The sequence below is a fragment of the Pteropus medius genome, unplaced genomic scaffold, assembly GCF_902729225.1.
Source record: "Pteropus medius unplaced genomic scaffold, Ma_sr-lr_union100, whole genome shotgun sequence".
Lineage (NCBI taxonomy): Eukaryota > Metazoa > Chordata > Mammalia > Chiroptera > Pteropodidae > Pteropus > Pteropus medius.
Genome location: NW_024351735.1, coordinates 3482492 through 3552944, shown reverse-complemented (window position 1 = coordinate 3552944; position 70453 = coordinate 3482492). Strand labels below are relative to the sequence as shown.

The following is a 70453-nucleotide window of genomic DNA, read 5'->3' as shown; positions in this document are numbered from 1 at the left end:
ATACCTTAATCATGGCTGAATTTGTTCCAAATTCAGTCCTTTTTCTAGATAGACCTCTCAAATATTTATAACTTACAACACAAATTTTTAAGTCATCAAAAAATTCCTTGCTATATTGCTGTTTTAACTCTTAAAATCAGCAATCTTAATAATACTCAAGACTTCATAGCTTATCAAGGCTTGAAAAGTCAAATTTTGTCTTTACCCATGACAAATTTCTCTTAAAAAGCATAAATTCAATCATATGTACATATACGTGTGTGTATATATGCATATGTATGTGTATATATGCATTTGCATGCACATACACATATGTAGAGCATCCACTCTATACCAGGTACACATGCGGCTGGAGAAAGACAGAGAAGACAGTTCCCAGTGCTCCTGCAGTGGTGTGAAGAGGCTGCTGTGGAGGCACCTATGAGAATGAGGCCATAGAAACTCTGCCAAGGCTGCAATGGCATAAAGAGTGACCTATCTAGTATGAATTGAAAAGACCCTATTCTTGAATTTCTATACAAAACTATAGATTCTATACACATTTGCATTTGTTTGGAATTGTCCTAGAGTTACAGTTTTTTAAATTTAATCAGTTTTTATATTCATGACTTCTATATTAAATCTTATATAAATATATAGAAGATAGTATTATATACAAATATACAATTATAGTTATATGAAGTAATTTTCATTTTAGACAATAAACTTAGTCATTCTTGAGAAAATGAGCTATGCCACAAACCGTCGGTACTGGAATTTCGGTGTCCGTGACCACAAAACTCAGGCCCCTCCCAGCTGCTGGCCGCAGGGTGGTACGCAGATCTCTCTGCTCTGTACGACTTACTAGTATACACCTCAATAATACTCGACAGTGTGATCTTCAGGAGTAGCTTAACACAACGGGCACCCAAAGAGTGGTTATGACCAATGTTCATTTGGCCGGCTCTGTCCAAAGCGACACATAGACAGCCGAGGTGGTTGGCACCGTGTTCCTGATGTATCAGTGCCGTTTTGGCGTCCTGGGAAACTTCCTCACGCCTCGGCTCCTTTCTCTGTCTCTGCTCTATCCTGAAATTCTTTTCTTTCAGCTCCGTTCTGCAACATCTTTATTTCAGACTTCTGGCCTCCAAAACTCTAAGAGAATAAATGTCTGTTGTTTTTAAACCATCCAGGTTGTGTTACTTTGTTCCAGCAGCCCTAGGTAACTACTATAAGTGTTAGCTGGAGAACGAACAAACTCCAAATGCCCACATTACACGAGAACAATGCAAGAAGTGAAAGGGGAAAATGTCATAAACCAGTTTTCTTGTTCTGGGGAGATGTTATTAATATACTTCTTTTACACTTTCTTAAATGTTCTTATTTACCAGTTCAGATAAGGAAATGAACTTTTGGGATTGTAGGGTATCCTGACCCTTTGTTCCAAACTCTAGGAACCAAAGGGTCCATATGGCCTCGGTTTTTGTAAGAAATAGAACTTCAGCTAAACTCTGAACCATTCAACAGATCAGATCTGATGTGCTTATAGAGCTGTCTTTTAGAACGTGGTTTTCCATTATAGCAATAAAAATGTTAAATGACAAACTCAAGTCACAGTTTCCACCACTTCACACTTTATAAATACTCACTGGGGTCTGAGAAATAACGAGAAGGCATTTCTTACTCATATACACTTGGGCAACTTTTCTGAGTCTTAGTTTCATAATTTGTAAAAACAAACAAAAAAGGAAACGAAATAATAACTCCTAATCCACAGGTTAATTTATTTAAATGTAATGAGAGTGAGAGTTTGGACAAAGGACTCAAAACTGAGAACAACAGGTGTCCAATATCCCCCCCATTCTCAATCTGGTTGTTGGCCATTTCTGAAAGACTTGCAGAGTTATCCCCAAACCCGTTACCTTATTACCCAATTCTTCCCTCAAGACATACAAAACTTAAAACAATGAGGAGATACAACTACATACCTATTAGAACGGCCAAGATCCAGAACACTAATACACCAAATGCTGGAGAGGATATGGAGCAAGAGAACTCTCATTGCTGGCGAGCACACAAAATGCTACAGCCACTTTGAAAGACAGGTTGGTGGTTTCCTACAAAATTAAACAGACTCTCGCCATACATTCCAACAATTGCACTCCCTGGTATTCATTCAAAGAAGCTGAAAACATGTCCATACAAAAACCTGCATATGGATATTTATAGCAACTTTATTCATAGCTGCCAAAACCTGGAAACAACCAAGATGTCCTTCAGTGAGTGAATGGAAAAATAAACTGTGGTGCATCCAGACAATGGAATATTATTCAGTGCTAAAAAGAAATGAGCTACCAAGCCATGAAAAGACATGGATGAACCTTAAATGCACATTACTAGGTGAAACAAGCCAACCTGAGAAGGCTACATAATGTATGATTCCAACTGTATGACATTCTATAAAGAGCAAACCTACAGAGACAGTAAAAAGATCAGTGGTTGCCAGGGGCTGAGGGAGGGAAGGATGAGTAGGTGGAGCACGCAGGATTTTTAGGGCAGTGAAACCATTCTGTATGATATTCTAATGGTGGATACATGTCATTATACATTTGTCAAAACCCATAGAATGTACACCACCAAGAGTGGATCCTAATGTAGACTATGGACTTGGGCGATAATGATGTGTCAGTGTAGGTCCATCAACTTAACAAATGTGCCACTCTGGTGGAGGACGTTGACAATGGGGAGACTATGCATATGTGGGGGCAAGGGGCAAATGGGAAATCCCCGTACATTTCTCTCAATTTTTCTGTGAACCTAAAACTGCTCTAAAAAGATGAAGTCCTTTTTTAAAAAAAAGATATAGAAGAGAAAAGACTATAGGTTCACTAGAGAGGCTGGTAGTGAGGATATCCTGGAGAAGATGGGTGCTATGCAGCTCCCTCCAGCAGGGAAGGAAAAGAGATTTCCCCTCCACAACTCACCTGCTTCAGGCCAAATGGGGAGAGTATCCAGGAAATATTGGAAAACCTGAAGCACATAGAGAACACGTGAACTGGTGCCGTATGCCTGTTTTATAAAAGACTCATAGGCCAGAGGCTGTGGCTGAACTTCCATGAAGGCAGAGGGAAGAGAGGAAGGAGCTACGGTGGGAGCCAATGCACTATATCAAAAGTACCATAAGGGTCATAATTCCCACGGGCCAAAGGAGCACCCCATGCAAGGAACCAACCTTGATATGTATTGAAAGACAGAAAGAAACCACCTGGAGAAAAAGCAGGTATGACAGCAATTCTGACCCATGGGGAATCAGAATGTGTAGAAGTCAGAGGGGCCAAGCCAAAAATTATAACTGGTTATGCCCAGTGGGAGTCTCCAAGATCCCCACTTAAGTGGACAGATTATCACTGTCCCAGTCAGATCTACACTTTTCAGCCCTCAGCTCTCCTCCCTTTCTTCTCTTGAATCCCAAAGGAGCACAGTAATTAGGGGAGGAGTAGAAAGGCCAGATGAAGGACCAGAGAGGAAGTTAACCCTGGCCTAGCCACACTGCAGCCTTCCCAGCTGAGGCAGGAAGAACCTAAGGAGGAGAAATGCCATAAATTAAGTGTGAGGTTGGCATTTTGATACTATACTATTTAATTATCTGAAAGGGACAAGAATAGCTATGGACTCAGAAATTCACCCAAAGGCAGAAAAGAGCTTTTCTATAGAAAAGTATAATGACTTAGTGTTGACAAAGAATCGAGTTGGCTTCTACTCTGTCTCTGTAGAGTCTGACCTGTAAGTGGGGTTTGGGGAGGTAGGCAGGAGGTAAGGGGAGCAGTCAAGATAACATAGTGCTCTCTCTACAGGAATGCCTTCTGCCCAGCTCTTACTAGTGGATTTTTTTCACTTTCTTTTTTGTTGCCTGGAGATAGGCGATGGGTGATGGTGGCAGAACTAGTTCTGCACAGATAGTCGGGCATCCATTGTCCTCAAGCTTCGAAGCCTCTGCCAAATGCGTGAGAACACTGGAAAAGTCAGATTTAACATCCTGTTACAAAAAGATAAGATGAGTTGGTGCAAGCTAAGTATGTTGCACCAGGCCTGGCACATAGTGGGCACCCAGGAAATGGTGGGTTTGTTTGTTTTTTTTTAAAGATAATCTCAATTTAAAAATAGCAGAATTGTTGTTCACATTCACCAAAAGCTTTAACTCTGCCTATAATCTGAAATTCTGTCTGAATAATAAAATCGTCTTTCAGAATGTGGTTTTACATGATGGGGATAAAAACACCGCTTGAGTCCCACCTCAGTCCCAGGTCCATCATGCCTCTGGGCACTGCTGTTTGTTCTGATCCAATGACTCATTTGTCTGAAAGGATATTAACTCAGAAAGAAACAGCTGTCAGGACCGTAGGCACAAGAAATATCATGGACAAGATTTATACCTGCCTCAGATGTGCCTACCCATGGACAGGTAACTTGATTCGACTGGATCTCATTAAAATAACATGGAAAATTTTATTGCAACATTGTAAGAAATAGCTAATGATTATATTACGTAGAAGCTCAAACCTTTATATTCTGATTATTTACTACATATTAACTAGAAAAAAAAGACACTGGATTGCCATAACATAAGATCATCCACCGAATGCATGTACTATCATTATTTAGAACCAGTTTTAAATAGTACTTGTTTTCTGGGATGAAACACTGTCTTGGAGGCCTCTTTCTATCGAATAGAGCGTTATTTTTTTTTTAAATAAGTGGTTTGGTTGCTGATAAGAGGCAAACCTTTTGTGAGTCATGAACTTTCAGCACAGTACAGAACAAGTTTGGAAATCAAAACTGACATGATAATTTTGTTACAATGGCAGAGCTGAGTAATGAAAAGAAGTCACTTGTAGAACTGACAATTCTTTTTTAATAATTTAGATTATAATTCATTCAACAAATATTCATTGAGACCTAATATGTTGTCACAGATAAGTTCCACAATAAGAAGCAGAACGGTTTGCATTTTTATTTTTAAGGAAGACATTTTCTGGCACCTGTGGCCAAGGATATTTCTGGAATATTTTCAGACATCTCTGTTTCACAGCTCAAGCTCTGGGGATGAAAATGTTGTTAATCTGAGTTTCCGAGTACTTCAAGGAGACATTTGGGGAGAGGAAGAAAGTGAATTTCCCCAACACCACTGTCTCCTAGGATAGAAGGTAAGTAACCCCGCAGAGCACAGGAAAAGTGTCACAGTATCTACTACTTCCCTCTAGATGGGAAGTTGAGAAAGAATAGTGAAAGAGAAAACAGAAGTGGATAACTACGAGATATGGTTATAAAGATAAAAACAGAGTACGAGAGAGGGGAAATGACTGCTCTAGGGTCTTCAAAAAAACAAAAAGTGTAGTTATGTTAGTCTCTTCTGTTTTCAAGTGGGTTGACCTAACATTCTATTCAACGTCACTTTAAATACGGAACAGCACATTTCAGCCTCAAAAAAAAAAAAAAAAAAAAAAAAGGAGCAATGTGAAGTTTTTATTTTTGTGTATGGCAAGCCACACTAAAAATCATGGGGGCTACAAGCTGATGGAGAGAGCATCCAAACAGGTGGAATAGAAATGGCATCTTTCTCCCTAAACTTTCAAACTATTCAAAGGCAAGTTCATTCACACCACATCCCCAAGATCTGGCCTTCCTTCTCCACCAATACCCCTGTCACCATCTTGGCTCTCAGCCTTAGTTTTCACCCTTTACCCTGTCACCAGGCTAAACACCACGCCCCACTTTTCCCTGTCTACATTAATTTTGCTTTTCTCTTCTCGAATACTACTGTCTCTGTCCAAGTCTAACATTTGTCACCTGAAACATTATTACAATAAATAAACTATTACTCCTAACTAGTGTCCTGTTGTCCCAGGTCTCTCTTCTTCTACAGAGTGGTGGCCCAAAGACAAATCAGAACATGGCATTACCTCAGAACGTCTGATACTTCTCTTGCCTGCATAATGAAGACCACACTCCTCAGCATGGCATTTAAGTTCTTTCAGAAGCTTCCTTAGCAGTCTTATGCTTATGGTGATGACAATGATGATAGCAATGACAATGAGATCTCTCTCTCTTCACACACATTACACACACACACACACACACACACGGACATTTATACAAATACAAATTTGATGATTCTCAAGAATCACTCTTCTGTGGTTTTGCTCCTACCTTTTCCTCTGCCTGAAGCCCTTTTCTCTTTTATGTGCCTGGTGAAGTCTCATTTTTCAAGGAACAGCTCACTTTGTGTCTTCTCAGTAGCTTTCACAAGGCATCCCCTGCTCCCTTGCCTCTAGGAAGGGAGCTCACCTTACTGTGTGATGCGTATTGTCTCTCCTGCGGTTCCAGCACAATACCCGACAGAATAAATGTGTGTGTCTAGGATGGGGGTGGGATGGGATGGGGTGGGGGTAGGGGGGTGGTACATTATACCACTCAAGAAAATATACATGAGGACATATTTTTTAAATGATAAAAATGGAAGTGAACTAAATGAATAAGAAAAGTCACTGAGATAAGAAGAAAGAAGAATGTATGGCAATGTGTACATACTTTTAACTTACAAAATAAGGACACAAGATGATTTCAGGTCTTTATTTTCAGGTGGCCTGATATGACAGTCTACCTACTTTTACTTTAAGCACTGAAATAGTACAATACAGCCATTTTTCTTTTTAAAAGAGCCATGTATTTCTATTCACCAGGAATGAGTAATTTTTCAGATGTTTCGAAAGTAACCTGATTTCCTTAATATTGTCAACAGTACAACCTCTGAATGAGGGTGTGGGCTAGTAAAAATAAAAACAATGTTTGATACATTTTTTTTCTATTTATCTACAAGGATAAAAAGATTAGCTAGACTATAGAATGGAATTTTAAGACCCCCGGAAAACACATTTCTCTAGTTATATATGTAGACAATGAGGAACACTTGTCCCTTATTGTTCCAAAAAAAGGTACTCAATACACTCCAAGGAAGTTAATGGGTGTGTTTTGATGACAAAGGGGCATGTAGTGAAGAAGACCAGACATAAATTACTAGAGTTCTCTTCTTCTATCTGCCTGGAAGGAAAAATAAATCACTTCGAATTGTACAGATTATCTCCAAAAGTCATGTGAGAATTATGTTCACCTGTCCATTAGAATAAAATTAATCAATGGTAAAACTTATGTCATATAAAAGAGAGAAAAACAAAGGACACAAAGTATAAATTTTGAACCCTCTAGCAAAATATTACAAGAGGTGTCCTTTTAACTTTACAGACCCTCGCTGAAACTTCTCGCAAAAAGGATGAAGAGTTAGCTGCAGCTTTGGATTCTTTGTGGCGAAGGCAATCCAGAACAGATTTCCAGAACTAGGCCCACAAAAGGCCAAAGTCAAACCAAGTCAAGCCCTCCCATCACCAGACTGGAAAGTGCTCACCGTATCTCAGACCAGGCTTGCATGCAGACATTTCTGGGCCTTGGCTCTCCCCGTATCTCCCTGGAATGTCCTTGCTCAGCCTTCTCTGACTGGGAACATCTCACTAATTCTTTATGACTCAGAGCAAATGTCACTTCTGTGACCCTCCCACCCTGACCCTGTGTCTCCGAAAACAGCACTTTGAACATATCTTTCTTATAGTGTTTATCTCTCCGTATTATGACTGTTTACTTATAATTCTGTCTCTCCCTCTAAACGGAGTCGGTTTCATTTTTCTGTCACGAGCATCAAGCTCAGGGAGTATCAATAAATGTTTGGTGAAAAAATTGAATAAATTAATGCATTAATGAAACCCACATTTCTGGACAAAAACCTGCTGATGTCACTTCTCATTTAACCTCTCTAATCCTAGTTTCTAGTATTCCTTTGTCATAGGAAACACAATTAAATGATTTCTAAAATAACTACAACTCTACAATTTCATGGCAGTGTTCTTCTGTATCAGTTAATATCACTGCATAACAAACCACCCCAAGAATTAATGATTTATTTAAAATTTCTCTAAACATTGATTATTGGTTTTTCTGCTGGTTTTCTTAGGGCTCACTCATGCAACTACATTCAGCTGACTGAGATGAAAGGTCTGTGATGGCCTCACTCAATGTCACGGGCCTTGGAGCTAGCTATCAGCTGAGTGCTGTGGTTCTTTTCCAAACTTCTTTTCATCCTTGACCCACTCGACTAGCTTACTAACTTGGACAGGCTCCATTAAAGATGCACTTAGCAAGCCTCTGCTTATGCGATATGTACTGGTGTCTTATTAGCCAAGGCAAGTCAAATGGCCAAGCCTAGGCAATGTGGGAAGGAACTTACAAAGTGGCAAAGAATTTGTAGTCATTTTTAATCTACCTCAGTGTCATAGACATCCTATTAAGTTATTTTTGTTGTTGATACTTTTGCGAATGGGACATTTTCTCTTTTTCTATTTTACCTCTTTTTTTCCAATATTTCCACCCTTAAATTTAGGTTCTTAACTAATTTCATTAGTTAGCCCTTCTAGGTTAATGCTGAAAAATAGTTCTGAACCCATTGGGAATGTTTCTGCTATTTCATCATTTATAATATTAGCTACTGATATAAGAAGATATTTTTTTACCACTGAGGGAAATCGCTCCATCTTTTATTTCCTTAAGGATTTTGTTGGGTTTTTAAAAATTTGTTGTAATTAGTAATTCAAGTGGAATGTTAACAAAAAATAATCTTTTAGTATGATTATTTTTCTTTTGCTTTATTATTATAATAGATTATATTGATAGATTTCCTACTATTGAGCATTCATCCCATTTCTTATACGAAACCTCCCTCCTCAACACCCCACCCCCTAACCTCTGCTGCCAGGATGCGTTGATGTTTGGGAGGGGATGACTGCTCTGCATACAGACCATCAGTTAATCTCAGCCTTCTAGTCCCGCTTTGCCCTATTGTCCCTCTGTTAACATCTAGATCTGTGCTGTCCAATACAATGGTGACTAGCCACACAGAGCTATTGAGGATATGAAATGAGACAAGTCTAAACTGAGTTGTGCCATCAGTGTAAAATACATATTAGATTTTGAAAGCTTAGTACAAAAAATGTACTCTCATTAGTAATTTTTATATTGAGTGCTTGTTGAAATGATATTTTTTTGGATATATTGGGTTAAATAAAATATAATATTAAAATTAATTTCTTTTGTTATTTTTACCTCTTTTTAATGTGACTGCTAGAACGTTTAAATTACTTTTACATATATAAACACACACATATATACATAATTCCATATATCTCAATTGGACAGCACTGATCTAGATAAATTCTCCTCTTTGGTTGTAAATATTCCTGAGATATTTTGATTTTTTTTATATATATATTTTGATATTTTTATTCAAAGATAGTTGAGCATACTTATGATAGACAGTTGCAGTAATGGCCTGGATTTGTTCTCATCTCTCTCAATCCATGCCCCGAATAATCCCTTCCCACACTCAGCCTGGGCTTGGCCATGTGACTTAGCTAATGTGAGCAGAGACTCGTAAATTAGGGTCGGCCTCGCTTGCTGTTCTAACCCTAAAACTCCATGTAAGGCACCTCAGGCAGCCACTTAGAAGATGAAAGATCCTAAGGAAAGAGAGGGCATACAGTGGTAGGCATACCAGCTGTCCCAGCAGAGCCCAACCTCCAGCCCAAGCGCCAGCAGACAATAGTCATGTGAAAAGACCAGCAGAAGTAACCTCCAGCCCAGCCACAGAATCGAAAGAAAGAGGGAAGGGAAGGGGAGGGAAGGGGAGGAAAAGAGAAATTGTTGATTTAAACCATGAAATTTTGACATAATTTTTATACAGCAAAGGCCATCTGGTTCAATAGTTTCAGTCTTTTAAGAGAGAAATCGCCGTATATACACAGTGAGGACTGGTCATAATTCAATTTAATAATATGTAAATGTAAAACACATTACTAAATTCTCTAAAGTTTCTTACAAATGGATTTTAAACTAGCTGAATATGTCACCAGTACGTCATTTCTTACCAATGTCCCCTCTTACTTTTACCTGCCTTATTATGCAGTTCAAAACTTACATACTTATAGGCTTCTCTCAAGAAACTTCCTCCTCTGCTAACCATTTAGAGATAAGCCCTTGTGCCTCCATGAGGTAAGTTTTCTTGCCCCTACAATAAGTAACTTTTCATAGGTGATGTGACCAAAGAGTGGCATAGCCAGGACTTCTGAATCCTAAGCCATTGCTTCTTCTAGGAGTCTGCCAACTGAGAATCCTCTAAAGCCAGCCTCCTTCCAGTGGAATCAGCAGGTAAAAGAGGGAGCATGTCTCCCAATAAATTCAATCTGTGATTTAGAGCAGAGCCAGCAGCCAAGTAACATCATGAGTAGAATTGTTCATAACTCACACTCTAAGGAAATCAATTGTCCAAAGAATTTGAAACACCTTTAAATAAAAAATACTAATGACATGTGTCTGGGGTATGGACTGGCCATCCTTCTGGGTTTCTTAAAGAGAGGTTCCAATCCTAATTGATTCATGCTGTTTGATTCTCCATCTTTCTCATTATACCAAGTATCCCCTTAACAAAATATTATTCCAATTTAGAATTTTACATTCAAATTGTCCAATTATATTCTACTTCTACTACATTTTCAATGACTGAGAAAAAATATTTTTAATTAGCTTTAAGTTTCTGTGTCAAAATTGGCCAGAACCAACTTCTAAGATTTTTATATAATTCCTTCTGCAAAACTAACTCAATTTTAAAAGTATCCAGGTTTTCAACACTTGAATTTGATATACAGAGTGAATAATTCAACACTTGAATTTGACTTACAAGGTGAATAACTGAGGTCTAAAGACAAATGGAGCAAGAACTAAGAGTCCAGGTTCTTGTTTGTGCTTCCTGCTTTACCTTGGTTTGTGCACGGGACACACTGTACTAATACCACCGCATCGTATGTTAATTCTTTATCATATGTCCCATAACTACAGAAAGCTAGGTGTACCTAAATATCGCCTTTTATTTCAAGTCGCAACCACATCATCAGCATGAACACACTACTCTCCATTATGCTCTTAGACTTGCAGATTCCAATTTGTATTATAAATTTTAGAAACACCAGAGAAAGAGTAAAATAAGGTTTAAACTCAGCATCAGTCAAATATCTATTAATCCATTTTTGTTCAAATTAATTAAAAACATTAATTTCAAGTGCCTACTACATGTTACATATTCTATAAAGGTTATCTCATTAATCCTTATAGCAATCCGATTGTATAGAAACTAACTGCTCCATTTGACACTTGAAGAAAAAAGTTAAGATTCTGAGAATTCAACTTGCCAGAGGCAAACCACTCGGCAAAGCCAGGTTTACAATCAGGTCTGGTCTGAGTCAAAGCTGCCGCTAATTTCCTTCACTCCGTCAGCCTGAAAGTTGCTTCTCTTCTCTGCACCTCTGAATTCACATCGGGAAAATAAGAGGATCAAAGTCCATGTTCTCATGGTCTTTCCAGCCCCGACATTTGTTTATTTGGACATACTATGGCAGGTTTGCCCATGTCTCTATTGTTGGGTTTTGTCCAGGTCTTTCCCCTGTGTAATAAGGTCAGGAACTGAAGAATCCCTGTTCAGCTGTTAACATTAAGTGTTGCTATTGATCCAGGTGAACTGAAAAACTGATAAAATGCCTGACTGATGGCATCAGGCTTCACAAACAACTGACAAGTTTTGCAAGTTTAACAGGTTTCCTTTTGAATTGCTTTGATGGAGGTGGAGCAGAATGTTGACCTGATGAGAAAATACTCTTTCTCAAAAGCTTCTGCTTAGACATTTCTCTATTTTATGATGGTCACTTTTTAGCTAATAGACTAAACAAATCTCACACCTACCATAAAGTGAGTAATATGCATTTCTGCATGTTTTTATATGATACACTTGTGAAATCAGTATCTAGATGTTAGTGATGTCTAATTCCTCTATTTCTCGACTGTAGTTGTTTCAGTGAAATTCATCTCATTTTTGTCTGTTGCTGTGAAACATAACCGTGAACAGAACAAGAAAGGACAAGGAACTTTACAACACAGTTCTATACTGTTTTCTACTCCTGGCAATAAATGTCAGAGAACCAACTTGTCCTACAACTGTCTGGGCCAAGGGTGATTATTTTGCTTTGAAAATAAGGAGAGAGACACTATTTTTAATACTGTTCTTGCTCTCAAGTACAGAGGATCCACCAGTCAAAACAATTGCTTGTTAAACTTATTAACTTTTACTTCATCCAAAATAATTAAATCCTATGGGATGAAGCAATAGTTCCCCTTAAAACCAACATAGCTCTATTTGATATTTTCAAGCTAAATTTTCCCCCTTAATCTAATTTTAACTTCCTAATTGAAGTTTATGAACTAGCAGCTGAAGGCGACCAAAGTTTTGCCACCCTGAACTTACCTTTTGGGATAGTGATTGTAAGCTGTTTATTAAGAAGCAAGACTCAGATAGAAATTTTGACCCTCCCCTCTTTCCTGCCCAAAAGATTCAGATAGAAAAACCTGCTTCCAAGAGGTAAATAAGAAAGCGTGGACAGGGGACTATTAGCTATTTACCACCTTCCTTCCTGCTCCCTCCCCCAACTCCAATGTCCCATTGTTTCTGAGTTGCTTAGCAAGAATTTGCTGCTGCCACTGGTCTTCAGCATTTCCTCAACTACCTGTAAATAGCCCATTCTCACTTCTGAAATCTAATACCACCTTCCTCTTCTCCTTTGTCTGAAATGTTATATATACCCAACATTGCTTCTCTATCTTTGGAATTTGGGGGCTTACGTTAAAATTTTGATTTCTTCCTATTGACGGGTCTCTGTTAATTTGAATATTGGCCCAGCTAGAAGAATTTAGAAAGTGAGAGGAAAAGTATTAATTTTTCTTAGCCCTCACACAGTATATAATTTTTGTCTGTGTAACAAGATTCAATACATTTTTTTCACATGTATTCAGAATTCACATAGCATAATATTGTAAACATTAGGTCATCCACAGAATTGTCTTATTGCTTAGCAACCACAGGGAAATGTATTCAAAGTTCCAGGAAGGAAAAGATAAAATATGATTCTTACTATTTCTAAGTATATAGCACTCACCATGATTATGAACATGATAGAATTAAAAATGACCTTCAGGAAGAAGAAATAAAATAAAAATGAAAAAATAAAATGTATTGTTATTCTGTTTATCATTTTTGCAAATATATTCTTGAAGTTCAAAGTCAATGTCAATGTGAATTTGGAGGCCCATGACTGATTTATATGTTAAATTTTGTACTTGCTATTTGTGGCTATGTAAAGAGTGTTTCTATATCATACATAAACATGAAAAATACTTGAAAATATAGAAAAATGCCACCAATTTTCTTCTGGAATATGTGCATATTGTTTATAGTGTGCGCATTTCTGTAAATGACTTAATGTTAAATCAAAATAAAATTTGACTCTTCTACTTTTCACATAAGACTAGGCCTAGTTATGGCCATAAAAGACTACATTCAGAGTTATATAAGAAAAATTTGTGTCATAAGAATATGAGACATAGAGAAACTTAACTGGCCATGAACTTTTAAAAGTAATGTTTTTCAAATTTTAAAAATTCTAGAGAAATGAAATTTTGAAAATTTGTAAAAGTTCAAAAAAATAAAAATTCATGGTAAATCCCATCACTTCAAGAAGTTAACATCTTGATATGTCTCCTTCCAGTATTTTTCTATACACATATTTTTAACTAATTAATTTCGTGCTGTAAAATTAGTAACATAGGAAGGAGGCAAGAGAACTAAAAGGCTAAATCAAGCTGTATTCAGAGACTGCGACATGCTGATCAGCCCCACAGCCAGACCAGAGGAAACCTGCAAACAAAGGAAGATTTCTGCTTGGATTGTTAACAAACCATTTCACCTCACTGTGAAAAGAAAAAAGGAAAAACAGAGTCTTTAAGTGGCACTCTACATAAAATAAAATCATTCAGTCCTTATGGCTAAAACCATGGGGAATTTATGGATTAAAGCCTGGGAACTGCCAGCAGGCCTTTCACGCTACATATCCTTACCTTTTCATGCTACATACTCTTATCCTCCTCAATGTATGTCAATATCAAAGGAAAATGGGTAAACAAAGTCTTTAAACTGACTAAGGCAGAAAGGGAAAGAGCTCCATGAAACCCCAATAGGCAAAGACGATGACCCTTCTCAGCAGTAAGCGGATACGGAAGAAATCGCCTGTCCCTCAACATCCATACTAATAATAAGGGGTTCATGGCTCTTAGAAAAGAGTTAAGCAGGAAAGTTAGTTAGGGGGTTCGGGTCTGCCTGCAAAGACACTGAGGTCATCCAGTCCTAGAAGGGATCCGCCCTAATCCACCCACAATTAAGCAAGCCAGAAGGTATATTTTTTTAATTCACCCAGAGAAACAAGTAAGTAGAGAATTAGGTACCAAGTTTAAGCCAGTCACTCACACCTGCACGATGAAGACCCCCGAAGACCTTCAACTCACTTGAGCCTCATTATACCATCATTATAATATGATGCATATGCCCTGAAGTTCATTAATAGCATTATAACAGACTGAATTCTGGAAACGAACATGTGCAAAAAGCAAATGATGAATCACTGAGTCCTGTCAATCTTAGTTGTCAATCAAGGAAGCCCACCCCTCTAAGAAAAGTAACCACTCACAGCAAATAGGGATTAAAAATCCCAAAAGCTTTGTCATTAGGCATTTTGAGCCCTGCTTCTCTTGTTCAGGCCCGCTTCCACATCTGGTAGTGTACTTTCCTTTCTAATGAAGCTTTTCTTTTCTGCTGCATTTCGGTGTCTTGCTCAATTCTTTGTTTGAGACGTCAAGAACCTGGACAATGCACTAGGAGAGGACCCCACTCTCCGGTAACAGTTTTGCTTGAGAGACTCCCTTCTGTGTCTTACTGTTTCCGGGACCCAAAAAGATTTTGTCTTCCACGTTTGCTCCTTCTCATCTACCTCTGAACTGACTACTTTCCCTTTGCAGTCCCAGATCTCAGCCTCCCTCTCCTCAGTCCAGGCTGGCATATAACCCTCAACTGTCCAATTTGTCTTCAGATCCCATATTCTCACAGAACACCACAGGTACATACATAATACATTTGGTTATTTTCTCCTGTTAATCTGTCTCATGTCAATTTGATTATTACATAAGCCAGAAGAACTTAGAAGGGTAGAAGGAAAATTATTTTTCCTCCCCTATAGCCTCGACTATGTTTTATCATTCTACCTTCCTATTCTAGTACTAATATCACACTTGAAATTATTACAGCTTTATATTACATATAACAGCTGGAGTGTGCTTGTCCTTCTATTACTGGTCTTTTCAAGTTTCTTGATGTGTTTTATTTATTTTTCCAGATGAACTTTGAAATTACATATTCAACCTCGGTGTGACCTTTTATTGGAATTCGATTGAATCTTTACATTAATTTGGAAAGCATCACTATCATTATAGTACTTGGTTTTTCCATTTAGGAATTTACCATGGTTGCCATGTAGTATAAATTTTGGAAAACAAACAAAAAATGCTTGTAAATAAATAAAAAAAATACCTTACTTAAACTGAAAACTATCTCAAAGACCCTAATAAACCAAGTCCATGGAGTGGTAAATATTTTTTTGCCCTGAAGTAGACAGGAATGTACAGGATTGGAGAGAAGCAGGCTCTGTAATCAGCAGCTGCAGCTGGTTCCTGGGAGCTACCCTAACCCCACCACATGCTCCCACCTTTGAAAAGGAGGCAGCCATGGTGCTAAGCCAAGAAGGGTTTGAAGCCTCCAGAAGATAAAATTTAAGCAAGTTTGCTTTTGTCAACTGCCGCGATATCATATGGTAACTTCTTATAGGTAGGAGAGAAATGGCAAATTCTTGCTTGATGGCTAAATGAAATAAAATAAATTAAAAATAATGTAAGACTATTTTAGCAGCATTATTCACAATAGCCAAAAGGTGAAAACAAACCAAGAAATGTAGGGAGGAGGCAAGTGAACTCAAATGTTAAATCATGCTATGTTCAGAGATTGCAGTATGCTGATCAGCCCTGCAGCCAGACCACGAGGAAACCTGCAGAACAAAGGAAGATTTCTGCTGGGATTGCTAACAAACAATGTTCCCACACGATGAAGGGAAAACAGAAAAACAGAATCTTTAAGTTGCTCCCTACACAAAATAAAATCATTCATTCTCTAGCTAAAACCATGGGGAACCTATGGATCAAAGGCTGGGAACTGCCAGCAGACCTTTCAAGTAACGTATTCTTACCTTTTCACGCTAAATACTCATCCTTTCACACTATATGTCCATCTCATCACAGGAAAATGGGTAAATAAATTCTTTAAACTGTAATTCATAGAAACTAAGAATGATATATAAACTAAATTCCCCAAACACTCTGGGTTCCTCTCAGTGTCTCTCTCTCTCCATCCCTCTCAGTGTCTTTACTGTCTCTCTCACTGTCCTTGTCTCTCTCTACTGTCTCTGTCTCTCTGAGTCTCTCTTGAAGGCTCTTTCACTCTCTGCCTCTGATAGGAGAACACGCTCTGTCTATGGAGTGTTACCCCTTCTCCAACAACTTTTCTTTGACTCTAACTCTGGCGTGCATTTGAATTCTTTCTTGTACTCAGCCAAGAACCCTCACTCTCCCTGGGTGCAGGACTTGAGCTCTCCCTGCTCTCCCCGCCACCCCCACCACACACATAGCTTGGGGAATTTGCCCTGTCTTGCATCACAAGTGTCCATCAACGGATGACTACATAAATAAAATGTGGTATATACTTACAATGGAATATTAGCCAGCCTTAAAAAGGAAGAAAATTCTGACACATGTTACAACATGGATGAACCTTGAAGATATTATGCTAAAAGTCACAAAAGTACAAATATTGTATAATTCCATGTATATAAGTTGCATAGAGTATCAAATTCATAGAGACAGAAAGTAAAATGGTGGCTGCTAGGGGCTGGGAGAGAAGAGAATGGAGAATTGTTCAACTAGGCAGAGAGTTTCAGGTTTGTAAGATGAAAAGGGTTATGGAGGTTGGTTGTACAACAGTGTAAATGCACTTAACACTATTGAACTGTACACTTAAAGATGATTAAGATGATAAATTTTATGTGTATTTTACTATAATTAAAAAAAGATGTATGCTGTATCTCTGTGTTACTATGCAAAAATTTTACAAAACTTCTTTTATTTAACAGATATTTATTGAGTACCTACTATGAGATAGGTACTATTTCCAGCATTAAAATATAGCCACATACAAGACCGGCAAGGTCCCTAGAATTTGGAACTTAAAATGTAGTGGGAGAAACAGAATACAAATAAGTCAATACATAGTTAATAAGAAAATATTTGGTAGTAATAAGTTCTATAAATAAGATAAATTAGGGTGATATGATACTGAGCTAACCAGGGACTATTTTAAATTGGATGTTGAAAGTTATATATTTCTTTTCTGCAGCACAAGGCTAGAAAAATAACTATCAGGCTATATGCCAACAAAGAAAGTGAATGCTATGTTGAAGGAGCTTAGTTCAATTCGGGCTGTTTTAATGCTATTTTAAAATGGAGCATGATCATAGTATAATTTTTTATAGTTTATTTTTTTTAATTTTATAACCTACCAAACTGGATTTGCCATTAGAAGACTTGTGACCATGTTTAGGGCCTTATTCTATGGAGAGAGTAAAATAGAAAGACCTGGTATAGGGACTCTGAAGACTTCTCATAAGAGCACACTGACCTGGTGGGCCCGCTTTGCCCACCAAAGTTTGTAACATGACTTCCAAGATAAAGTTACTGCAGAATCCTGGAATTTTGTAGTAGGTGGTAGCTGAGACCCAGTCAGTGCAGGCTAACAGGAGACCCAACATTAATCCCTTTAGAATTAGTCATGGGGCCACTATTCATCTGGAAACCTAGGGCACAGTAAACAGATTCTTGTTTTACCCTAGGGCTCCTCTTCAGAAAAGAAAGCTATTACAGGGCCCAGGGATCAGCTTACACAGACAGGTACTAATCTCAGCAATAATTGATTCCTGCCACATTAGGATTCATGCTATGTTTCTCCTTCAGCCTTAGGATGAACTTGGAAGTCCTTAGAACAAAGAGCCCAGGTCCACAATCAGGTGCTACACTTAGGATGTCTTTCTCTTATCACTGTAGAAAGTTACCTTCACCAGCTTACGATTTGTCAAAACTATTTGAAGCTAACCAGATATTTGGAGCTAACCAGATATTCTGAGGAAAAACAAACAAACAAACTTGTTTAATGAGATACATATAACCACCCGTTTTGGCCAGGCAGTCACCTCCACGAGAATTCTGTAGATACTGTGTGAGAGAAAACAGGGCAGAAAAAGATCAAAATGACTTGTTGAATGGCTGCTGTGGGCCAGGCATGAAGATGGATTTCAGGGTAACACAGAAAGAGACAAACATAATCCCTGTCATAGAGAATTTGTAGATTAGCTAGAAAATTAGATGGTTCAAGTAATAAGGAATTGATAGAAGCATTATGGTAGAAGAGGGAATTACGAAAGTACACACAGGAAAAGTTAACATCCGAAGGATGTATTGGATGGGGAAGTGGCAGGCAGAACTTTAGAGACTAAAGAAAGCAGAATGTGCAAAGATCTAGAGGCAAAAGGGAGCACGTGGGCTATGGGGTGAGAAGGTGGTACTGGGGAGGGGACAGGGAGATGGGATGGAGTGAGCGGCAGGGGCTAGACCATAGCCGGTCTTGTAAAGCGTTAATGAGGTACAAGACTTGATTTAAATTTGACAACAGCAGCTCTGAGGTCCTGTGTGGGCAACAGAAAGGGAGAGAGAAAAGCCTGGATGTAGGAAACCAGTTAAGAGTCAGTTTAAAGCAAAACATGAGAGGATGGTTTGGGCTTAAGTAGAGGCAATAGGCAAGGAGAAGTGGAAGCACTGGAGAGATTTAGAAGGTAGAACATATAGGATTCCTTCCTCCTCACAGGTAAATAATACTTGGGCTTCATTCACTCCACAGGAATCTAAGTGAGAAGGAAATGATTTTTTGAAGAGGATACAGAGGCCATAACATCTTTATGAAGTCTCTCTGCTATTCCAAACAGCAATCATTAGGTTCTAAAGAAGAGACAAACTATAAAGTATATTTGAAGCAAAAATGTTCCATACTTCCCTAAGCCTAAGAATCCCCTGGGCGCTTGTAAACACACAAACTCCCAGCAAACTTTCCTGGGGAGTTCCATTTAGCTGGAATCTGTATCTTCCCAATATGATCACCCCAGGAGATCCTTATGCTCAGACAAATTAGGAGGTCGATAGGATGTGGGAGACATGCTGATGTTCTCTTATATGCAATCTATATTGTATGACTTCATTTATACAATATTCTAGAAAATACAAACTACTTTATAGTGACAGAAAGTAGATAAGTAGTTGCCTGGGAATAGGGGTGCAAGGAGAGATGAGAGATTACCAAGGGCAGAAGAAAACTTTTGTGGTCAATGGATATGTTTATTGTCTTGATTATGGTGTATTGATATATAGACACTTAGCAAATTTAATATGTGCAGTGTATTGTATGTCAATTATACCTCATCTGTGCAGTATACTATGTTAAAGAAAAAAAAAACCCACAGGCCCCAAATGGGGTCACTCGTGCTAAAAGTCCATGATACCAAATCTAGATTTAATGCCTCATCTAATTGCAGTTTCAACCTCTCCGAGAAACATAATCTTAGTAAATCGAGTTTTCCAATCAAACACCAGTAAAATAATCTGTCTCATGGGCCCATTTCATAGGGAAAAAAAAGGCAATCTACATGATAAACACCCTTTTCTTCCCCCAAAGATGTCTCAGCCCAAAAATAATTTTCTTTTCTTTTGCTAATAGCTCCCTTGCCCCACCCTTCTTCCTATAAAAACTTTCCATTTTGTAAACTTTCCAATTCATAAATCAATCAGACAGCATCCCATCTAGCAACTAGAAGCCCTCAAAGTATGCTTTTAGTTGCTAGGTGGGATAATGTCTGATTGATTTATGAATTGCTTAATAAAGACAATTAGATATTCAAATTTACTTGATTGAATTTTGTTTTTTAACAAGAGTATAAATGAGAACTAGCACTCTCATTTATGTCATAGTGTCCATGCAGCTGCTATGGAAAGCAGTAGGCTGTTTCTACAAAAAATTAAAAATAGAATTACCACATGATCCAGCAATTCCACTTCTGGAGCACCGAAAGCGGGGACTCCGAGAGATATTAGTACACCCAGGTTCACGCAGGATTACTTGCGGTAGCCAAAAGGTGGAAGCAAACAAAGTTTGCATCAAAGGATGACTGGATAAACAAAATGTGGTATATACCTACAATGAGGTATTATCCAGCCTTTAAAAAAAGGAAATTCTAACATAGGCTACAACGTGTATGAACCTTGAGGACACTATGCTGAGTGAAACAGTCAGTCATAAACACTGCACGATTCCACTTATATGAAGTATTTAGAGTACTCAAATTCACAGAGACAGAAAGTAGAATGGTGGTTGCCAAGGGCTTTGGGAATATGAGGGGTAGTGGTAGAAACTGGAAGCTATTGTTAATTGAGTAGTTTCAGTTTGGGAAGATGAAAAAGTTCTGAAGATGAATGATGGTGATCGTAGCACACAATGAGCTTAATGCCAATAAACTGACACTTAAAAATGATTAAGATGGTAAATTCTATGTTATGCCTGTTTTGCCACGATTTTTTAAAACTGAAAAAATTTCAGAAAAGTAATGATTCCTATTGTCCACCCTAAAGTGTTCAAAAATTATTTCAAACCAATGCTAACTAACTTAATTTTCAGAAAGTTTTGATTTTAACTAATTATAAGGTAAAACACTTCCATTTTAAGAAATATAGAATGAGAAAAAATATTGTTAAAATGTAAAATCATGACTTAATAGAAAATGAACATGTGTCAAAGATTTTCTTTCATTCATTATTAATAATGGAGCCATTATGATGTCACAGTGGTTCAAAAGAGAATGCAAAAAACACTCATCCAGGCAAATAGGAGAGCTAAAATTTACAATCAATGCCACACTAGTCTGTAACTGGGCAGTAATCGTTTACATTCTACTAACAAACTCAAGTGCATTTCTATGGACAAAAATTATTTGCACGACTACAGGTTTTCTGCAATTTACAGAGTTGTAAACTAACTCAAAAACAATGAAAAGCCACAGGACCCTATATAATTAGATAAACCCGAAAAGTGTGCTAGACAGGACATCCCGTAGCAGCATTTTTTTTTTATGGTCCGCTTCAATATCTTTCGCAAAGCTGAAAAAGAAAAGAAAATCCACTGTAAGTCCTCATCCAGAAACACATTCACTTTGTTTCTTTCGAGTTTAATGTAATCTGGAGTATGGAGCCTTCATCGAGCACATTAAACGAGGTTTATTTAATAAAATTATCTGTGCAATGCCCTGGGGCACTCTTCGCGACCAGGTAGACCCTGGTGCATCTCAGCAGCGCGAGGAGAGAAGGCGCCTCCCACTCACCTGCGAATGGCTGCAGGTCAACAGCGTAAAACTTAGAGGAACTAGCAGGTCCCCGCTGGGAGTGAAGGGAGGAGAGGGTACACTGCAAAGCCTGCGGTCAGGGAGGGGAGAAAAACTTGCGCAACAGAGATCCGCTGAGAACTAGGGAAGCTGCGCACTGACCCACCTCGGGACGGACAACGCCGCCGCACCGCCTCTTTCCTTCCCCGCCCACGTCCCGCGGGAAGGGCCAGGGCGGGGCGACCTTTGCTAGGTCCCAGAGTAGCCCTGCCGCGGAGACGGGTTTTTGCGCTCCCAGGAGCGCGCCGCTTCCTTCTCGCCCCTCCCACCGGGACGGGTTTGGCCTGGGCAGTCGTTTCTGGGCGCCCGCACTTTGGACCGTGGTTTCGGCCAGACCCGCCCGCGAGTGGTTTCGATTGCGGACAGCGGCCTGGAGGAGGGCGGAGCGGCTGAGACGCGAAGAAGAAACTAGGGGCGATCCGCGTAGTGGAGACGGTCTTGCGCCTGAGACCGAGAGCAGCCGGAGAGAGCAGTGTGCAGGCCCCCAGCCCGCGGCGGCGCCTGTGCCAACTTCAGGGGCCGAAGCCCGAGGTTACTCCGGACGCGCCCGGGCCGGAGATCTCGAGGCCGCTGGGCCGAGAAGGCGTCTGCTAAGAAGGCAGCAGGTGCGCTGTCCCGCGGGAGCGCAGCGCCGCGCCCGGGGATGCGGACGCCGGTGGTGATGACGCTGGGCATGGTGCTCGCGCCCTGCGGGCTGCTGCTCAACCTGACGGGCACCCTGGCGCCCGGCTGGCGGCTGGTGAAGGGCTTCCTCAACGAGCCTGTGGACGTGGTGCTGTACCAGGGTTTGTGGGACATGTGCCGCGAGCAGAGCAGCCGCGAGCGTGAATGCGGCCAGACGGACAAGTGGGGCTACTTCGCAGCCACGCCGGTGGTTGTGGCTCGAGGACTCATGGTCACGTCACTGGCCGTCACGGCCCTGGGGCTGCTGCTGGCTTCGCTCGGCGTGCGCTGCTGGCAGGACGAGCCCCGCTTCTTGCTGGCGGGCGTCTCGGGCGTGGTGCTCTTCCTCGCGGGCCTCCTTAGCCTCATCCCAGTCTCCTGGTACAACCACTTTCTGGCAGACCGCGCCGTCCTGCCCGCCCCAGCCAGCCCGGTCACCGTGGAGGTGAGCTACAGCCTGGTACTGGGCTACCTGGGCAGCTGCCTGCTGTTGCTGGGCGGCTTCTCGCTGGCCCTCAGCTTCGCGCCCTGGTGCGAGGAGTATTGTTACCGCTCCCACAAGAAAACCGCTGGCAGCCCGCGCCGTCCCAGCATCAGCACCGTGTATGTCGAGCCCGCGCTTACGCCCGCAATCAAATACTACAGCGACGGCCAACACAGGCCGCGGCCCGCCGAGTTTGGCGCCACCGACAAGCCCAAGGTGGGCTTCCCCATGCCCCGGCCACCGCCCAAGGCCTACAACAACCCGGGGGACGTGCTCGACGGGGAGACGGTGACGGACTCCCAGGGCGCCTCCTCGCGCAGCACCCGGCCGTGCCACAGCTCCCTGCCCTGCGACTCCGACCTGTAGACAGTGCCCCCGCAGCCTGCTCTGGCCAGCTGTGTGTGATTAAGGACTCGCCTCACCACAGTTTAACCTTGAAGTTGTCTGTTACCTTGATGCTGGAAACGCCTGGCTTGAAGTGGGAACCTGGGACACGTATTCTTGTTCCTGTAACTGGTAACTGGTTCGAAGGGCGATCTTCTTTTCCTATGGCCAAACATAGAGGAAAGAGGCATGAGAACTACAAAAATTGACCAAATATTAAACCAGGTTATATTCAGACATAGGAACCTGGCTGATCTGCATACCGCCAGACCGCGGGGAACCTACAGGAAGATTCCTGCTGAGATTACTACTTCCCCATGCCTTTAACACTGTATACCCGTACCCTGGAAGGAAAAGCAGATATAAAACCCCAATTCCTCAAATATTCAGGGTCTCTTTCTCTGACTTTGAGAGGAGACCACTCTCTAATAAACTTTCCTTTTGTCTCTAACTCTGGGGCTTGAATTCTTTCCTAACTCTTAGAAGGTGACAGGCTTTTCATAACTGGGTTGAAGGAGGTAAGCAACTTTGCATCGTGTTGACCAGGACAATAACAACAAAAAATCAAAATCAGCAAATAGAGGCTCAAAAACGATTTGTCTGTCACCTTGAAACATTCTGAAATGCAGATGAACTTTGCATCAAGGTAAGTATTTTTTTCATTTTCATGCACACTCTCAAGGACCAATATATTTCTATGAGGCTCTTAAAAGTAAAGCCATGCAAATACCAGCAGCTTTCGTGGCTTTTATAGATATTACCTGATTAACTCGTATTTCCATTTCTTCATGTATAAATAGGATTTATCTTTTTAATCACTTATTTTTAAAGTGAAAGTTGAGGTCACACCAGAGTTTCTCTCTGAGAGGCAAGAAAGAGAATGAATGGACTAATACTATGTTTTGTCCTTTGTCTACCTCACCCTAGACATAGAAGACTACACATTAAATATTTGGTGCAAAATTGAACTTCTTAATTACGTTAGGTTAAAGTACACGTGTGTGTATCTCTCATTTATAAATAAAATTTGAAAACAAGAGCTTCAGACAAAGCTTTTTCATCTCCAGTACAACCTTTGGAAGTTTAAACCTTCATTTCTAACAATTTCCTGGCTGCCTAGGCACTGTTCCTGAAATCCAGCACTCATATCTTCACACTTCTTAGCATAAGATTACTAAAAGATGCCAATGGGCCCCACTTAAATTCCTGACTGTTTTATTTTTAGGTTCATGCTGTTTTCTGTGTTAAGCCAAGTCTATTGTTGAAAAAACTAGAAACACCAGTTTTCTAGGTGAGACTAGAAATCTTTTCCTCTTGTAACAGTGGTGCCTAAAGTCACAGGTAGGCAGCTCTGTGTCCCATGAGCAGGACTAAATCCCCAGCAAGGCTCTAATTCCAAGTGGTTGATTTCAAGGTGACTTTAATTGAATCGAGTCTCATCTTTAAAAACCAGCTTTTGGTAGACAATTCAGAGGTTGGAATGGTCAGTTCAGTGAGTGCTGATAATAGAGAACTACAGAACTAACTAAATAGCACATGCTGCTCCATTGCAGTGAAAGGGATAATACAGATACACTTTCTTTCCCATTTTGTACTGGAATTACCTGTTCTTGTCTTTTTGCAACCAAACTTTAAAGTGTGGGCATATCACCTGGAGATCTTTTTTAAATGCAAATTATGATTCTGAAGGTCTGGAGTGAGGCCTGAAACTGATTTCCTAAGATCACCCAGGAGATGACAAGCTCTTAATGGTCCCTCCTTGGGAATGCCAGGCTTTCACTGGGCCTGCGCCTCACTCAAATTTCAGTCCTAACTGGCAGCACGTAATCAGACCTTGGAAAGCTTGCCTTCTAGCTGAGTTAGGGGCCTTCCTCCAGGGAAGAAAGCCACAATGGAGAAAAGGCAACACTGCTTTTTTCAGCTACCTTAAAGAACAGGGATTAAATGGCTGAGAAGCCAGATCCGAGCAGACAACACAGATATTGGGTTTCTGGCAAGTACCGAATCTATTGAATCTTTTCTGCATCATAATCCCAAATATTTCTAGGGAAGCCTGATGTTTTGTATGTTTTTAGTTTTCCTCCCTTCCCAGTTATTCTCCACTGGCTTATATTCAAAACACTTCCTCTCTGGTAATTAAGATTTGTCAAGAGAACTCTTATTTTTGTCCTGTTGACAGAAATAAAACCAACACCCCCTTTAAAAATTAAAGACTTCTTTTGACCAGATATTCAAAATGGTGTGTTAAGGTACTCCTCCATCAGGCCTGATCTGTTTTAGGCCTGAGGGCTCTTCTTGGCCACAGCAGCACAAACTGAGGATGGGCTTGAGACTCAAGATGCTGGAGGAGGCCAGAGCCTCAGTAGTTGCTGTTGTGGGAAAGAACTCACCCTAAACTTAATACCAACTAGCCAAGCAACCACACTGCAGTGAAAACACTAATGCGAAATAGCATGGCCACCTTGCCTCAAGCTCTTCACACCCATAATGTGCCATCACAACTCATTTTTAATAATCCTGATTACCTACAAAGAACGTGTTATTATTTAAGGGGTGAAATCTTTTCAAGATTACTCAAGTTACGGCTGGAGGACCAAGGGATCTGTGAAGGTAGAGCAGACACTGCATTAACTCAGCTCCTGCTCTACCCGTTCAGCGATCTTCCTGTGATCTAGAGGCACGCCCTCACTAAGGAGGGGTGAGGTTTTCAGCATACATGCTGTCCATCCCTCAGGGAGGCTGTGGGAGGTGCTGTCAAAGATGCTTCAGTCACTACCCTCCTCTTCATCACCTAGATCATTCACCCAGGAAATGTAAGGGCACCTGTCACTTTGCCGGCACATTTTTGGATACCTAGAAAAGCAAAATTATTTCCAGGCCCTGCCTTTGTGAAACTAACATGCTCTAGTGTGAGAGATACGTACAAGGAAAACGAAGAATAAGCTAGGGTCAAGGGCTGGAGGAAAAAAGATGATATTTTAGGAAAGGTGGTCAGGATGGAAGTGATACTCCAGCAGGGAACTTAAAGAGAGCATTCTAGGCAGAGATAACAGCAAATTCCAAGTTCCTGCTAAAAAAAAATGTCAGTTAAAACAGGTCGGCATAGCAGTCTCAGCTCCAGCATGTTTTGCTTCCTTCTACTTCTCTCTAGGTCAGAGTGGTGAGGACAGAAAGATGGTCGTGGTACAATTGAATGAGGCTAGTGAAGTATATCATCTACACTTCATCAAGCTAATAGCTTCTTTAGTCTGGAATAAATTCAATCTGTTTTATAGAATGATTTCAGAATCAGTTATAAACAACTTGATATACAAATAACTGGCGAGAAACATTCTATTCTGCCAATGTATAAACAGCCCCACAATGTAGTAGAAAGATAAATTTAACCCTCAGAGCCTCATCACAACCCCAGAGTGCTGGGAAAAGGTTAATAACCAGGCTCTGCACCCCGCCCCCCACATACACCTTTACTCTGACCTTTCTAAAATAAAGGTCGGTCATTCATTTCTTTAAAACCCTTGGGATCTTCTTATGTATCATCCAGTCTCAGCTTAAATTACATTCATGACTTGGCCAAGGGCTAAGTTTTCACCCTCATTACTCTCTCACACACATAGTACCCTAGACTACTTCTTTTCCCCCATCAGCTTAGAGGAGTCGTATTTGAACATATATATGTGTCCAGTGTGTATTTTTCTTGATATACTTTCCCATTTTACCTCTATATGGAAAATAAGGACAGGGATGGTTTCCACTTATTTTTGTAATTCTAGACTGGGTACAATGCCTATTAGCAATTTAATAATTTAAAGTTACTTCTAAAAGCTGTTTCTGTACCCAAATGCGCCTTCACCTTATACACAACTTGTCATGTACACAGAAAGTAATTTGTAGCCCAAGGCCACTGGTCCAAAACCCAGGGCGGAAGCACTGACACTGGTGGGGAATGGGCCACAGGAGCAACTTTGAGAATTGGATTATGCCCTACAGCGATGGCAGCTCTTTGAGAGGCACCGACATGAAAGGCTGAGGAAAACTGAACGAGTCACTGCAATTTTTCTAGACCTTAGGTGATACATACTTCCTAATAGCCTAACCTCTGCACTTGCTGGACTTTAGTTTCCTCATCTGTACAGCTGGGAAGACTGTTAGATGTTATCAGACGGCCTGTCTAAATTTAATATTCTTAGAGTGAAGGTTAAGAATTAGATGGGGCTGAGAGGAAAGACATGAAATTTGAACAGCGAAAGCAGAGGAGGCTGATTGACCTGTAAAATTAGTAATTGGTTTGATAGCAACAAAACCCATGTACTAGTTCTAGGTTTCCCTGAATTTCATAAGCCTCCCAGCAGTTAAAATAGTAGGAACTTGGTTCATCCCTCCCATCATCCATGACCCCTCTCCCATAAGTACAAAGCACTTCATTTAACTCTTAATTGCTAGAGAGAGACACAAAAGGTCAAGTTTTGTGTAGGGCTTTTGAACCTAATGCCTGAGCCAATTAACTTTTCCGAAGCTCCTTGTTCTTCCAGAAGAAAACTCAAACCAATTAAAAGCTTATAGAATTTGAGTTTCTATAGGAAATTCAAGTTTTCATTTTTATTTTTTTTCCCTCTTTAATCCCCCCACCCCCACTTCCACCCCTGACCTATGGAAGTTGCCTGTCTCCCCTTAAGCACTGGCTCTCTGAAGGCAGAGCATCTCCTCCCACGTGCTCAGGCCACACTGTGGGGCAGGGGGTGTCCCCGGCACACTTTGGGGCCTGGCGCACCCAGGGTATGGTCTGTGGCTGCACCTGGGGTACGAACCCAGGACTTTCTGCATGTAAAGCAGACGTGCTAGCCACTACATTATGGAGCCACCCTAGGAAATTCAAGTTTTATGTCTGGTACAAGCTTATTGCTCCATCGGTTAGGTGGAGAGAAATTAAGTAAGAAATTAATAATTTATATAGAGAATATCACAACAGAAGCTTCTTATAGTTGAAAACATCCCATTGCTCCAAAGAGATAAGGTTATGAAGTTAACATATTAAAAATAATTTAGGGGATAGGAATGTTTAAAAATTGTTAAGTATAAAACCTTAAGTATCCATTTATAAAATTGTCTTTCTGGTGAAAAGGACATTCATGTGTTTTGTAAATTCTTGAATAGGAAAAGCATAACAGGATGTGTTAAACCAGATTCAGGAAGGATAATACTTAGGCGTACATTCATAAGATACCAAAGATAAGAAAAGATAAATAAGCGATGAGTGAGAAGGGGTGCATATATGACATACCATTTGGCTGCAGTCAGCTCCCCTTTTCCCAGGGAAAGGAAATAGGGGTATTCCTGGGGCCCAAACAGGAAAGGGGTCCTACAAAGTAGAAGGGTGTGGCTGAGAGAAACATTCCACCACAGAGCCTGTGGAAGTAGGCCGAGCTAGTGAGCTAGCCAGAATGAAAGCCGTGGAAGTCTCGGGGAGGCATAAGTTCTAAGAGAGACGCCGGCAGCGGCCTAAGCATGTCCAGAGAAAGTGGTAATAGTGGTTTACACCATCGGTGCATGTTTTTGAGCCAGAATTCCTTTGTGTCAATTTTTGCACTTCTGCACAGGTAGAGGCAGAGCCTTGCCAAGGGCAAACTTGACAGTGAGGATGGCTCTTGGGAGAGGGTAGCAAGAGAAACCTAATACAGCTGAGCTCCTGAGGCAACTCAATGATGCTGTTGACTCTCCCAGCCTCAGGAAAGGCAGGGCCCCAAGTATTTGTTCTTCAGGTCAAATTAATCTGTACTTGGGAATTTTTATACTTGATTGCAGAGTTTACTTTATGTACTATATCTACAGTAATAAGCCTAGGACTTCTCTTTATGCTTGGAAGCCCATACAAACTCATTCAGCGAGAAACTAAATAGGAATATCTGGAAAAGATTCAAGCAAGAAAAGTCCTTCCAAGTTGTGTTTTTATAATTGGGGCTAACGTTAGTAGACTCAGGTATGATGCTATGCACACGAGTGTTTTTATATTTTCTTTCGATGTCCAATTGGCCCGATGTAGGTTCTGTTAAACCCATTTTTATCCTTGGAGAAAGAGTTTCATGATTAAGTGATTTGCCCAAGACTGCTATTAAAGAATTTTATACTGTACTCCTGCTTTGTTACCTGTGTCTCCCATCACAGATTCGATGCTCTTGATTCTTTATGTGGGTGTGAATTAAGTAGATCCAGAAATACAGAGGTATCAGCAGTCAAAAGGGCTTTGGGATCTAAGTAGCATCTGTGTGTTTGCTCAACAAGCATGAGCTATTGAGATGAGTCCTGGTCCACACCTATAACTCTGTATGTTTCAGCCCACAGTATTCACCCACTTTACCTCAAACAACTCAGACAAACCATTTGTCTGAGTTTCTGTATTTGTAAAGCAAATTCACCTGCATTTAGGTTTAGAATCAAATGAGAGCATAAGAAAAACACTGATTTTACAAATTTTCATTAAAAATCAGTAATTTTGCAGTAAAATGTGTCTCAGAGAGGGAGTGGTAGGAAACTAACAACATCTGAACATTTACTACACTGTAGAAACTTGACCTTTACCTTAAAACATAAAAATTTAAGAGAGATTATTCCCATTTGTAAGATGGGGAAATAGATTCAGAGAGATTAACAAAGTTGGTGTCAGAGCCAAGGTTCAAATCCAGAACTCCTGACTAGTACTGGGATTAAAAAGCTTCTATGGATCAGCCGTAACCTAAATTATATGGAGATTGTACTGAAATCTGACTCTGTCTATGAATATTCGGTTTTTCAATACCTACTAAGAAAACCATATAAGATGACCTCCTCCAATCTAAAAAGCAGTTATTTTAATAAGAAGTTATATTTACCACAAACTGTTTCAGAAGTTAAAACAGTACACAATGAAATGTATAAGCAATTTTTATTGAGATGTTTTCAGCTCCTCTTTTCTAAGATTAGTCAGTTTGCAAAGAGGTTAATGATTCCTATAGGAAGAGAGACTTGAAGTTAGAGAACACAGACTACGTTAAAACAAAGCAAAAACATAGTTGAGCTATACAGAAGTTATCAGAGATCACAGCAGGAACATAAATTCTTAGGTTAACGCCAAATAACCCTAATAACATCTCACACCCCACCCCACAATAGAATTGAGCCCCTTATGGAAGTTACCAAAAGCTGAATTTCTTGATTACTATCTCACACATTTCACTCTGGTTTGAACAACTAAAGATTGAATAGAGTCTAAGGACAAAACAGTTGCTGAGCATTCACTTGATATACATAATAGCATCATTTATTAGCACTGCCTACTTTCAGCCAGCTAGAATTTTTCGGAAGGGATGTTCTTTAACTGTTTCTCACGATCTGTTTTTCTCAAAGAGACTTCTAGGCATACCAGCTCATTTTAGGCTTCATTGACAAAAGTCTCACTGTTCGTTAGAATCTCTTCTTCTTGGTCATTTTTCTTATGGCTGGTTGAACTTCTCGATGATGCTGTACTATTTCTAGAAATCAAAGAAACAAAGTCAAAAGAGTTGTTCCTTGAGATAGAAACTGGGATTGGGGAATAATTAGAAAGGGACAACTCATCCCCCATCAAAGGTTATCTTTTGTAGGAACTATGCCATCTTAATCGTCTCTTTAACAAAGCAAATGACCTAGAATGGACAATACTTGAGTCAATTATGACTTGTTACTGGACATTTACTTAACTCTCAAAATGATACATTCTCTCAATCAAGGGAAACTAGATAATAGGAGTCAATGAATACCAAATCACAGGACAGGTGATTAACAAATGGACACGAGTGAGTTAGGAAAGCAAGTTAAAGTGGTAGAAAAACCTAAGGTGACAATCAGAACCCCAAGGGTAGGATATTAGTCATCTTAATAATTAACCAGTTAGCTATTAACCAGTGTTACCTTGGGCAAAGACAAATCACTCCTCTTGGTCTTTTCTTCAGTCTATAAAGGGAAGGCTGGACAGACATGTAACCTATAAAACTTTGATCAGCTCTAGATTCATTGACACATAGGTGGTTTAATGTCCCTTCCCAATATGTGTATTTAATCAGTTTCTTCAATTACTGTATCTTCCCACTCTAAAGCTTGTTTTGCAAACATTCCTACTCTAAATCATCAATTTGTTATTCTCGTTCGTTTCTTCAATCCAATGAATCTCTTGCTATTACACCAAACTTAACACTTGTGCTTTAAATTTTTCCTAAGTTTTTCATTTTACCTCCTGTTATGGGCGGAAATGTGTTCCCTTCAAATTCATATGTTGAAGTCATAAACCCCACTACCTCAGAATGCGACCATATTCAGAGATAGGGTCTTTCAAGAGGTCATTATATTAAATGAGGTCATTAGTATGAGCTGTAAGCCAAAATTACTGGCGTCCTTGTAGAATTAGAGATTATACACAGACATGTACAGAGGAAAGACCATGTAAAGATACAGGGAGAAGTCTGCACCTACAATTCAAGAAGAAACAAACCCTCGGCCTCAGAAGAAATCCACCCCACTGACACATTGACTTTAGACTTCCAGCCTCCAGAACTGTGAGAAGATAAATCTCTGTTTAATATGCTCAATCTGTAGCATTTGTTATAGCAGCTCTAGCAAACTAATACACCTAATTTTTCCTCCAAATAATCATTAGCACTAACTCTGCCTCATTGGTGGGAAATCTCATTTCATCCCTGAGATTGTGCCACTGACTGCTGGTTTAGTCAGATTTTATCTGCCACTTACAATAATATTGTTTGCCCCAGGTCTCACCCAAAGAGATAGTCTCTGTTTTGTTTTTGTTTTTCCCAGGTTATCTGACAGGGAAGCCTACTTCATCACCTAAATCCTTTCCCAGAGGACAAGTTTCTAGAGTGAATTCATACCTCCAAACTCATTAATCTTATTTTATAAGTGACTTCTTTGGAATAAAACTCTCCCATGAGGAAAAAATTTAAACTCTCTCATGAGGACATTAATTGCTGTTCACCTTTTGAAGTCATGTTTTCTTCTGAAATATACAAATGCTCCCAATGGTTAAGCTGAGGGCGATGTGGCCAGGGGCGGGTCCATGCACTGCCTCTTCACAGAACTCTTGACCCTGTTCCATCAGACAGCTGCATTTTCTCATCTCTCCTTCCATTGTACAGATTCCCCTCCCATTACAGAAATCACTGCTACAAGGCAGATGTTTTGCCCTCTGTGAGTCCTTGGGCTGAACAGACTCCCCTCTTTCCTTGGTTTCTGAGGTCTTGCTTTCTCTAGCGAGAATTGGAGGGATCAGTGTTTTTCTGACAGGATAATTCATCCCTTCTGGACCCAGATAACTAGCGTTGGTGGGCTTGGTAGCCTGGAGAGGTTGAGCAGCTTTCAAATTCACCATTTTTCCAGCTTCTGGCTTTTCAGGTGTTGGTACTGAGTGAATTTTATCTGGATAAGCACCTATAAAAATAGTAGGTATGAGTGTGAGTATATGCACATATTTATCAGTTAAGAGCTATTTCAGAAGAACAAGAATTGTAATGGACTTAACCAAATAAATTTGAATGTATGAGATCATAAATTACTACCATTACTTTTGACTAAACAAAAAATAATTAAATATTTATATAAGAAGAACTGCATATTTTAAAGCACTTAAAATGTTTGGTTTCAGGTCCAGTCTATTTATCATAACAATCTACTATTAGATAATGGCATACACAGTTTTAGCCAAGGCAAATTCCATTACAATAATGTTTATTTCTATAAGGATTGCTGTGGTAGATCTAGGTAGTAAATGTATAGACTAGAAAGATTTTTTTAAATGTAAGTTTACCTATAAATACTTAAAATTTTTTTGAGTCCAAGATCTATAAGTTGCAGGTTTAAAGTCAGTAAGTTTCGCAAGATCTACAAGTTGCAAATATTGAATCAATTCCAGTGGTGGTGGTGGGAGAGGCATACATTAGGCAGAGAGCAGGCAACAGTGTCCTTCTAACCAAAAAGGAACCTGAAGTTATGTTTGTGTTTATGACATTTCACCAAATTCTTTATTATTGTTGGCACAAGTATCATTCCTCATGTGAACACTAAAGACCAAACTATGGGGAGGGAAGACAGTAGTATTCAGCAATAAAATTACTTCTTGCATCTGCCTTAAGCTGGTATCACAGGAGTGTCCAATCCTGGGCAGTTTAGGGTCTCTCATGGTAAGGTATATCCAGAGGAAGCCAGTCTAACTTCATACACCCAGTACCATCCAAAAACGTTATGTAAAAGTCAGAGTAAAATAATTATTAAGGAGCAGAGCCAACTCTCAGGCTTAAGTCACCAAGAATGGAAGAGCAAGTGAAGGCATGTTAGGTTTCTGGTTTAGTTTTAAAACCAGGTAATGAAGGTGATAAATTTTTCACTTGTTGACCCTCCTCCTTAAGTCACTGCCAACACAGGGTTTTCAACAAAACCATCCTATTTGCAAGACCATAGAATCAATTCTGGGAAAATCCATCTTTTCTACTAAAGATGAAGTGATTAGCAATAATAACTTGTCTTTCAGCTAGTCAGGTTTTAGGAAGATTAGAATTAAATTGAGAAGTCACTGAGAACTCTTCACAGTAAGATTCCTTTCCTAAATCTTTTTCTTTACTAGTTATCACCATTTTCAGTACCAAGCCCACTGCCCCTTTAATTCTATAGCTCACAGGACTTGGATACCATTGGAGCTGTAGCCATAGAATTCTGTTACAAGCAGCTATGATCTTGTAATTTGTCAGCTGACTGGCCATGACAACACCTTTCCACAAAGGCACTATTTGGCACAGGATTTTTATAACAACCACCTACAGTCCGCATTTAAGTACTAACACAATAGTGTTATGTACTAATATGACAGCTTTATACACATTCTCTTGTATTCCTTAACACATTTATAGAATTAGATATTACTTAAAGTAAGTCATTCATGGTAATGAACAGTGGGTCCTGGCTAGGAGTTACTCACAGCCCATTTCATCAGATCCATCCAGACAGTCAGCCTGACCATCACAAACTTGCTCCATGAAAATGCACTTCTGACCATCCTTACAGGATTGTAATGGTGCAGAGCACTGGACAGCTTTAATACATTTATTTGTGTCAGCCAAGTAGTACCCATGGGAACATTTACAAGTCTGTCCTTCAGGATTTGGTAAACAAATATGGCCACATCCTCCATTGTCTTTCGAGCAGCTGTTACTACCTGTGGATCTCACCCCCCCATCCAAAAAAATATATATTAATTTAGATTTTTTCAGAAGGGTCTTCTGCAAATTTTCTGCAAATACACTATTAGAGTTACAGGACCCAGATGTTTTTCCCAGAGGAGACAGCTCTTCGATTTAATTCCTTTTAGTCCACTAGGTACCAAGTGAATGATGACTCTTCTTTATGGATGAGGATGGCTTTAGAAACCTAGGAGTTCAGACAAGGAACCAGCTTAAGAAAATTGGAGGTGAACTCTGGCTCATTCAAGACCCCATTATGAGTTTTCTCCTCTCACACCAAGCACTGAAGATCAGAACTAGATGGGTCCTAGAAATAAAACTTTCTTTAAATGAAAACATGGGGACTGTAGACTCTATTATCCCTCTAAGAGTCAAAATTACAGATTATAGGTTGCCAGAAGTAAAGATGAGGATGGAAGGGAAAAAAACCAAAGCGTCTGATTTAGTCAGCCATTTATAGCTTCCCATAGTTCTCCAAAGCTTATGTCGTAAACTTTAACTTCTAGTGAGATTTTACCTTTTGACATATTCCAGAAGTTGTGGAATAGATATGTGTGTAGTACAGATAAAGCCTACTTTAATGGTGACAGAGAACTTCCTTATGGTACTCAGAACTAAGTAATAGATTATCATCACTTGTGTGACCATTATCACACTGAAGAATTCTAAAACTGTTCTCCCCACAAAGGCAAGACAGGAGGAGTTTAAACATGACTAATACCAGTTTATAAAGGTGAGCTTTCAAAAACATAGCAATGGAGCAGCATTCTCTTAAGACTAATATACTCATCATACTAATATACTCATCATACATGGTAGATATGGTTAACTATTTGAGCTTATATTATTTGGTGTTATTCTCCACTAGGAACAGATTTCTTATATTACTACTTTAACTAAGCCCATCATCATCCTCCCCAAACATGCAATTAGGCACTCCATTTGTGTCTATAAGAAGGGTGGAGAAAAACATCTGAGCATCCCTCAAGTTGATATTTCAAGGATTAGTAAATATCCCAAGTAGGTACAAGTGACAATGAGTAGAATGAAGATTAATACCACTACCACATTAGAGCTAAAAGGGGATTTTGATTATAACACTATTGTAATTAATATGCAATAATAGAACTAAAATAAAACCCAGGTCTACCAAACCCTAGCCCATATACTTACCATTATTATGTCTGCTAGATAAGTAACAGGATTAGTTATATACCAGAATCAGACTGTGTACAACTGCATAAAGACAAGAGAGTTATGCAGATCTATGGGAATTGCCAGAGAAATATTTTAATGGAGAACACAAAGATATGTCAAGGAGATATTGCAGGATGGCGCATCCCCTCCATAGGGAAATTCAGTAGACTTCAGCATTGTCATAATCATTGCAAGTTTGCTTCCTGTAAACTTTTAAATCCACAATATTCTGATCTACTTAGAACCACTGGTTTTCTGAGAGTTCTGCCTTGCTGTACCAAACTTTAGTGATTTGGGCTGAAACAAAACCAGTGGACAATCATTAACAAAAGTGAAATTTTATTTTAAGATTTCCTGGGCAAAGAGCATTGCTCAATGTGAAAACAGTCACTTGTTTGTATAAACTCCAGTTGAGTAACAGAGTAACCAGAAGAGACATGTATTTTTCTAAATCTTGTTTCTGAGAAGAAACTTCAAGATAAATAGAAAACATTTTATATCTTTTTCCAAAATAAATCAGGTGTTAATAAGCTATATTGAACATATTCACATATGTCCAGATATCTAAAGATAGAAAATTAAGATCTGTGACACTTAAATGCAATCCATACAATTGATGAATAATGATTTTAAACATTGTTCTATTTCTGAAAATGACTTATCTACAACAAGAGTCACCAGGGGATTTTAAAATAGATGACCAAGGTCTTACCACAGACCTAATAAATTAGCATCTCTGGGGTAGGACTTGACAGCTTTTTGTAATTCTGATGTGGCCAGCCCAACTGATCAATGGACCAGCATTTGGAAATAAAAAGAATCAGATTTATCTTACACAGCATTTTCCAGTTTTAGCAAATCTAGACTCTAGCCAGAAATAATATACTAGAGCACTGTGGTTTAGGACAATCTCTTTGAATATACTAGAAATACCCTACAAATATAGAATGCTCTATAATTCATTCAGTACTTTTGTATGTATTTAGTCAACTGAAACAGGTACTGTCTTCATTTTACAGGTAAGATGTTACAGCTAATAGCTACTGACTGATGGAAAAGTTATACAACCTAGTTCCTCTTTCTGGTCCAGTTTTCTCTCTACCATACTATGGTGTCCTCCAAAGTAGAGAGCCTCGTATGAATGCCACAAATCTCAGGCAGCACAGGACTAAATATCTTCATATAAAGAATAATCAAATAAGTCAAAGCTCCTCCAAGTCACAGAATCACTGTTACACATACATGTTAGAACAGATAAGTTGTTCAGCTAGTCTTCCAAAAGAAAAATACTGCCAACGGTCAGTGCTAAGCAGTAGCACATTCATTGTAGATGATGAGGAGTAAATCCAGATCACAAAGACAATCAGATGTAGAATTAAGACATACCATCATCAATTGTTGTCTAGAACATCATGCCTTTGCCGTATGTAAAGTGGTTAAGGCCCAGAATTCCTCTGCAATCAACTCTGTATCTAGAGGCATCTTGTTGAATACTTTCTATGAGTCCTCTCCCTAGAAAGAGAGGTTCAGTTTACTTCACCTAGCCCAAAACAGCTGTGCTCTATCCTGTAGCTCTTTATGTCTTGCCCAGCCTCCCCTCCAGGAAGGCACTGGCTGCCATGCATTCTCTGAAGACCAGTTTCTCATTCATTCCACATTAATAGTGATACACAAAGGTTTGCTCATGCATATTTGTTAAGTTCTCAATTTTATTCCTTCATGAAGGGGCTATTGCATGACTCTGTGGTCTGTTATAGGCTACTCGGGTTGGGGAATGATTGTATTTGTTTGAAAGGTGGTGCAGAAAATTGTAAACTCAGATTGAAAATCTATTTGAAGTCATGGCTGAAGACCAGAGAGTAGAATATCACTATTTCATCTGGCTAAGGTCCCTCAGACTCACATTTAGGGTATAGGTAATAATTGCTTACCAGTATCAGCCCAGTATATTTGGGTCCCTGAATCTGAAAAGGTCAGGCCCACAGGGACCTGAGATTCCTGCCACGGCACCCTCCTCCTGCTGCCATCCATAGAGGCATATTCAATGCTGGCGCCACGCCTAGCGTCACCCTAGGAACCCAGATCCACAAAGCACATGACTGCAGTAGCTGGATGGAGCACAACAGAGGTTGGGCAGTAAAGATTTTCGCTGAACAAGACAGTAAAATACTGGCCTTCTGAAGAAGCTACACTGATGTGAGGATTCTCACTGTCAATCCAGTATACGTTTCCACTCAACCAGTGCACAGAAAGGTCGATTACTGTCCCTTCTGCAGATATGATTCTCCTCCAAGACAGATTTCCAGATTCTTTGAGCCTCAGTTGCCTAATATCACCATTATCCAACTCTGAAAGGTAGAGTGCCTTCTCCTGGACAAGGCAGTCCATTGATGTCAGATGGTTCACAGTGGTAACGGGAAGTACCCTATGCTCTGGTAAAGTTGCTTGTCCTAGTGAAGTGTCTAGATTTTTCAGATAAATCTATAAAAAAAAGAAGTCAGGTAGATGGTACCAGTTGAGTCTAGTCTAATTTGTCATCTTGATTTTGCATTAATGTTAAGATACTTAAGTTTAGTTTTTCATATATTCTGTCTTCTAAAAGTAGATAGCAGTTATTTCTCTCCCTTCCTGGAGTTTCAAACACTTAAAATTCCTCAAATTCATGTTTTAAAGATTTACTCCTCTGCTAAAGGCCCTCCCTTTTACATGAGACTCTACTATTAAGATCTTACTGAAACTAAAGTCAATCTTCCACTCCAAAGTTTGTTTTGTCATTTAAAAATGCCAAAATTGACAAGTCCTCTAGATGATAGAAATTAGGGATGATTTGCTTGTCAGTGCCTTTTATCCTATGATTTAAGAAAAGTTGCCTCACAAAATGTACTTACCCCACCCCCACAAAATGTACTAGAACACAGCTGAGCTGCTTTTATTTGGAATTGCTCTGTGTCATGGGCTAAGTGCTCTGACAACTAAACAACACTGTCTAAATAAACTAAACTAAACAAACCTTGCTGTATTCTGGTGTACTAAGCATTTCTTAAAGGAATTTAAATAGGAGTGGTCTTCATTTCATAGCTACTTTATTTTGGTCGTCATAGCTCTCAGCACACAGAGAATACCAAAATTTAAGTTGTATTTGAAGAATATTCAAAGGAAAGAGCCCCTACTATTTATAACTGCATATGAAGAATTTAAATTACTCAGTCTACAATAGAACATAACCTAAGCACTGACATGTGACAAAGCCTATGGACGGTACCTGTATGATAACTGTGGGCAATGCAAGGAATAGAAATGCAGAATCCTTGATAGGAATGCAGTTGATGCCATCGTCTGCAAGCAAGAATCCAATGGGGTAATGACAGCTTTCCTTGGATTGTGTGCTCAGAAGGCACAAGTGAGAATATCCAGTATCCAGGCAAGGATTAGAAGACCTAGGCTCTAGCACTTCATGCATTATCTGGAAGAAAACAGCTAGATGTCACCACACATTAGTAAATCCTTAAAAATAGCAGATGAATAAATCTTGCTTTTTAACCATTACGGATGAATGTCACACCAGTGTGTATGTGGGGAACTCATACATGTAGCCTTTTTAAGGAGAATTAGGGGGAATATTTTGAAGAGTACATTTTGAATGAGTCCATTAGGCTGTTCAAAATGCTTGATGAGGACAGCCCTGTTCTTGCCTGTCATCTTCTTCATATGCTGTATTGTTCTTGTCTTCATCTCAGACCAGAAGACTTTATCTTCCAATACAGCAACCGAAAAGGGGCTCTTGATTTGTGTGAGCTGCAACATCTAAAATGGTGAAGGTTTCTGGAATGAGTTTTACACAAGGCACATGACACTTCATACAAACCTAATGCCAAAAGAACACTTACGCTAGTACCGGTACCATCTAGATTGGTAGAACCAATACAGTGAAATTTGTCATCGGACCAGAATATCTTCCAACTCAACTGGTCAAGAACTATGCTAGTTGGCCAGCCAAGACCTTGACTGAGGAGCACTTTTCTGCTGCTACCATCCATTCCAGCTTGTTCTATGTGGGGCTCTCCTCCAATTTCAGACCAGTACATTAACCTATGTGGATAAAAGTCAGCTTTGAGATAAAGTATTACCTCACAAAAAATAACATCAATTAATTCCTTAAAACAGTGATTTGCAGCCTAATTATTTTTTCTTCAAACTTAAACTTGGTCTATTCCATAAGCATAATTGTGAAGTAGTAAAAGGTTTCCCTTGATATTTTCTGGTGGTTGTTTAGTCATCATTTTGGGGTAAAATATCATGACAGTTGTACAAGGAGGCAAGGAATTCAGTACTCCCTAAGGCACGGAAAATATCTGTGGAATCTGACAATCTTTTCCGGGCTGGAAAGTAGGCTAGTTCCACAAACAGACTTGTGCCCCAGACCTTGTTCATGGCCACAAGCTATTAGATGCATCAGAAACTACTGCCAGTTTCCTGAGGACCATGTTAATAGATTCCTGGTTGAATGTATTATAAAGGTTTAAAAAGCAGAGATAGGGTGCCCAATCTGGGTTACCTTTGAATCCTGAGTTTTGCTTTGTCTTATTTGTTCATTCAATACGCATATGGCTGTCCCAATGAAGGCTTGGCTCTGCCAAGTAGGAAATGTTGTCTCTTAAGTTCCTGGCCCTTTACTGAGAGAAAGGACTCTAGATAGAAGAACCCAGGTTCAACCCCAACACACAATTATCCACCCCCCCTTCCCCCACCACCAAGCACATTATTGTAAATTAAACACTATCTCTAGTTCCATTCTCCTTCCTCCTGCAATATTAAAGCCATACAAATTCTCCATTCAGAAGTATATTTGTTAATTTTGGCAAAGGAAATATAGGTGGGCCACCAAATGAGCAACTTATATCTCGCTTAACTGAAATAAAGGACTTTCTCCAGAAGATTTTAAAATTACTATGTGTGTGATTGATCCACATCACCATAAAACCTGAAGTAAAGTCAGAAAAGGTTTCTATTCACTTGTTCTGTGTCCAGTGAACACAACCAAAGAAGAACTAAAGAGGAAAAACAAGCCTAAAGGACTTGACCAGTAGTTGTGATGACTGCACTCACCCACTTAGGGGATCTAAAGCCAAAGACAGTGGTTGGTTCAGGTCATCATTGAGGACAATTGTGTACTCAGATTTTTTTCTCCAATTAGCAGTCAACTGAATCGCCAAAATCTGGCCAGCTGTCCCATCCATCCAGTAGAGATTCCTCGCAATCCAGTCTACCACTATACAATCTGATTTTATCCCTGAAGAGAGGAAACCATTCAACATGTGTACTTAGCTTAAATTATAGCTTTTACTGGGTTTGAGCTCATGGGCATCAAACTAGCATGCCATGTTAATTAGTTTTTCAACTAGTAAATGCATCTCCATCAGAGCAGTCTTCTTTAAAATGCTCCAAAGTACTATTTGTAGAGGAAGATGCCATTACAAACATTGGTCACTGGCTGATAGTTTGGTTGACTCCTGTGTCTATTGAGATGACAATGCATATTTCAATTTCTAACCAACTAGCAAGCCTTAATTCCTTTAGCTAAGGAGATATAATTAAACAAATGATTAGAACGTTAATGGCCACTCATTATATTTTCTATGCTATGTGTATTTAGTCAGGGCAAGATGAGAAATTGCCCTAATGAAAGGACATACCTTTCACCACAGTCCCTTTCTTCTTTGTGTCCATGCTTATCCACTTAATACCTTCCGCACCGAGGTCTGTCCAGAAGACCTTCTGATCCATTAAGTCGTAGTCAATAGATGAAATAATCAGGTTCTTGTCTGTAGTTACCAGAATATCTTCTTTAAAGCTCCGCGATCCATAGAGGAGTAGGTTACACTGAATTGCCACAAGCAGGATTGGTTCAGTACCAATTGAATGAGAAGTGCTTTCAGTATGGCCTTAGGGTTTGAACAGTGAAACCCAGCATTGGCTAGGGAATTAGAGGACAAAGTAGTCTTTGCCTTCTCATTGCCAGGGCTATGATACCAGCCATCTGGTATCTAGGTAGCCCTTCTCTTGATGTAATGGTTAAGCGAATACCCACAGTTTTAAGATACTTCGTATAAAAGTTATGATTAGCTTAAATTAGAAACCACACTTCTAACTAAATATTGTGGAGGTAGGTGGGCAGGAAAGAAGTGCTTGTCAGGACTTTAGACACTTATAATAACTTCAGGTGAGGCTGACCCATGGATACAGAGGCCAGAGTTATGGTTTTATTATAACTAATAAGTTATAATAATGCCTTAATTAGTATATACTTTCAGACTCGAATTCAGTATGAAATACAAAGTATAAAAAGTGTGCTTTGGGATTGTGCTAGGCTTGCCCTGAAGACAGGTAAAGCAGGCTGGGGCATTTAAGACCTGAGAAAGAGAGATTTGCATTGGTATTCTTGGAAGATTTAAGACTTCGAAGCTTATGATCCAGGGCCTAGGAGATATCCCCAGTTCCAGTTTACCTGTTGCTTTACAGGTATGGCCATCAGGCTCCAGTGAGTAGCCAGCATGACAAGTATAACTATAGGAGCCCTCAGTATTGATACAGGTCTGACTACAAGGCCGACTACCCAGCTTCTGGCACTCATCCACATCCTTGCAGATTCGGCCACTATTTTTCAGTTCAAAGCCTTGCTTACAAGCATATACCTGAAAGAAGATGGAAAACATTAAGACTTTATGAAGACAGTACAACATTGATAAAAAGGCTTTGACCTTGCTATAAAAAGCCCATGGCAATACACTCAATTTTAGCAACTCAAATGGTTCTCAGGACCAACTTTATTTTGAATACAGTCACTCTCTTCCTATCAGTCCTCCCACACACCTCACTCCCTTGCCACCACCATGTGTCCGGAGTTAACAAAGGTGTCCAAGTTCAGATGAGGACACATAGAACCCCAGCATAATCGGTGAGTGAAGAGGTACATAGACTTAACAGAACTGGTTGTCTACCAAAAGCGATGTTTCTATGACCAGACATCAGAACATAATTTTCTTCTACTTGCCCATCAGAACCAAGGTCACTATGTTCAGCCAACTAATAATGTTAGTAGAATGCATGGGCAGTCCTCAATTTAAGGCCAGTCCCATTAGAAATACTCGATGGATGGGACTTCCACAAAAACTTCTTGCTTAGCCCTGTCAACCAGAGTTCACAGCTGAGGTGGGAAAAAACCTTTGTAGTAGAGTTTCTGAAGGCTGAGTGGTGACACAGAATAGGGAAGGAACTAGAAAGGACTCACCAGAAGCCCGGAAATGCTCAGGCACAGAGCCATCAGTAGATGGGTCAGGACAGCTCTCTCATGTAAGACTTAGAGCAGTGGTCTCCAACCTTTTTGGCACCAGAGACTGGCGCTCCTATGAAAATCTAGTGCCCAATGATGTATGGTGGAGCTGAGGCAGTGATGCTAACACTGGGGATGAAGCTTTGCTCATTGGCCACTCACCTTTTACTATGCAGCCCGCTTCCTAACAAGCTAGGACTGATACCAGTGTGCGGTCCAGGGGCTGGGGACCCCCGACTTAGACCTTAAGGAGCAGTCAGGGAGAGCCTTGAATGAAGAATTTGCCCTCTTTCACTAAACAAAGTTTAGAGATGCTAGAAAACAGTAACTGAAGAACTCAGGCCCACGTGTGGACTGGTAGCAGGTGTGGGAACATTGTGCTTGGCTGCATGCTGATGATTAGCACTTTCTACCTTCATCAGAGCCATCTGCACAGTCCTCCTTCCCGTTGCACACAAGGCTGAGGTTGAGGCAGGTGTAGGAGTGACACCGGAACTCAGAACTCTGGCACTTCTTAGGAGAGCCCGGAGAGGATGACTTTCTACTTTCATGGTCTACTCCTCAAACACCCCTCCCACAGCAGGGCTGCCCTTGTGTACAAGATGCCTCCATTCTGGTAAAGGAATGAGTTTCAGGTCCTGTAGCATTTGATTGCTCAGTTGGTTTCTCATGCTAAGCAGAAGCAAGAGGTAGGTGCCTCTTGAAGCCATCTGCCTTCTCCCTTAGTGTGAGCCCCCCACACTCACATCCGGCCTCGTCGCTGCCATCCCTGCAGTCACGCTGCCCATCGCAGTGCCACGAATCAGGCACACACTGGTCTCCCCTGGCACAGGACCACTGCCTGGAGCCACACCAAAGCTCCTCAAGGTCACAGTCCTTGAGGAGACAGTGAGAGACTTAGCAACGCCTACATTCAGCACCCAGGAGAGGGTTCTTAGGGGAAGAGGACGTCTGTGTTTATGAGACAACTCTCAAGACCCTTCTGCAACCAAGCCAGGTAGAGCCTAAAGACTTGGAGGTGACAGGGATCATAAGAAACTCTTTCTGTAGCTGGAATTTATAGGAAGAGTTCTTGGTGATACAAATGTGAGTGGGAAGAGGGAAGAAATGTCTTATTTTGTCAAACCAGGAAGTCTTAAGAAGCATAAACAAAACAATCTGCTCCAGAAACTCTTCTCTAGAATTCTTCCCACCATGTCTAACTCACATCCTAGTACATTAATATTTACAACATATTTTTTACCTAATCTGCCTTGGATACTCAGGTCTGGAGCAGAATGCACAAGAGGAAGGGAGGGGACATCTGTGCATATGCTATATCCCAGAGCCTTTAGATCTACTTTTGACCCCTCAGGTGCTACAAGGCACACCTTAAACCAATTTTACTAATGAGTAAATAAAGCATTTGGGAGTAAGTACTTTCTTAAGGTCAAATGCAAGCAGTAGGCTTCAAGCCCAGGCTGTATCTCACGCAATGTGGTAACTTCAGCATACTTTATGGGAAGAGCTAAGCATCTCTCTGGGTAGGACATTTAAGCCACGGCCATCAAGGCCTAACACTTATAAACCTACAATAAAAAACCTCTTAAAAGTTTAACTTTCAACAGGAGGATCTTAACACTTTGGACATGTTGGTGTAATTACGAGTGGCCTTCTGGGGAGTAATTATGGGCAACTTCTCTATTCTTGATTTCCCGAGTTTTTTTATAGGGACGTGTGTGTTACTGCTGTGATTAGAAATCTAGTTTATTTTTCTGCAAGAAGACTGGGCTACCTTCTCATCACTTCCATCTCTGCAGTCTAAGTCATGGTCACATATCCACTCCGCCAACACACATTCTCCACTTTGGGGGCACTTCACCTGCCCCGATGGGCACTGCAGGGGCCAGGAAATAGGACAGCCATCTTCATTTGAGTGGTCCAGGCAGTCTCGGTTCCCATCATAATGCAGAGAATAAGATATGCATTGGCCATTCTCACATCTAAATTCAGATGTGCTGCATTTTTCATGAACTGAAAAATAAAGCATTAAGTAAGAACTCAGATGGAGAAGTGAATCAATGGCAAATGAAGTGGTTTGAAAACTCCTGGTCTTCTGCTGTCACCTTGGGAACTAAGCCTCAGCATGCGTTAGGGCAGAGAGATAGTTCAAGTACAGTGCTAGGCCAGAAAAGGCCTACCAAGCTAGCCCAGAAAATCCTCTCTGTCCTAGAAATAAAGATTATGTATCCCATAAAAATAAAGAGACAGCAATGACATCTACGAACAAAGGCTGAGGGACAAGGATGGGACACTGGACTAGGAAGGATAGTGGGATTTTCCTCTGGGCCCCTTAATATCATCCATGAGAAAAGAAATCTCCCCACAATACCCAATATATTCTATAATTTATGTTCTTGGACTCAATTCCTACAGATAGAAGTTGCTTGAATTGGTTCAAGAAAAAGAGTCAGGTCCTCAGCAAAATTTATACTTTGGGTTCCTCCCTACTTCCTTCTCATGTATCTTTCCTCCCGATGTCCTTCTCATAAGCCCAAGTTGTCATATGCTGTAGATACTCAGTTGCCTCCACATCCAAATCTATCATGATACCTTACCCAGACTCCTCTTCTTCCCACTTCAATTCTCCACATTCTCTCTTCTATTCTAATCTCACAACATGATTAGGAAGAATAGAAATAAAGATTATGTATCCCCTAAAAATAAAGAGACAGAAATGACATCTACGAATGAGATGGCCCATCCCATGAGAAGATGTAGGACCAAAATTAAAATCTTCAGGGAGGTAGATTTTAGCTCAGTAAGAAATAATCCTTTATTTCGGTAGTAGATTTGTTTTTCACTTACAGAAATCTTCTTTTCATGCAAAGGAGAATGTTGCAGCATGATCTCCAAATCCCCCCTTACTCAGAAACTTTCATCTTAATTTGTTAACTCTGCAGTAACTACAGTCAGTCCTCATTTGTGGATTCAGTATTTGCACATTTCCCTCCTTGCTAAAATTTATTTGTAACCCCCAAAATCAATACTCCCACACATTCATGGTTATTTCCCAAGATATACAAAGTGGCAGAAGTACTGAGTTGCCTGACACATGTGTTTCCAGTTGAGGTGGAACAAGGCAACGCTCTGCTGTCATTTCATTTCTCATACTATACGTAGGTGTCCTTTTTGCAGTCTCTTTAGGGCCATGCTTTTCACATTTTTGTACTTTTTGGTGATTCTGTTGTTTAAAATGAGTGTAGTGCTGATATGCAGTCTAGTGTTCCTAAGTGCAAGAAGTCTATGATGTGCATTATGGAGAAAAATATGTGTGCTAGATGGTCGTTGTTCAGGCATGACGTATTGTGCCATTGGCTGTGACTTTGGTATTAATGAGCCAACAATATATATTAAGTTGTCTTTAAATGGAAACACATAAAATAAGGTTATATATTTATTGGTTGACAAAAATGTTGTGACCAGAGACTTGTAGAAATCTCATTTTGTATTTATTCTAGAAGCAATGATTCAATATCTGCTAATTCAGTGATCGTAGCAACTATAGAACATAACTACATGAATAAGGAGAATCAACTGAAATGCGGTTTTAAATACTCTAGGAAGTTTCATGGAACTTACTACATCCTTTTTCATCTTTTTTGTCAGAACAGTCTGGGTTGCCATCACATAGCCAGCTCTCAGGGATACAGTGGGTCTTGTTGTCACAGCGCAGAGAACAGTCTTCAGTGGGTTTCCAGCAGTCCAACTCGTCAGTCCAAGCACTGCTGAGCCCCATTACAGCGGTATTTCTCCTCAATGCACTTGCTTCTGTCCAGACACTGGAAGACCCCTTAAACGGAAAGGGCCAAAAGCTAGCACCATGCACTCAGTCATGCTGAAGGTTCAAAAGTAGATTAACTTGCCCTCATTCTGGAGTTTGAGAGGTAAATAGACAGACTGCATGTTATTTGGGCTCTGTATTTTAGTTGATCTATACGCAAGCTTCAATAAAGTCCTTAGGTCAATTAGGTTAGCAAGCTGAACTAGGTTGTTTAAATATGACCTTACATTTGGTTGGTTACTTGAACGATTTGTTAGAACCCTACCAAGGTCGCTCTGTGACTCCGGCTATGTAAAGGCAGATATTGGAACACTTAAACAAATTTGAAGAAATGAGGAAGCCATAAAATGAGCCCTCACAGAATCCGTATTCTGACAGACTATGACTTTTATCTATGAAAATTTATCAAGGAAAAGCAAGTATAATGATAATAAATACTCTGGCAATTCACACCATGCACCCAAGTCTGACTCAGTGTACCTGGAACAAAAGACTAAGAAGGGGAAATGGTGACAGACCTGATCTGTTGCAGAGCTGGGAACAGTCTCTTCATCGGAGCCATCCTGACAGTCACGCCCACCATCACAGAGGTACTCCCGAGATATGCATTCCTTCCCGTTCTGACAGAGGTCAGAAGATTGGGTACAAAGTAGAGGGAGTGGTGGGGGGACGAGTAAGATGGGTGCTTGCGGCTGCTCCTTCAACCTCCAGATCTAGAATAAGAAGCTGCTTCAGCAAAGTGGTCCATTAGATTTCGTCAATGGAGATGTGCTTCTACTGTGCCCCTCCTCCAGAAAACCAGGTCGTGGTTGGGTAGCTACATCCTCCTACCTTGTAGGAAGAAAAAGTAAAACTGACCCAAAGACTAACCTTTAGATTAAGTGTGGTACATTCGCCTATAATCTAATGGCTTTGAATCTGGGCAAATTGTTTTATCCTTTCAGGTCTATTATCTTTAACCTTGTTTTTTTTTGTTTGTTTTTGTTTTTTTGTTTTTGTTTTTTGTTACCACCTGATGCTATATTCTGGGAGTGAAAAATAAAGTAAGGTACTTACTGAAGACAGGGACCTGCTCTATGCAGTTCCCTGCTATAGCATTTTATGGTCTAGACAGGGGTCAGCATAAGGTGAACACTCATTTGCTGAGATGTGCAAGTTACCTTATGAAAAGTTACCAATTAATACTCATCAGCAATTATTGCAGCATCCTAGCAAGTTTGTTAGTAGAAAAATCAAAACTGGATTTGTTTCCAAAAAGTTAACTGTTTATTGGCATATGTTACTACCTATGTCCTATACCTAATGCTTCTTAATCCTTAAGATCAGGTTAAACCAACCGATGAGAGAATACGTAAGGCAGTTGAGGCAGAAAAGGGAGATGAGAGACCTTTGTGGATTGGGTACATAAAAAAGGAATATTTCCATCCCTCTTTGCTCTTCGCTTCTGCTCTTCCTTAGGACTTCCAGCCACTTCTGCTGATAAAGCCATGAATCCTATGATAGGATTTCTTCTTTTTTTTCCTTATGATCTAAGATCAGATTTTTTAGCTCTGTTGCAAAGGGGTGTGTGTGTGTGTGTGTGTTGTGTGTGTTACACACACACACACATATATATTTCAGGTAATATATATATATATATATACTTATATATATACCTATATATATATATATCTCAAACCAGTTTTAAATGGGTTAATCTTTAAATGGGTTAATCTAAATGACAAGACATAGCTTCTACAGGAGGAGAGCACTACCTGGCCTGGCACCCACAGCTCCAGAGACACTTCACAAAGTGTGCTCCATAAGATGCCACTGCTGTGGGAAAAGGGGTTCCTTAGTCAAATCAGTTCGGGAAGCCGCTTAGAGCAAAATCAGTGGCTCTCTTAACTGTCAGATTAAGAGCTTTAATACGCTAATGTGCAAGAGGATTCTCAAAAGGGGTCATGGTGTGCAGAGTTCTCAGATTATCGCTCAAGGACATGTGTCATTTAGCAACTCTGAGAACCATGTTAGAATCTTCCTCTTCCAGGACATGGACAAGTTAGGGAGAAGGCCTGCTGAGCTGTGGGTCGAAACAACTGCCAGTACAAACATAAAGATATCCAGGATTTTATCCTATAAAAACACACTGAGAAGAGCCAGGTAAAGTGGATCTTAAAGAATAACCCCACAGAGAAAGACTTGCCTGGAACTTCCTGGTTCTCTGCCAGGATAATCATTTTTCTCACGTATGGCTCTTTTGACACTGAGAAGGGCTCCAGCATCCTCCTGTTCCACAGCACAAGAGCTGCTCCATTCACAGTCACCAGGTAGGTCTCGTGGGCCGCTATAATACCATCACTCCAGGTCTTGTTCAAAGTATATATTCTATTTTTTAGGAGACTCAGACTTTGCAACCCTAAGGAAGAATCGGGTTCTTACGAGCTGATATAGAACAAATAACCTGTGACAGTGGAATACCATTTGATTCAGGTTCAATGACCTCAAACTGAAAATAAGCGCAGAGTCTTCCTATCAAGTTTTGTAGGTTTTAGTTTTATAGTTAAGGATGGTCCAATGAAATATTTAAAGCTCCAGGAAAAAGAGAGGCTTAAGTCTGCCATGTGGGTACATCAGATGTGACTTTACCATCTTCCGTGTATACACTAAAACACCTGGCATAGCTGCTAGGACTCAAGGATGGCTTCTCAGTGAGAAGGCTACTAAATCTGGCTACAACAAATAACTTGTACCTGTTATCAAGTTATAGCTAAAGTACCTGTATTTAATTTGCAATGAAAGTTTGGTTCCATTACTTCTTATAGAGATAGAAGCAAATTCTGAACACTGCAAAAAGCTACAAAGTATGTTATTTCTGAAGTTTTCCCTTGTAAATCATATATCTAGACTTATAGATGAGAACTGAGGTTGAAGTAAGTGACTTTATCCAAACTTTAACTATGAAAATAGGAAATTTGAGCTTATATCTACCTGGTTCTAAGAATAACCAGAATCATTTTACTAAAAGCAAGATTCTCACTCATCCCCTAAAGCTTCTTCCAACTGCACTGTTTGTGTGGTGCTTACCTAGACCTTTGGTGGTCCAGAGGATACTAGATGAGCCAAAGTCTAAGGCCACGTGGATATCTGCTGTCCAGGTGCCCCTCCAGACTTCCTGTCTGTTTTTGCCATCAAGCGTCATACTTTGCAAGTGCTTCCCACTTTCTACCCAGTAGAGCACCCTCTATGGCCAGTTGAGAAGAAGATGAAGTATAATGCTGCTCGTTCTGTAGAGTGTATGTGTATCTGGGCCAGTAATTCTAGTCTTCTGGATAGCCCTTCTGTCACAGGGCAGCCAGTATAAGTTTCCAGTTGATATGTCCACATTTGCTGAGCAGACTGTAAAGAGGAAAAGTAATTTCCATTAGAAAGGGCACTCAGATATATTCACGTCCTGTCTTAAGCTTTGAGTAAAGGGTAAGGAGACAACCGGGACATACAAAGACCAGTCCCTAATAAACCTACACTCCTGTTTGCATGATGAGTCCCATCATATCTGCTCTGGTTCCAGCACCTTGTCTATCATACGCGCTCATTTGATCCCTGTAATTTACTGAATTTCATAGGTTAGATATCCAAGTGGCAAGGCTTGCATTTGAATGCAGGTCTACAACTTTGGATTCACATTCTGTCTACTTTACTGGCTAAGTATAAAAATCAATCAAGTATACATCAATTGACGAGGACTAAAATTGTTATAGGAAAGCAGAGATTGAGCTAAAATGACACTATGCCAGTGGTGTGAAAGGTCATTGGCAGAATGGATAGCAAAAAGATCTACAACTAGAAGACATATGATAGGGACCGAGTATATAAAAGTCATGAGGTGTTGGTTTCTTTCTTTTTTTTTTTTCAGATGAGGCAACCCTTGGTTGACCTCACAGATAGCAAAGACCTTCTTAGCTTATAATAATCCCTTATTCTTTAATTTTTTACACCTACAGCACCTGGTCTTCCTAGGTGGTCTTCCATCCAAGTACTAACCAGGCCCAACCCTGCTTAGCTTCCTAGATGAGATGGGATAGGGCTTGTTCAGAGTAGCATGGCTATAGATGAGGTGTTGGTTTCTAGATGTGAATAACAGAGTTAGGCACTAACCTACAAAGCACTCTCTCTACTCCCATTCCACCCACTATAGCTAGATACACAATAGGTTCTAGCTCGGTATCACCTACTCTGGGATGCAGTATAGCTTAAAGGTTAACAGCAATATTAGGCTAGCAAGTCATACTGCCTTGTTTGAAACATTTTTCCAAAATAAGGTGTCCTTTAATAGAAACAGTACTTCTCTCATAGAGCTGTTATGAAAATTAGAGTTAATACATATGAATAGCTTACAATAGTGTCTGTCATTTTGGAACAGTGTTCATAACAACCAACTGTTAAATTCAGGAATTCTGTAAGCTCGTCGTTCAGTATAGCCATTATTAAAAACTAAATTATATAAACTTAAATCATATTTGAAATAAAACTAATAAATACTCATATCATCACTTCTTTTCCTACATTTTACTGTTACCTATGCTCTTGGTTATTGACGTCTATTGTATCTGTATGGTGGAAATAGCACTTATAGACTGCTGCTGCACGCCCCTCCCAACTCCATGTTTAGCAGTGTTTTATCAGTAGCTTGAAATCTGGCATTGTGGGAGTATTTACACTAAAAATAACAAACACTAGAAATCAGGGTTTTATTTGGTTTCGGTTTTGTTTTCTAAACCTGCAACTGGCAAATAACGGCCCTTGGGCCAAATCCAGCCCATGGTCTGAAAATTTTAGTGGAACACAGCTATGGCCATTCATTCATATTGTCTGTGGCTGCTTTTGAGATACAATGGCAGAGTGCCCCAAAAGCCTAAACTATTTATATCTGGTCTTTTATAGAAAGAGGTTCACAACCCTTGCCCTAGATTTAAGAAACTGATAAAGAAAATGCTAATATTGCAGATTAAACTTGCAAGTGCTGTGTCTATAGTTATTACATTTTAAACACCACAAAAACTTAAGCAAACATTTTTCTAGTATTTAAAAACTATTACCCAGTTCTACAGATAAGTCATTAATGTCATTGATGAACTAATTCATTGCTTTACTTTCATCTCACTAATTTATAGAAACAAAAGTGTCAAACAACATTCGCATCAAGACTACATTCACTTAATAATGGCATTGACTTCTTTGCCAAATCAGAAGTCAAGCATCTATTCATAATCGGGTTTTGTTGTTTCTTGATTGAACTGCAACCACAGATTGGCTACAGGTCCAAGAATTCAGAATAAAAAAACAATCTGTGAAAATCAGTTGGCCATATGAAATTTACAATCAAGAATGTCATATATCTTATTATTTGTGAATTGTGTGTTACCTATCTTTTATATCAATAAGCTTTATTATAAACATATATAGGTGTATATATGCACACTCTTCCCCCCCAGAGATTCAGTTGTTAAATATATCCTAGAACGCCACTGAGTATTATATTAAGAACTCAAATGTCAGCTACCAGAGAAGGTAACAAACAGGCAAGGCATGCAAGTGGAGCATGGGTGGAAAAATGTGGTAGCCAGTACATATAGGGCTTAATGCGCTATAAGTTCTTCCTGCTTCCTGGGTGTTAGGGTGGGAGCATGTCTTTACTATTCTTCATGTTTACATGTGGAGGAACTTGCCTAGAATTTTGCTTCTGAGTTCTTCCCACATTCTTCATGTCACTCTTGCCCAGAAAAGAAGTGACTTAAGGTTGGCAAGTTAGGAACAGACTGGCCACACCCGATTCAGCTTCTCTCTTCTTTGTGGGCTCTGCCATCTGCAGAGAACATGTGCTATCTCTGGAGTTAGATTTAACCTTGGTGCTACACAGATTCAAGGTAGAAAGCCCAGTTGTCAGTGTCACAGAATGTTCTTTGAGCAGCTCTACACGGGTTCTTAAAGACACATACCCTTTTCTAAAACAGAATTTTGAAGGGTTCCTGTTTTTGATTAGGAATTTCATCTGTATTTTCCAGCCTTGATTTTTAATATGAGGACAAGATTAACACACTTAAGAAAAAACAACTCAGATGTCAGTGTGCTTTGATGTCAGGATAAGTTGAAAGCTGATGCTCGTGGGTTTTAAGGAGGCCCTGAGATCTGTAAACAGGTCTAGATAGCACGGCTCAAGCAAATTACCACCTATAAAAGGTCTGTCTGGCTCTGTCAAGCTTCTGTCCACTATATAGGAAAAACAATCCTGTGCATCTCTTTTACTCATACCACATACTTCTGACGCCAGATGTGTGAGTTTTTCCACACACCAAGCAATTCTGCTATGCCAGCTGGGTGTCCTACAATTTAATTAAATTTCGACACTACCTATTTGGAGTTAGCATCAGACCCCACAGATTAAGGGCTCAGTCTACCACTTCAGACATCAATCTCAAGTCCCAGGTTGTCATCTGTACACTGACTGACTGGCTCTAAATCAAGGTTCCCACATACCCCTCCTTTGGTTTGATAATTTGCTAGAATAGCTCACAGAACACAGAGAAATACATCTGCTGGTTTATTAATATAAAGGATACAGGTGAACAGTGAGATGAAAAGATACACAAGGGAACATCTGAAGAATACCAAGCACAAGAGCTTCTGTCCCCACAGAGTTGGTGGGCACCACCCTCCCAGCACATGGATGTATTCACCAATCCAGGAGATCTTTTCACCTGGTACTTTGGGGATTTTTACAGAAGCTTCATCACATTTGCATGATTGATTATTAACTCCATTTTCATCTCTTCTCCCTCTCCAATGAATGGGGAGTAGAGCTGAAAGTTCTTTGCTTCTAATCATAGCTTGGTCTTTCTAATGACCAATCCCCACCTAGGAATCACCAAGAATCACCTCCTTAGAACCACCAAGAATCACCTCATTAGAATAGATGCCCCTATCACCCAGGAAATTTCAAGGGATTTAGGAGCTCTGTCAGATGCTTCTATCACGCAGGAAATAACAAAGGTCTCAAGAACTCTGAGCCAGAAACTTGGGGCAGAGACCAGTATGTACATTTTTACATAATTTCACAGCCACTTACCAAAGGGACTGAATATTCAACACTAGAGGAAACTCAAATAAAATTGTCAGCCTCTTACAAATCCTTGATGTAATAATTGTAACACAGAAACCGATTGGCAAGGAGTAGCTAGCTGGGGGAAGGTAAAATGTTAATTAAGTGGGAAGAAATTCACCATCGAGAGTTTCCTAGGTAGCCATCAGATGTATCCCAAAGACCACTGCCCATTTCAGTTTCTCCTGAAAATTCTCTAGGTCAGGTACTGAGACTCCTATGTGCCAGGCATTGTGCTTGCCCACAGGACTCTGGGTAGGGTCTACTGCTCTGCAGGGTGTCTCAAGGCCTTGTATTTCAATGCAGCACTTCTTGTAGTAAAGCATACCCTTGGTAATTAGAGTACCCAGGGCACAGACATTCAGAAATCAAACTACTCAACTGGAGAGCTCAAGACTCAGTTATCCCTTATAAAGAAATGTTGTATTTAGGCTGAGAACAAGGAGCTAAGGGTGAGGTGTGTGTGTGTGTGGCATTTAGGTGTGTAAGAGTGGAGGGAAAGTATATATTACCATATTAAGAAAATACCTTGCTAGTTCTCTCCAAAATCTGCATTGCAAATTACTTCTAAATTAGTGTAAGAAAATCTACAATGCAAAATTGAAGTATTTAAGGTCCATTTCTAGCCCCCTCAGATTTAAGGCCAGAAAAATAGAATTTTAGTACTTTACCATTGATCCTAGGATTCCCCAAATCAAGGTAGCCTTTTAAAAGTCTAAGAACAAGGGTAAATCAGAGACATTTAACATTTAAATTAGTTAAAACCCACTCTTTGCATTAAGGTTGTTTCAGATCAAAAACAGGTAGGTATTTTGGGCTGTAGAGTCAAAATAAAGGAAAAATCCAAAACTGCCTCCCCAACTGACCTGTACGCTCCGTCCAAATCTCTTGCTTTTCTCCTGAATAGCCAGTCAAGCAGAACAGCTGTCCTGGGCATTTGTCCAGTAGATGAGGTTTCTTTTCCAGTCAACATCCAATAGATAGATGTTCCTACGATGCTCTTGAACTAGGGTTTTCTCTATTGCAGTTCCAATAAAACTGACTTTCAACAAGTAGAGATGTTTTCCGGAAGAAAACAACAGTTTTAACTCTAGAAGGGAAAGAAGAGATTTACTCTTTTACCATTTGTCAGATAAGCCTCGCACTCCCTCCGTGAGCAAATGCCCCTCTCTCAAGCTGAGGCACCGCTAGAAAGGGAACTTAAAAAAGTTCACTCCTGAAGCACACATGCAACATAAATGCCCTGTCTTCCTTAGAGAAGGGAGTCATTTGGGTAAAAGAAAGTGTTGTTCAGCTTTCTCAAGGCACTAATTCTTCTGAATTTCTGCTAAAAGGTTAACACAGAATCATGGGGTGTAGGGCTGGAGTGCTAGTCCATTTGATTCAATGATGTTGTTAAGTTCTTGCTTATATCATACAAATCTCAGTACAAAGAATTTAAAACTCTATTGCCTAGTTAAAGAAAAGTTACTTGGGTGTTTAACTGTACATGTAATGTTCCAAATACAATTTAAGGCGAAGTCTTGAGTTTGGCACTACAGCTTATTACATCATGATTGCATCCTGTGGTTACCCTGTAAACTGTGTTTTTTAAAGGTAATTAGAACATAAACACATTTATATCATTTATTCTTAAAAGCTCAATGTTCTATAGAAGAAGTAATTTGAATAGAGATGTTCAATGATTATATAGCCTTTAATATTGCAAAGATAGAAAGCAACATGAAAGACTTATGTTAACAACCTTGAAATAGACTGTTTGAAAATATAAGTCAGAACACACGATAGTCATAAGACTATAGAGAATTTCTTATACCAACTTAGTTGTTATTTTTTCACATAAAACTGAGTGATGTAAGCTATTTTTTCCTGTTTTAAAACTAATAAAACCTAAATGTCTACTGATGGATAAATGAATAAACAAAATGTAGTATGTGTGTGTATGTATATATACATAATTTTATTTATATTTTAAAAATTAAATATAAATATAATACTATTCAGCCTTAAAAAGAAAGGAAATTCTATTTTATGATGTAGATGAATCTCAAAGACATTATGCTAAATGAAGTAGGCCAGTCACAGAACGAAAAATGCTGTATGATTCCACTTTGATGAAGTACTTAGAGTAGTCAAATTCATACAGACAGAAAGTAAAATAGTGTTTACCAGAAGCTGAGAGAGAGAAAAATGGTTGGCTACTGCTTCACGGACATAGAATTTCAGTTTGGAAAGATGAAAAATTCTGGAAATGGATGGTGGTGATAGTTGCACAAAAACGTGAATGTTCTTATTGCCACTAAATTGTATACTTATAAATAGTTAAAATAGTAAATTTTATGTTATGCATATTTTAACACCAGAAAAAAACTAATTGAGGTCTTTTGATAACAAAACTTGTTACCAAAGTAAGTTGTCAGTGTAAACATGATTGATCCGAAAACAGAGGCTACATTCTTCCCAGGCCTGCCACGGAACGTGCCTCCTTGAGCCGAACACATTTCGCCCACCATACTTACCACTACATGTACCTACCGGAAGGTAAAAGAAACATTCCCTCTGGACAAACACACTTATAGCCCTTGGGAAGGACAAGGGACAGGAGACATAAGTGGCTACAAGATCTTGGAGCACACTCTGGGTCTCTGCCTATTTTAAAATAGAAATAGGTTAGATACAATTTCAGATTTATTTATGCATACTAGTTTAAAATTTAACACTCAGGGGAAGCTAAGTCATTTCTGCCTTAAGAAGAGTCCCCGAAAACTTGTTACCTTCTAGGTTAGGCATGCTGACCTTTGAACTTCTAATGTCTCCCATTTTTCAGGTAATGATAATTACCTATCTACAATAAGCTCGAGCCAATAAAGCTTCAACCAACAGCATCTTCTCCCTTAGAGTTAAGGCAAAATGATTGTCTAACTTGCTTATAGGAAGACTTCCTTAGAAGAGAGGTCTAGGCTCTCTACTTTGTTTAGTTTCTCAGACCCATGTAAGAAGCATCATCTGAATTGAATCTGACATACAGTTTCAGATTAGCAAAAGCTTTTAACCCTAGTCAATGAATATTTGACTTCCTTCTATAAACAGAATGCTGGGCTTGGTTTAATTTTCTGTTATCAATTGACATTGTTAGTAAGTAAGTTATTCTAACCCTTCTGTGAATATCTTCCTGCCTTCTTTTGTGTATTTTAAATATTAAAAATATGGTAACTACACTGGATGAGAAGAAGGTACATGCTTGGAATGAGTTTCCCAGGGGTGTCTTTGTTCAGTTCATCTTACTTAGAAGTCCTGTGTAAGTCTGGAATCATACCCAGAACATTCCTCCTGCCTCAAAATAGCAAGTTCCAACAACAGACCAGGTAGTAATTTAGGCAGTTTCTGTTTAGTGTTTAGTATGCATTATGATTCATAAGCCTTTCAAAAGCAAGGTGTTGACTTACTCTTAGGCTGTTGGGATTCGTGGAGGACTGAGAAAGCAATACGGAAGTGTTTAGCAACACTACTCTCTCCTTCGGGGTGTGGGGTGATGTATGAAGCAGCTGTATTTTATTTGTCCAGAAGAAAGAGTTCTCAAATACAGCTAGTCCTACTAGATCTTCATCTTCCAAGAAGATCTCAGGAAATGTGTGTCTCCCACTGCCATCCACATTTATCGTCTCTATGGACTGAGGATTAGAGAGTCTCATGAGAGCATGGAAGCATTAGCAAGAGGTGCTGACGATGTTAGTGCACCTCAGTCTCTTGGACACTGATTAAACATCTCCTTCACATGACAGCAACATGATAGAGATAAATTCATCTTAGGATTCATGGAAGCGAATGCCAAAGCCAGTGGATTGGACAGCTTCTTGTACAAACTGGGGTCACAGATATGTTGTACGAGAAGCTACTATAACATATTGTCACATCCAGACATTGTGCCAAGTCCTTTAACTACCTTCTCCAATTGCCTTCTGAAATAAGCATTTTATCTCTTTTCAGAAAGGGCACTGGGAGCTCAAAGAGGCACCATAAGTACCCAAAATTACAGCTAGAAGTAACAGGCTTAAAAATATGACTCTCAAGCCTATGTTTTTAGCCATGAGGTTGTACTGGTACTTTAGTCTGATGCTTCCATAAATGAGATAACATGAACTGTAATATTAAGAACTAGAAATATAAGACACTGAAGTCCCTAATATCTGCATGCTTTCCAGTACGTGGTCTGCCATCTTAAAAGGTTTAGTATCCTAGGTACAACATAGAACATGAGCTATGCTTTCAGGAAAGTTCAACGCTAAGTTTGACTGTAGAGTGCTTAAGAAAGTCAGATCAAGTCTCCTAGCCTATGTTGACACAGTCTGGCTCTACCTAAAGACACTGGGCAATTACAGCTTAGGTTTCTCAGTTTTCACACTCAAAAGATGCTTCACCGAGTTGATGTAAGATGTAAGAGAGATTTGTACTTACCCAGAGTCATCCCAAGCCCTAACTAAAATGGTTTACCTTTTCCTCCTGACCTCTCTACAGTACCTCTTTATATTTACTGATCCAGTAGAGCCTGCCAGTCACATGGTCAAGTGTCAGTCCTACAGGTTCCTCCATGTTTACAACTGCAAGCATCTTCCTATCAGCGCCATCCATCCCTGCAGTTTCAATAGTCCTCATGCCTTTCCGACCTCGATTTACCCAATACAAGTACTTGAGAAAAGCAAAAGCACGAAGTGTTTAAGAATACCTTCAGTTGCATGTATATTATTCTGAATAGCCGAGCTCCCTCAGCTCTCTCATACAGGCCTCGTATCATTTCAGTACTCAGAATACTGGAGATTTCTGCTCTTAGACTCGGTAGACTTTAAAAAGTTTGGCTCTATAATTTTCCATTTAGATTTCAAAGTTAAGACTTTTTTGGAGCAAATGAAATCCAGTTAGAAAAAGTTGAAGTGTTCTCTTATCAACATAAATAATCAAGATTACCAATGATTTTGGATATAGTCCCAAAGAAACACTTCTTTGCAGGAAACGCGACTAGCTGATCTGGCACAAGGTCCTTTTACAAGATTTTGACGTAGCCTCTGCCATCACTTAAACCAGCACAGATGATGAGCCTTGCAAAGCTGCTAGCCCAATACAACTGTCACGTAAACCAGTCCAAAGAGACACTGTTCACTGTTTTAAGTTCTGGGGACACAGGTGAAAGTATTATGTTCCCGTAGTCTTCTATACCCATTTTAGCTTGAAAAAAAGACTCAGACAAAACTTTTCTACAGCTTCTGATTTCAAGCTGTACAGTGAGGCAAATAGGACACCAGGAGCAACTTTAAAGGTGTTTCTAATACATAGTGGGCAGTAGGGAAAAAGGAGGACCTTGACAGAAGCATAACCAAGGAATCCAAGAGAATGTTGTCTCCATTTGGGGCAATATTTATTACAGCTATCTCAGGTGAATTGTTATGAACTCTACCTCTTCACTGCTATCAGTTAATCCCCATACTTACATAGTGAGGCAAATGCTAGTACCCTCATCTTATAAAGGGTGACTCAGAGGAGTTAACAGCTTGCTCAAGGTTACTTACCTAGTGTCTTTGACTAATCTTGGGGCTGACTAACCTTGACCTGAGCCCAGAACTTTCTGTACTGCTTAATACTGATTTAGTTCTCAAGTTATACTCTACAAATCTCCTGTAGAGTGTACAAATTATATAGTGTTGTCTCTTACTGGGATTTTATGTACTTTCATGATTCATGATAAGTGAGTCACAGAGGAAGGTATCTGGATGGATACATTTGCTTCCTATATTATGTATAAGGAGCTTTAAGAAGCTAGAGCTCTAAACGTCAAAAAATATACCTGGGTAGAGAGGAACAAAGTTTGGCCTTCCAAGGACAAATACATTTAAGACTTCATTCACCCAAAAGTACATGCTTATCTCAAGATCATATGCAACTGGGCCTTGATTTTATAGGTATCAGAGTCTCATAGATGTCTGTTCCTCAATGTAGGACACCAAGTTCTCGATCTGCTGCTGTAAGAATTTTAACAGCATCATCTGCAATAGAAGTAGAAGAGAAGCAGTGGCACATTAACTTGAAACTCTTTCACACCATTCTCTTTAACTAAAGATGTTGTCCTATTTTCCATGCCAACATCTACTTATTCCTGAAGTCTGGACTAAAGCATATTCAGAGGAGATCTAGTAGACCACCATAAATCTCAACTCCTCCTCTGAACTCCAGCTCATTAAAACTATCTTTGGAGCTTTCCTGCCTTATTTGATTTCAGATTCAGCCTTCCCCTCACCTAGACAGAAGTCCTCTCTAACTAAGCCTCATACATAGCAGCCAAAATATTTATGTGTCCCATCATTAAAGAAGCATAGGCCAAGTTAAGATTACAACGATTGGGTTTCTGGAGCATCTAGTTGTATAGCTAATAGAATAATTAAGTCATTTTACAGACTGATAGAAATTGACACTCAAATTTGCCAAGGAATGTTATGGAAAGAATAAAGTCATCTCTAATATTGGACTTTAAAATGAACTAATTATATCACTTTTACCTATAATTACTGCTAAGAATAGAGCAGGAGCAAGGCTTTGCTTTGGGTATTAGAACTCACCTATAACTTGACAGTAGGTGCCATTATAGAGCTGGTAACCTTGAATACACCCACAGGAGTAAGATCCTGGTGTATTATGGCATAGTTGGCCACACGGACTATATACCATAGAGCATTCATCTATATCTAATGAGAGAGCTAAAAGTTAGAGAAGGTCCAGGAACTCAGGTGAGTATTTTTTTTTTAAGCCACTTTCTGATGCTCACTGGACATGTATTTTGTGGAAGCCACTGTGCTAGGTGCTGAAATAGATAGTCCTTGCCTCCATAGTATTCCCATGTACATGAATATACAGTGAAAATGTCAATATAAGGACTCTAGATGTTTGACTGGTACAGAATATTGATTCATGTTACCTTAGCAACACTCTTGGGAATGCATCACTTGTCAGGCCAGTCAGATTCTAATTCAGAATGTTAAAGTTAGAGCCTAGAGTTCACTACTATGCCATAGGATATCTCATCCAAGATGATGGGAAAGAGTTAAGCCTCAGAGGTATAACTGATATAATTTAAATAAGGTACTATTATTTCTTAAAGCCAGATGGCAAGGACCCTTTAGAGTATAAGTCATAGGACTAGGAAAATTTTTTTGTTGTTGTTTAAGCAGTAAAGAATATAGTTCCTTAAAGGCATGGCCAGGAAAACATTATTCTCCAAAACCACAAGGTCCTGAGGTAGAATAATGCCTTTCTGGCCTTGGAGAAGAATTTATGGCTACAAGTCAAGTTCAGTAGCCAATCAATCACTACAATGAGCTGTAACACAAGAAGAATGCCACAGAAGTCTGGGCATGTGTGTAAAATCCAGACCTCTCCAAGGTCATGACCAGACACTGACTTTATGAAGAATTAATAAATTTAGTTGTCTTTTCAAAATAGGCTCATTAAGAATTCTTGATGAATTCTTAATATAAAAGTCTTTGTTGAACATAAGTCGGATGTTAACTAATAAAACAGGGCCTTTCCTCTTACATCCTTCCTACCTAAGCGGGTGGGACTGCAGGTGGAACTCATGAAGAGAGAGGGAGCTTTTGAATAGAGGTCAACGACCAGGCTTAGGGTGGCAAGCCTGATCTACTCTTTAGGCCAAAGCATCAAGACAATTTTTTTTTATCTTCCTAATCACATTTTAACCTAAAATACTGTCCTATATTTTTATGGACAAATGCTACAAAATAATATCCATAACCTGTTCAGATTATTACTGAATTGCAAAGATATCTGAAATTTATTTTAGCTATTCTGGCATCGTAATCCCACTTTACGAAGGGGAGAAATGAGACTTGAAGGACTGAGTAACTTAGAGAAGGTCAGCAAGGAGGAACAAGCAAGAATAAACATATAATGAGCTCTAACTTCAGAATTTGTCCTGCCATCCTTGCTGTCATAGACCTCAGGAATGGCTGTGAAGTGGCAAGTATATTTATTCATGAGAGAAAACCTGAAACCTCATAAAAGAAAGATGCTAAATTTAACATTTTCTCATTAGTCAACTGCTGACTTGCAAGTCCCACAAAAGAGAATGGTAACAAGCATTGGCACAAAGGGAGAAATTGGAACCCTTGGGCTTTGCTGGTGGAAATGTCAAATGGTACAGACACTGTGGAAACCAGTTTGATAGTCCCTCAAAAAGTTAAACACAGAATTTACCATGTGATATAGCAGTTCCACTTCTGGTATATACCCAAGAGATTTGAAAGCAGGGTCTCAAACAGATACTTGTACACCAATGTTCATGGCAGCAGCCAAAAGGTAGAAACAATTCAGGCGTAAGTCAACAGGTGAATGGGTACACAAAATGTGATATATTCATACAATGGAATATTACTTGATCTTAAAAAAAGGAAATTCTGATACATGCTACAGCATGGATGAACCTTAAAGGCACGCTAAGTGAAATAAGCCAGACACAATAAGAAAAATATAATATACAATTCCACTTATAGAATAAGCAAATTAATAGAGACAGAGTCCATTGAGGTTATCAGGGAATGAGGGAGGAGTATCTGGGGAGTTACTATTTAATGGGTACAGAGTTTCTATTGGGATGATGAAAAAGTTCTAGAAATGGATATTGGGGATGGTTGCACAGCATTGTGAATGCAGTTGATAAGACTGAATTGTACACTTAATGATTAAAATGGTAAGTTTTATGATATGCATATTTTAATACAATGAAAACTTTTTACAAAGATGAACCAAATGAATTCTGACCTCCACAGCTCTGACCATCCAGCTGTAATCGCCACCCAGTTCCACATGAACACCGGACACCCCAGTTTGTGTCACTGCACTGCCCCTCACAGCCTCCGTTGGCCAGAGAGCAGTTTTTACCTGGTAGAGACAGGACAGTGATCAGTAGTAAAGATCACAGTAAAGATCAAATGCTTTACAAACCATGTTGTGTCAAAACCCTCTATACTTGTATGAGGAATAGATGACTAGTTAAGAATAACCTTTGACTTAACCTCTTTCCTAGGAACCTGGGAGCTTTGGGGGAAGACTGTAGAAAAGGGAAAGTTAAGAATCACGGAGTAGGAGAAAAGAATATCAGTCTGGACAGTTTCAAGCATTGGTATATATTTTCCCCTGGAGGGACCATCAACCTCTTCTCTATTTTCTCTAGAATTTATAGAATTTAAAGGGCCCCTGAGACCCTTAACTTAGAAAGTGATATACTTTACTAATCCCAATGACTTACTTGTACAGGACCAGAAACCTGTACTTTGTCCCATTGTTTATATTCTTACTCTCTCTTTGTTCCTTTAGTAACAATCTTTTTTCGCAGCTTTTAACAGTACTGATGAGGTTTCATCATATATGTCTAAGACAAAATTCAGGGGAGAAATAGGAGAAAAATGACAAAATGACCTGGGAACAGATATCCACCCTCCCTCTGCCCGGACTCGAAGCAAGGGTGATTTTTGCAATAAGAACCACAGGGTTTAAAAGCTGAAGCTGCTTGCTCAGTAGCCTTCCTCCTCCCCTGGAAGTAGTCTTCCTCAGTCCTTCCTCTGTTAAGTCTTAGAAAATTTGCCTTTTTGTCTTGGACAAATGATCTGTTTCTCAGGGGCAAAGTCTGTGTTCTTTATTCCAAAATTTTAGGAACAATACAGTTTGAGGCATTTAGCTAGTCTGTTTCCCTAAAGCTACACCATGAGAATAACTCTCAAACTTTTGACAGCCCATGTAACATTTGCTCACACTCAGGAGACCAAAGCCAAGGAGTAGAACTTGTAAAATGTAAGGGATCCATCTCTGAAGGATAATTGCTTATGTAGGACTTTTAGTCCCAGTGTTCTCTCAGAGGGTGAATCCCAATGATAACTAAGGCACTGAGTTATTTACTCTCATTCTCCCTTCTCCTGCATAAAGCCAAGCGATTGGTTTCTTACCACATGTAGTGGGCTCATCAGTACCAACTGCACAGTCTACTCCCGCATCACACATCAGAGATTTTAGGATGCATTTCCCTTTGTCACATCTAATCATGCCTTCTGGACAGGAAGCTGTACAGGAAGTTAAGCATTCTTGTTCACTAATAATTATGGGTGGAGTGGAAATAGACAACTCTTATGGTGGGTAAGGTGGCCATATTTTTATAATACAAGAAATTCTAGGTAAGAAATAATTTTTTTAAGCAGAATTTTCAGAAAATTGGGACTTAAGACCTGAAAACAAAGATGTTAAGACATCTGGGCACTAGATTGAAATAGTATTAAAACTGAATTGAACTAGTATTAAATAGTTCTAAATAAAATGAAATGAAAGTCAGTCAACACTAGCTCTAAAGAAGTATTCTTTTAAGAAACTAGGTTTATACCTTATTTTAAAAATATTAGAATCTGAATATTTAATATTGTAGATTTAACTCTGGAAAGGAAAGACTGAATGGGATTGAGTTTCACTGAGGAAGTGGAGGTTCCACCATTATTGTGCATGTGGGCTAAGGAAAAGAACTTGCCAAGTTCTTTGAGGGTTTCAACCTTTAATGAGGCATTTTCCTCTTCCATAATTCACTACACAAGATGTGAGGCATCAGTTAGGAGGCTTCCTTCATACACTGGTGCTCATGTGTTTTGGCCATCGGCCATCACTGACTTCTGGAAACATTCTAGGCAATGCTTCGAGTGTCCACTGCTGAGTTACTATTCAAGCACTGCTTTATGTTTCCATGGATAACTAAATCTTGCTTATTGCTAGGAAACATCTCATCTTTAGATATAGGATGCTGGTCTCAGTCATAGGAATCAAAATGCAACTTGTAGAAAGCAGCCCACATGAAACAACCTTCCCTTTAAGTGAAGCGGGGAGGGCAAGACTCACCACAGATTTCCTCATCCGAGGAGTCACCACAGTCATTGATGCTGTCACTTCCAGCTCTCCATGACACACGTCTTGTTCTTGCACTGCCACTGCCCAGCCAGGCAATGGTGCCAGGGGCAGTGTGCTTTGTCAAACTCATCTTCATAGTCCATATGGCCATCACAGAGTTCCCGAGCATCACAACACTGAGAATTTCCTGGACGCCGGATTTTTTGGTCTGGACATGCTGTCAATACCTCTAAAAGATGGGAGCTGGCTCAGTGAGATAGAAATGTTGTACTACATACTTGTTTATTTATGAATTAGTGGTTTGCTCATGGACTTAGTCTATAGAAAACCAAGAATTAGAAGGAATGGTAGTCATTGGAGATACGGTCATAACTTTGTATACTGAAGTTTTACCCCAAGGAAGTTAGAAAAAAAAGTCAATAAAGCTAATAATCTTTTTTTATTTTAGGTAATTTTGAAAAATGGAGAAGTGGGTACAAAAGTCACCTGTAACACCAGAGACAGCTTAACATCTGGGTTTAGCATGTATGGCATAAGGCTTACTTGTTTCACTTAATATTGTTGATATTAATCAATAGTGACTTGCTTGTTTCACTTAATACTGTTGATATTAATCAATGCTGCTTAATAAACAGAGAATTTGACTAAAAGTGGTACATACCACAATGAACCTCGGAGCCATCTACGCAGTCACCAACACCATCACAAAGCCAGTTAAGAGAAATACATTTCGCATCATCGCACTGCCAGGCTTGTGGATGTCCACGACATAGTTCCTCTGTGGGCCAGTAGTGTTCAAGGGGAAGCAGAAAGGAAAAGATGTTTGTCAGAACATAATCTGGGTTTCATATTAACTTATTTTCATCAGCTATGGAATAATTAATTTCCGATTTGCCACAAGAGTCAACCCTAAATTTGCCTGTCCTTTTCATGTTACCCTTACCTTACCAAGGGACAATCACCTAGCAGATCAATAATGTTTATTCTCCCCATCATTCTTCTATAACGCTGTTGCCCAATAAAACTTTCCACAACAATGGAAGCATTTTATATCTGTGCTGTCCAAAACGATAGCCAGTAGTCACATGCAGCCATTGAGCACGTGAAATGTAGGATGACAAAGAATTGAATTCACTTACTTTTATTTATTTAAATAAACTTAAATCATCACATGTGGCTAGTGGCCACTGTGTTGGACAGTACCGTTTTAGAGGTTGACTTCTTTGAACTCCTTTGGCATTTGAGACTGTATTAAGTTCTAAGACAACCTGAGAATTGTTAGTTTTTGGTTCAATTAGACCTTCAAATATTTCCATTTAAGTATGCCTACTGGCAGAAGCTAGTATATAAATATAAATATATAAATATGTAATATAAACTAAGGGAGCTGGGGTGAAGTACACGGCATTTCTGCAAACATGAAATTTTATTCTAACCTGTAATATTACTCATTTCGATATAAACTTTGTGTTCAGTTAGTTACAGTAAGTGATTACCAAGAACGTGCCTGTGGGGCATAGAAAAGGAACGTAGCCCTCAGCAAGCTCTTTTGGGGTTTCCTCCTTTAATGAGGAATTTCCTCCTTCCATGTTCACTGCACAGGCTCCAAGGCATCTGTTAAGAGGCTTTCCTTATACACAGGTGCTCATGTGTTCCTCCCGGGGCTTTGAGCACTTTAGCACATAAGTGCTTGAGCCTTATTTCAGCAAGATACCTTATTTCACCAAATGACTAATTTGGCTTCTACTGGTTTTGTAGCTTTCTTTGTATTCAATTTTCAAAGTTGTTTTTTAGCCATATAAAATCTCTAAGCATATAAAAGTTAAACTAATTTACTATGTATAAAAGTAATTGTGTGCACTAGAGTCGGCAAGAGTTTCTTATAAAGGAATTTCTTTTTTATCCCAGTTTGAGTAACTGACACAGATGTTTAAGCCTGAATTTAAGATAAGAAGCCAGATTTTTGCTGGATTTCTCATCCAAACTAGCTTCTACTTGTTTTGACAATAGTGCTGCCAACGCTTAAAGAAACATCCCTGGCCTTACTTGAAAGCATGCAACAACCCAGAACACCCAATATTTCTGAATACCTCCTAAGAAAGTGAAAACCATGAGAACTGACAGTGTCAGCCAAGCTCATAGTAATAGGGCCAGATATGGACACGTACATGATCCCGTAGTGAGAAGTGCTTCCCGCACTGCTCGTCGGTCCCATCAGGACAGTCTTGCTCTCCATGGCAGAGCCAGGCCACAGGAATGCATCTTTCCCCACATGCAGCTTGCCTTGTCATGTTGCACTGTACTTCGTCTGCATTGGATGACCAAGAAGCAAAGCCATGAGGGTTCTTGCCTTCCTTGGGTACAAGAGAGTACCTTTTGACCATAAGCTGCAGCTAATGGTTGTTTTGGAAGAACTTTCTTCAACTAATATCCAGGAGAACACTAGCGGATTCATTACCCTAAAAACCCACACGATTTTGCCAGTGATGATCCTTGGAAACAGTCCTTCCTGGGGTTGTGGAGTTGTCGCTGGAGCACTGCCATTTGCCTCCCTGTTTTCCTATTAGAAGGAGGCAGACTTTACACTTGTGTTTAAAGAGACACGCATACTTCTTCCAGCTCTGGTTTGGTCTTAAAGACTCAGAGTAAGAATAGTTGCAAGTTTAGAGGTCCAGGTTCAAAGTATTTGACTCCTGTTTACTTTTAGATGTGTATAGACACACTTAAAATGTGTTTGGGCCTACGTACTATCTTTATAAACATACCTCTAAATGGCCTGGTTATAAATATTTGAAAGTTTTCAGTTATTTGTAAGAGATCGGTTTATACTTTCAGTTTTATTTAAATCACGAACCTGTGTTTTAGCAACTTTGAATGATTAGTGGTCAAAAATAAGACCATCATGGAATGTGGGCCTCAGAGGGAAGCTCCAGGAAGGCCTGACTGTACTTAATTTACTATACTGTTCTGACTTTCAAAGAGAAGAGCCAATCCTTGGTTTTTAGAAAGCAAGCCTCATGCCCTGTACTAGTAGAGGTCTCTGCAAGATGACCCGGCAGTCCTACTCCCAGGGACAATTTGTGTGTATAGAATGGAAAGTGATATGGAAAGTTATGTAATGGAAATTGACAATGGGAAACCATTGTGTAAATATACCTTCTTGGGTGAGGCACCATGTCTTAGTCTTACTTGTATCCCTCTAAGATAGTGTTTTTAGCACACACAAAAAATCAATGTTTGATTTTTTTAAAGGCTAACTTATAAAAAACATTTTGGATAAAATATTTAAGTACTGGTTAATAATGGATAGCTAATAACTTTGCCATCTACTCATATACCTTCCAGGCGATCTCACGTAACTCGACCAAAGCCATTAAATTGAGAGCAGGTGCTGTTACCAACCATTAATACGGGAGCACGGGCTCAGTCGTTAGGCTACCCAGGTTGGAGTTTTGGTTAGACCACTTATCAACAACATGACCTTGGGAGAATTACTTTCTCTCTCTGAACCTTGGTTTTCTCGTCCATAAAATGAGGCTAGTAAATAAGTAATCCTAAAAGGAAGATTCAAGGATTAAATGAGCACAAAGCCACTTGGCACAGTACCCACCACACAAATGCTCATAAAGCAATTAATTCTTTTGCTCCCTCTTCCAGCAGATCCTTCCAGAAAGATCCCAACCAGATTGCAGTCAGCCCTCAAAGACTCACACTGCTAGGTGAGTCACACCTGGAGACCAAATGTGCATATAGATTCTACACATTATCTGCAGGTGGGTCTCAAACATAACTTTCCAAATTTAGGAAATAAACAAGAAATATATTTATTAACAGTTACTTATGTATTAAATTTACGGTCGCTTTCCCATAGTCTGTCAGTATACAAAGCACAGTGATCATGTGCTGTTCCAAATTAGACATTATAGAGATGTCTTCATACCAGAAGGCATTGGAAGGCACCATTTAGTAAAAAGCACAAATGGCTTTAATCCTATTTCAGGAGTAGTGCAAACAGACCCCACAAAGCAAGGGCTTCCTGCAGCAGCAGAGCTGCTCTACCAGGCCAGGCAAAAATCTCCGTAGTTAGCATCCCTCCTGGAACACAAATAACTCAGGTGTTAAGTGGCACCTTGACCAAGAAAGAGTCTGCATAAAATGATTTAAAGTCTACCTTTTGCCCAATGGGGGCCAATTAAGAGCACCTGTCAGGAGGGATAGGCAGGCCCGGAGGTCAGGTGGTTTGATAAATGCTGGGCACCTCCTACACCTGGCTATGTCACCAGCCACCGACCTTTGGGAACCGTGGGTGTCTCAGTCATCCTGGACCCCAACTCAGCTCTCCCCTGCCTTGGGATCTGCAGAAGCCTGAATGGTACCACGTACTGCAGGAAGTGGCTTTCTAACTGCACCTCAGGCCCAAGCCCCATTTTCCCGAGGGTTTTCTGGAGCATGGCAGGGTTTTCCAGGGTGCCTGGCCTCCAAGAGGCTCATTTTGCTGCCTGGTAAACTCCAAGCATCGGGCCCATCAGCGACCAGGACTAGAACGCGAATTTCACTTGGAGTGGACGTTGAAGTCAGGAAGAGCTGGGAGGGAGGGAATGCCCCACGCTCAGGGTGTACCGAGAGCTCCCTTTCCCATCCACTTGAGGACTGGAGAGGTAAAGACACCGAATTAATCGACTGAGTCCCCCTACCCTCACGGCCACCCAGCATAAAGGAATAAAGGGCCTCGAGAAACAGGGGGCCACAAGACTCACCTGGTGGGCCCTTCAGACGGCCGGCCTCTCCCTCCTAAATTAAAGGTCACTGCAGTGTCTGTGGTGGTTGTGGGGCACACAGCCAGCGAGGGTCCCCCAGCTCTCCTCGGCCTCCCGCCTCTGCAGCATCCCGCAGCCTGCGCCCCCTGCACCCCGCAGAGAGGGATGCCGTCCCCCCTCAGGGCGGCCCACCCGTGGGCCCCATTCACCAGCCTCGGAGCCCCCGAGGCCGCCCAGCGCGGCCAGCACCGGCTGCAGGAGCAGAAGGAACACCTGGCGACCCATGGCCCGGGAGGCGACAGGGTGCGAGAGACCCTGTGCTGGGAGCCGGTGCGTCGTGTCTGGAGACGCGCTCGACTGAGGAAACGCCAGGCGGGGAGGCGCGCGGGGGCGCCCGAGGCGGGCTTTACTCCCGCTCCCGCCGCTCCTTGGGGACGGCGGGGTGTGGGACGAATGGGCGCCGCCGCTCTCGCGGGGAGCACTGCCCGCCGGGGTAGGAGCGCGGGGGCTGCAGAGACAGCCCTGCGCCTCGCGTCCGTCTCTCTCTGGCTCCTCGGTGGCGACGATTGGCCGGGACGCTGGCCCTTGACACGCTTAGAGACAACATAGGGGTGGTCAGGGACACTTAACTAAAGGCTTCTCAAACTTTTATATGCCCAAGAATCACATGGACATCTTCGTGCACAGACGCCGCTCCCGCGGGTCTGGAGTAGGGAGTGGGGGGCTGAGATTCTAACAAACTCACAGGTAGTGCCTTCGCTGCTGCTCTTCAGACCTCACTTTGAAAAGCAAGGGTTTAATAGCTTCCTAATCGAGGGCACCACTGTGACCGCTAGT

General features: G+C 40.1%; 4 protein-coding genes, 1 long non-coding RNA gene and 1 pseudogene across 14 annotated transcripts; 1 reads left to right on the top strand and 5 right to left on the bottom strand.

Moving 5' to 3' along the window:
- Nucleotides 1-21797: 21797 nt before the first annotated feature.
- CLDN23 (claudin 23) lies at nt 21798-23626 on the top strand. The gene has a single exon (XM_039846484.1). It carries the CDS (start codon nt 22288-22290, stop codon nt 23155-23157), a length of 870 nt encoding a protein of 289 aa, XP_039702418.1. The 5' UTR covers nt 21798-22287; the 3' UTR covers nt 23158-23626.
- Nucleotides 23627-30075: 6449 nt separating this feature from the next.
- On the bottom strand, nt 30076-32213 carry LOC120589071 (uncharacterized). The gene is made up of 2 exons (XR_005649376.1): nt 31099-32213; nt 30076-30680 (listed from the first exon to the last, which is right to left on the bottom strand). It is a non-coding gene; the product is annotated as an uncharacterized LOC120589071 (long non-coding RNA).
- A 9-nt stretch (nt 32214-32222) lies between these two features.
- LOC120589070 (low-density lipoprotein receptor-related protein 6-like) lies at nt 32223-47477 on the bottom strand. Of its 7 annotated transcripts, none has more exons than XM_039846477.1 (11): nt 47299-47477; nt 46579-46789; nt 44732-44970; nt 43704-43833; nt 41321-42319; nt 39515-39716; nt 39269-39431; nt 38890-39092; nt 37802-38108; nt 37014-37139; nt 32223-34421 (listed from the first exon to the last, which is right to left on the bottom strand). In XM_039846477.1, exons 6-10 carry the CDS (start codon nt 39710-39712, stop codon nt 37030-37032), a joined length of 981 nt encoding a protein of 326 aa, XP_039702411.1. In that variant the 5' UTR covers nt 39713-39716; nt 41321-42319; nt 43704-43833; nt 44732-44970; nt 46579-46789; nt 47299-47477; the 3' UTR covers nt 32223-34421; nt 37014-37029. The 7 variants fall into 7 exon arrangements, with proteins under 7 accessions (XP_039702411.1, XP_039702412.1, XP_039702410.1 ...); XM_039846478.1 differs by having other exon boundaries at nt 32223-32628; XM_039846476.1 differs by lacking the exon at nt 32223-34421 and adding an exon at nt 35697-35924.
- A 2447-nt stretch (nt 47478-49924) lies between these two features.
- LOC120589068 (low-density lipoprotein receptor-related protein 6-like) lies at nt 49925-59817 on the bottom strand. Of its 2 annotated transcripts, XM_039846474.1 has the most exons (6): nt 59755-59817; nt 58437-58605; nt 57365-57589; nt 56438-56567; nt 54785-55008; nt 49925-50158 (listed from the first exon to the last, which is right to left on the bottom strand). In XM_039846474.1, the coding sequence occupies exons 2-5, from the start codon at nt 58569-58571 to the stop codon at nt 54830-54832; spliced, it is 669 nt and encodes a 222-aa protein (XP_039702408.1). In that variant the 5' UTR covers nt 58572-58605; nt 59755-59817; the 3' UTR covers nt 49925-50158; nt 54785-54829. The 2 variants fall into 2 exon arrangements, 1 of the variants encoding a protein (XP_039702408.1); XR_005649373.1 differs by lacking the exons at nt 57365-57589; nt 59755-59817 and having other exon boundaries at nt 58437-58599.
- LOC120589102 (uncharacterized) lies at nt 50755-50873 on the bottom strand (annotated as a pseudogene).
- Nucleotides 59818-59854: 37 nt separating the features above from the next.
- LOC120589069 (low-density lipoprotein receptor-related protein 4-like) lies at nt 59855-69761 on the bottom strand. 3 transcript variants are annotated; one of them, XR_005649375.1, is made up of 8 exons: nt 69617-69761; nt 68262-68413; nt 67028-67167; nt 65521-65637; nt 64851-65088; nt 63920-64033; nt 62739-62858; nt 59855-59953 (listed from the first exon to the last, which is right to left on the bottom strand). XR_005649375.1 is itself a non-coding variant. In XM_039846475.1 (7 exons), exons 4-7 carry the CDS (start codon nt 65026-65028, stop codon nt 59898-59900), a joined length of 468 nt encoding a protein of 155 aa, XP_039702409.1. In that variant the 5' UTR covers nt 65029-65088; nt 65521-65637; nt 67028-67167; nt 69617-69761; the 3' UTR covers nt 59855-59897. The 3 variants fall into 3 exon arrangements, 1 of the variants encoding a protein (XP_039702409.1); XR_005649374.1 differs by lacking the exon at nt 69617-69761 and having other exon boundaries at nt 68262-69597; XM_039846475.1 differs by lacking the exon at nt 68262-68413.
- Between the last annotated feature and the right edge of the window lie 692 nt (nt 69762-70453).

What these genes read in the sequence shown, in the direction of transcription:
- CLDN23 (XM_039846484.1), top strand. Translation starts at nt 22,288, where the DNA reads ATGCGGACGCCGGTGGTGATGACGCTGGGCATGGTGCTCGCGCCCTGC.
- LOC120589070 (XM_039846477.1), bottom strand. Translation starts at nt 39,712, where the DNA reads ATGTACTGGTCTGAAATTGGAGGAGAGCCCCACATAGAACAAGCTGGA. An exon ending in TGAACAGCCTAATGGACTCA is followed by an intron (nt 39,093 to 39,268) that starts TTCAAAATGTAC and finishes CTGTTTTCTTCC; the next exon opens with AGATAATGCATGAAGTGCTA. An exon ending in TGCCCACAGTTATCATACAG is followed by an intron (nt 38,109 to 38,889) that starts GTACCGTCCATA and finishes TTTTTTTTATAG; the next exon opens with ATTTATCTGAAAAATCTAGA.
- LOC120589068 (XM_039846474.1), bottom strand. Translation starts at nt 58,571, where the DNA reads ATGAGGACTATTGAAACTGCAGGGATGGATGGCGCTGATAGGAAGATG. An exon ending in GGATCAGTAAATATAAAGAG is followed by an intron (nt 57,590 to 58,436) that starts GTACTGTAGAGA and finishes TCTAATCCTCAG; the next exon opens with TCCATAGAGACGATAAATGT. An exon ending in CGAATCCCAACAGCCTAAGA is followed by an intron (nt 56,568 to 57,364) that starts GTAAGTCAACAC and finishes ATTTTAAAATAG; the next exon opens with GCAGAGACCCAGAGTGTGCT.
- LOC120589069 (XM_039846475.1), bottom strand. Translation starts at nt 65,028, where the DNA reads ATGCTCGGGAACTCTGTGATGGCCATATGGACTATGAAGATGAGTTTG. An exon ending in TGATGAGCCCACTACATGTG is followed by an intron (nt 62,859 to 63,919) that starts GTAAGAAACCAA and finishes TGTCTCTACCAG; the next exon opens with GTAAAAACTGCTCTCTGGCC. An exon ending in GGATGGTCAGAGCTGTGGAG is followed by an intron (nt 59,954 to 62,738) that starts GTCAGAATTCAT and finishes CTTCTATTGCAG; the next exon opens with ATGATGCTGTTAAAATTCTT.